This window comes from Xenopus laevis, chromosome 2L (assembly GCF_017654675.1).
Source record: "Xenopus laevis strain J_2021 chromosome 2L, Xenopus_laevis_v10.1, whole genome shotgun sequence".
NCBI classification, from domain to species: Eukaryota; Metazoa; Chordata; class Amphibia; order Anura; family Pipidae; genus Xenopus; species Xenopus laevis.
The window spans coordinates 175,103,056-175,175,144 of NC_054373.1; the positions used below are offsets into that span (position 1 = coordinate 175,103,056).

The 72,089-nt window shown below is 40.0% G+C and overlaps 1 protein-coding gene across 1 annotated transcript; it reads left to right on the plus strand.

Moving 5' to 3' along the window:
* The first annotated feature begins 1,427 nt into the window (after nt 1-1,427).
* Nucleotides 1,428-35,319, plus strand: gpr83.2.L (G protein-coupled receptor 83 gene 2 L homeolog). The gene is made up of 4 exons (XM_018247776.2): nt 1,428-2,562; nt 18,931-19,056; nt 23,640-23,773; nt 34,049-35,319. Exons 1-4 carry the CDS (start codon nt 2,119-2,121, stop codon nt 34,671-34,673), a joined length of 1,329 nt encoding a protein of 442 aa, XP_018103265.1. The 5' UTR covers nt 1,428-2,118; the 3' UTR covers nt 34,674-35,319.
* The last annotated feature ends 36,770 nt before the right edge of the window (nt 35,320-72,089 follow it).

The following is a 72,089-nucleotide window of genomic DNA, read 5'->3' on the forward strand; positions in this document are numbered from 1 at the left end:
CCCAAACAATGTAGGTCTCTATTAAAAGATACTGAGTAAAACAGCTCATGTGTAAAACCCTGCTTCATGTAAATGAACCATTATCATAATAATATACTTTTTTAGTAGTATGTGCCATTGGGTAATCATAAATAGAAAATTGCCATTTTAAAAAATAAGGGCCGCCCCCAGAGATCGTAAGATTCACTGTGCACACATACAAACCACATGTAAGGTCACATGAGCCAATTAACAGACAGAGTTGTGTCTTTTGCTTCCTCACTTCTTCCTGTTAGTCAGGGGCCGATTCACTAAGCTCGAGTGAAGGATTCGAATGAAAAATACTTCGAATTTCGAAGTATTTTTTGGGTACTTCGACCTTCGACTACGACCTTCGACTTCGATTCGTACGATTCGAACGAAAAATCGTTCGACTATTCGACCATTCGATAGTCGAAGTACTTTCCCTTTAAAAAAAACTTCGACCCCCTACTTCGGCAGATAAAACCTACCGAAGTCAATGTTAGCCTATGGGGAAGGTCCCCATAGGCTTGCTAAACTTTTTTTGATCGAAGGATTTTCCTTCGATCGTTGGATTAAAATCCTTCGAATCGTTCGAAAAATCCTTCGATCGATCGAACGAACGTTTAGCGCTAAATCCCTCGACTTCGATATTCGAAGTCGAAGGATTTCAATTCGAGGGTCTAATTTCGAAGTATTTTTTACTTCGAAATTCGACCCTTAGTGAATCTGCCCCTTAGTGTTGTAGTATTTCTGGTCAGGTGATCTCTGAGGCAGCACAGATAGAGTCATGAAATGGTGGTTCAAGGCAAGAGATGTAAAAGGGCAATATTTAAGTAAATATATATTCCAGTTTGGTAAGATTCTCTAATATGTCATTCAATTTGATATAAACTATCTGTTGCTTAAGTATTCATTTTGGGGGTATAGTTTTCCTTTAAGGTTCTCTGGACTTGTGTAATGTAATGTATTTGCTGCAACATATACGTCCATTCAACTTTAAATTTCCCGACGTATGCAAATTACCCTGAGTGAATATCTCTAATGAAATTGCGCTATGTAGAATTGAATGCTAGAGCATCTTCACTTTGATTTGCTCGCATTGCTGAAGTAACACTAGCGAAAATTCACCAGCGTTCCACACCCTGGACAATACTTTGCATTAAAGTAAATGAGCATTGTCTGAGCGAATTTTCACCTGGCAAAGTGTTGCGATGGCAGCGAAGCCGTCGCTGGCAAATTTGTGCCGCTTAGTAAATTTACCCCATGGCTTTTTACCTGTGACTTTTTGTCACTAATCACTAGTCAAATGTCACAGATTGGACATAAAACCATACAATACTGTGTAATAGATATAAATGTGGCTTTTAATAACAGCACATCTGGTTTATGAATACCTAGGAAAAAAAAGGGATCAATTGAATGCTGGAAGCCCAGGGCAAAAGATCTTACCATCTGTCACTGAAAGAGAAGCAGAAGAGTGTCAGCTCAGAGGGAAAGTGCCTACAGTCCAACAATAGACTTGGAAAGCAGCACTAAGGTTTCTATGAAAGAGTTCTATTCTAAAATTAGCATTTCCCCATAAAAACTGTACATACATTTATAGCCAAGATAATTGACTCATCTGGAAATTTGCTGATAATCGGGTTCATATTTTTTGCTCCCTTATCTCAAAATGATTCAAACACCCCACAAAGATATAATGAGAGATATTTCAGTGATCCATGGAAACACAGCTCCGTTGATATATTATTTATACCTCTTGCTTTTGCCAGCACTGAGCTCCGTGCAGTGATTTGGCTGTGGCTGAAGAGTGCTGGGATTGCTGCTGTCTCTCTGCCTCCCATTCTGCTTATTATTACAGGCTTTATTGTATTTGCCATGAGAAGGCTCAGGAGGGAAGATAAAGTGGGAGTATTCAGCGCGTCAGACTAGTCCAATGAGATGGGATTTTCTCCAGCAGCCGGTGTGGCATGTGTATTTGTAATATAAATGTGCTGCTGGAGAATCAGAAGGATTCAGAGAGGGAAACAGAGTCTCTTTATGGCTCTCAAGCAATATATGTGTGATAAAGTTGCAAAGTGTCAGCCTTTCAGCCAAGATGATTAATGCTGTGGCATGCAATGCCTTCTTCCTTTCTCTTTGGGAATAGACCAACATTGTTCCTCTGTAGCGATGGTCTCTCAACTCATGTGGCTCTTCTTGCTTTGCCTGAGCAGTGGACTGAAAAGATCAGAAAGTTTGCATTCCAACGTCAGCCTGAAGGGCTCCTTCCAAATTCCCAACATCACTGGTTTATTCTCCTGGAATAACTACAACCTGACAGACTGGCAGAGCTTTGTGGGGAAGAAGAGATATGGGGCAGAGTCTCAGAATCCCATGGTGAAAGCCCTGCTGATTGTGGCGTACTCCTTTATCATAGTCTTCTCGCTTTTTGGGAATGTCCTGGTCTGTCACGTGGTCATCAAAAACAAACGAATGCATTCTGCAACCAGCTTGTTCATAGTCAACCTGGCGGTGGCCGACATACTCATCACTCTGCTCAACACCCCATTCACATTGGTAAGGACCCAGCAGGGCTCACTGGGTTTTAGATGGACTGGAAAGAAATTGGTTCTGGAGATCTTTTTAGGGGCAAGTAGCCACTAGCAATTATTTATAATATTAATGCATTCTAGTTATATTTTGTATGTCTGCTCCGACTGTCAACTTGTGCTGCTCCATCTGTTGTTGAGCTACAAGTCTCAGTAAGCTAGGGGTTTGCAGTTCAACACGTCATCAGGTTCATGGTCAACATTTAGGAACTGCCCAGGGCAACCTCATCAATCTCTAAATAGAACTTAAACCACATGCATGTCTACATCTAATAAACCTCTTGAGACCCTTCTATCCCCTTGAGATCCCTTCTTGAGATCCCTTCTATGACGAGTGCTTAAGTTAAGGCACACGGTCACGTTATTTCTTTCTTAGATTTTATTTCAGGTTCTTGACTTCAGTTTCTAAAAGTTGATGTTAAGTAGGAGTACAATCAGCTACAACAAGTATCACAGGAGCCCTTAAAAATATCCTTTTGATGATCAAACATTGTTGAACATTAGGGTGCATCTTTACGGACCATATGGTTACATTGCTATACCAAATATTCTATTTCTCTATATGTTGGTGCTATCAGGGTGGATCTCGATTACATTTTATCACTGCTATTACCTGTGCACCAATGCTCCTATTATTAAGAACAGGTCAGCTTTAAGGTGCAGTGTCAGAGACGGAGCATTTGGATATTACGGAGCTATATTCTTATAAAGGAAGGCTGTGCAACCATATATGATGTATGTATCATAATACACAGTATGGAGCCAGTCATGAACTGGAAATTGAATTTTTGCAGCAGAGAATGGGACAAATAGAGGGGCAGCTGGACCTTCTACTGATACTATGGACTAGGAGTCTCCAGAGTGAGCGGCAGATTAACCATAATATTTAACACTGTGACTGTTAGAGGAGTAAAAGAGCTGAAGCAATTACACAGATGCTGTGAGTGTCGCTGGAGAGGAGATTGATTGTGTCCATGTCCCAGTCTCTGTCTTTCTCTACTCTTAACCTGCTGCTTCCATTTATATCATTTATATCATTTATATCATTTATACCATTCATACCATTTATATGATTTATAAAATTTATACAATTTATACGATTTATACAATTTATACAATTTATACCCTTTATATAATTTATAAAATTTATACCATTTATACCATTTATACCATTTATACAATTTATACCATTTATACCATACATACATCCCATTAGCCCTTCTGTCCCATTCTTATCTCTTCCTATCTAACTCTTCTTCTTCACACTTCTCAGGTAGCTCTCATATACTTCTGCTGCCACCCGTATTTCACCCTCTTCTTCCCCCTCCCCAAAAAATGTAAAAATATGGGAGATGTGTGTGACGGGTGCACAAGCAAGAAGCTGCCAACTGGGTGTTCAAATTAGGGACATATGTATTTGCGATGCTTTCTGATACAGATATAGGACCTGTTATCCAGAATGCTCGAGACCCGGGGTTTTCCATATAAGGGATCTTTCCTTATTTTGGATCCTCATACTAAAAATCTCCTTTAAAAATCATGTAAACATTAAATAAACCCAATAGGCTGGTTTTGCCTCCAATAAGGATTAATTATATCTCAGTTGGGATCAAGTACAAGTTACTGTTTTATTATTACAGAAAAAAGGGGAATATGTTTTGGAATTATTTGAGTCATATTAAGTCTATGGGAGATGACCTTCCCATAATTCAGAGCTTTCTGTTTAACAGGTTTATAACAGGCCCATATCTCATCTTTTCTGCTACCTAATTCTTTAGGGCACTGAAACTTAAATCCATTTATCTATTTATATGTCTTTCTTCTTTTCTATTGATTCTCTTCCGATTCTCTTCTCTGTCATTCTTGTCTGCCCTCTGATTCTTCAGGGTATTGAAACAGTTACACTGCATTACATACGCTACATTGTGAGTGCTATTTTGCATACTCCTCTGGTACAGGTATGGGATCCATTAACCCAGGAACTCGTTATCCAGAAAGCACCGAATTACGGTTAGGCCATCTCCCATAGACTTCATTATAGTCAAATGATTCATTTAAAAAAAAAAATGATTCCCCTTTTCTCTGTAATAATAAAACAGTCGCTTGTACTTGATCCCAACTAAGATATAATTAATCCTTATTGGAAGCAAAACCAGCCTATTGGCTTTATTTAATGTTTACATGATTTTCTAGTAGACTTAAGTTATAAAGATCCAAATTACTGAAAGATTCCTTATCAGGAAATTCCCAGGTCCCGAGCATTCTGGATAACAGGCCCCGAGCATTCTGGATGACAGGTCCCATACCTGTAAAACTAAATATGGCAATGTTATAAACAGATGGAAAAAAAGAAAGCAACAAATATTTCTTATATATTTATGTTGATTTTTCTTGGCTGCTCTTCTGATGCTTCAGAAACAGTTTTGCTGCACCTGCTGCTGTTTTACACTCTCAGCCAATGAAACTGACAATTGATGTCACTGTTATAAATAGGAAAGAAAAAGACACAGAATTAAACCTTTCTTCTCTTCATCGCCGTCCTCATCATTTCTCTTCTCTCCGGCCACCTGATTCTTTGCAGCCTTAAAGGGGAAGGAAACCTAGGTGGCGCAAAAACTCCCCCCCTCCCGTTTGTTGCCCACCCTCCCTCCTCCCCCCTGGCCTACCCGTCCCGCTGGGCAAATGCCCCTAACTTGTTACTTACCCTTCTGCGCAGGTCCAGTCCAGGGAGTTCACAGACGACATCTTCTTCCACGCGATCTTCTTCCTGCTGTGAACGGCGTTTTGGCGCATGCGCAGTAGGAGTATTTTGCCGGTACGGATCTACTGCGCATGCGCCAAAAGTCACACGCATGCGCAGTAGATCGTACCGGCAAAATGATCCTACTGCGCATGTGCCGTTCAAAGCAGGAAGAAGATCGCGTGGAAGAAGATGTCGTCTATGAACTCTCTGGACTGGACCTGCGCAGAAGGGTAAGTAACAAGTTAGGGGCATTTGCCCAGCGGGACGGATAGGCCAGGGGGAGGGTGGGCAACAAACGGGAGGGGGGTGGGGGGTTTGCGCCGACAAGGTTTCCTTCCCCTTTAAAAGTAATTATCTGACTATGGGAGTGGGGTTTGTCGCGGGGTTGGTATTTTACATATTCAGCCAGTAAAACTGAGAATTAATGGCAATGATATAAACAGGGAGAAATTGTAAAAGAGATTGTAGCGCTGGTATTTTATACAGTGATGTTCTTAAAGGGGCGATTCACCTTTATATTAACTTTTTGTATGTTATAGCATGGCTAATTCTAAGCAAGTTTTTTTTATTGACCTTCTTTTTTTTTTATTTTTTAAATTATTTTCTTTCTTCTTATGACTCTTTCCAGCCTTCAAATGGGGGTCACTGACCCCATCTAAAAAACAAATGCTCTGTAAGGCTACAAATGTATTATTATTGCTACTTTTTATGACTGATCTTTCTATTTTAATTGGCCTTCCCCTCCAGAGACTTTCATCTCTCCAGTCCATAATGAACACTGCCGAGAGGCTCATAAACCTCAGCAACCGCTCCTCCTCTTACTCGCCATTCTGTCAATCCCTTCACTGGCCTCTACTGCCTTTCAGAATAAAATTCAAATTAATGACCCTGACATTCAAAGCACTTCATAACTACGCTCCTCCCTACATCTCTGAACTCATCTCTATATACTCACCCAACCGCTTACTACTCTCCTCTACTGACCTGCTCCTCAACTCTTCTCTCATTACCTCCTCACATGCTCGCATTCAAGACTTTGCAAGGGCTGCACGCCTCCTCTGGAATTCTCTCCCACGGTCTGTCCGACTTTCTCCCAACCTTTCTGCTTTCAAAGGGTCTCTTAAAACGCACTTCTTTAGAGAAGCCTACCCTCACTCTGCTTAACTACCAAATGCAATTCCACATACAGTCCCACATCTCTCACTTAATTCTGATCTTGCCCACTCCCACACCTTGTGTCTTGTTCCCTTTAGATTGTAAGCTCTTTTGCACAGGGCCTTTCTCACCTCTTGTAACGGTACTGGTCGTGATGTATGTAACTCCATATGTTCTATGTATGTAATTAATGTGATTTAGTTGTATAAACACATTTACTTTACAGTGCTACGCAATATTTTGGCGCTATTTAAATAAATGGTAATAATAAGAAGAAGAATAATTCAGACCCTCTCCTATTCATATTCCAGTCTCTAATTCAAATCAATGCATGGTCACTAGGGTAATTTGGACCCTAGCAACCAGATTGATATAATTGCAAACTGGAGAGCTGCTGAATAAAAAGCCAAATAACCTAAAAACCACAAATAATAAAAAATGAAAACCAATTGCAAATTGTCTCAGAATATCACCCTCTACATTATATTAAAAGTTAATTTAAACTTGAACAACCCCTTTAAGGGCTGTACAGTAATGTGTATCCCTTCCCCAGTCTGAATCTAATGAGCTATTGGCTTCTTTCAATTAAATGCAAATCAAGTGTCTGAAGTCCGACATGTGCTTTGTTACCCAACATTGATCCTGGAGAGCTCGGAATGTGATGTTTCATGCAGCTGTGGGAGCAGCTCTCAATAGTAATTAATCTGGACTTTTGCTCTGTATTGAGTATTTAAAAATAATCTGAAAACAATATCTCCCTTGTGTTTATGGCTGCACCTCTGGCTTTGGGACACCTCTTAGGGCAGAGACACACGCTTAGATTCGGGGAGATTAGCCGCCCGTTGACAAATTTCCTCTTCCGAACTGCTTCCCACCGACGATTTACATTCTAGCCGGCAGGAGGCAGTTCGGTGTACTTCGTTTTACGAAGTTGTCTGAAGTTGCCTCGCGAGGAAACGTTGGGCGACTTCAGAAAACGAAGAGCACCGAGTGCCTTTCGGCCGACGATTTACATTTTAGCCGGCGGGAGGCAGTTCGGTAAGATTAGTCGCCCGAAGAAGAGGAGATTTGTCAATGGGCGACTAATCTCCCTGAATCTTAGCGTGTGTCTCTGCCCTTACTGGAGTTAAAGGTGGATTTGATTTTTATAGAAGGGCAGAGATCATTGGGAGGAGAACACCAAAATGAAAAGACATATAACACGTATATATATATATATACGAAGACAAATGACCAGCAACACCGAGATGTTTCGTGAATAATTCAAGTGTATTAGAAAATCACATGTAAAGCCGACGTGACGTTTCGGTCCACTCAGGGACCTTTCTCAAGGCAACCATGTCAAACATCCAAATCAGTTTATATACCCACAATCCCATTAAACCTATCAACAGGAAGTGACAAAACATCAGGTGTAGCAAATCCCCAGAGCAGCGCTTGATCCAAAACCAAGAAAGGAAACCAAACAGGACATCTCAAAGCAACCTGTGGCCCAACATTGGTTGTCGGCTAAACACCTGGCATCTGCCTTCAAGTGCATGCCAATTGACTGCATACAGGATTCAATAAGAGGCGGTAACACTGACCGCAGGCTGCTTCAGAGGGAAGCCTTCTGGACATACGAACTTAATTGTGTAGCTCCAAAGGGTCTTAATAGCTCTTTGACTTTGAATTGCTTTCTGTGAGATTATTTGCTGCTGGACACAAATTTTATGAATGTATTCCCAGCTTAGCATAAAAGTAAACATACAGCATATAGAAGGTTTCGTACATACCTTGTTGTGTGATACATGTTGTAGATAACATATTCGAATTGGTTTAGCCTTAACTCCGTGTGTACTATAGTAACAATATCTATGATATAATTCCATAGTTTTTTTAACACCGGGGGTCCCTCTGAGTAACCAATAGAATATGTTATAATGTTACAATCTTAATACAGTGATGTATCAGTGTTATACTGAAATTTTTTATGTATCTTTTATCACTTTGCATAATTTTTAACTCTAATATCTTCACTTTTAACGACATTTTTGTAAGAAATATTAATGAGCTATTATTCTTAGCACTCCATCACTTTTTTAGTCTTATGCCTTTACATATATATATATATATAAGCACATAAATGACATTTTGTCAATTTTATGATTGTTACAGCCCTTTAGCTTTGACTGAGGGATTTGCTACACCTGATGTTTTGTCACTTCCTGTTGATAGGTTTAATGGGATTGTGGGTATATAAACTGATTTGGATGTTTGACATGGTTGCCTTGAGAAAGGTCCCTGAGTGGACCGAAACGTCACGTCGGCTTTACATGTGATTTTCTAATACACTTGAATTATTCAAGAAACATCTCGGTGTTGCTGGTCATTTGTCTTCGTATCTGATTTCTTTACCTTGCACCCGAGTCTGAGCATCAAGAGCGGAGTGCTGCCCACATGGACTTATATATATATATAGATGTGCACAAATACATACTGGCATGGGATCCGTTATCCAGAAACCCATTATCCAGATAGCTCAGAATTATGGGACGGCCATCTCCCACAGATTCAATTTACATCAAATAATTTTAAGAATAATTACCTTTTTCTCTGTAATAATAAAACAGTAGCTTGTACTTAATCCCAACTAAGATATAATTAATCCTTATTGGAAGCAAAACCAGCCTATTGGCTTTATTTAATGTTTACATGATTTTCTAGTAGACTGAAGGTATAAAGATCCAAATTACAGAAAGATCTATTATTAGAAACCCCCAGATGCCGAGCATTCTGGATAACAGGTCCCATACCTGTACATCTTGTGAGTATATATACATACTGTACCAGACAAGTCTATGTCCCAACACATGAAATTTGAGAAATGGCACTATTCAAACTACACCCAATCAGACTTCAAGAACATACAGAAAGTTCCTCTGTGGCATATTTACATTTAAACTCATGTATTTATTCCAGTTTATAGAGCATCTGTGGCAGCTACTGAATTACTAGGCAGAGAAACTTTCCATAAACCATACAGTGGGGGCAGATTAATTAACGGGCGAATTTTCACCAGCGTCATCTTCACACCGTCGCACCACTTCACCAGCTACGAATACGCTAATACACTAAAATGGGAAGTTTTGTCCCGTTTTTTGAACTTTAATGCATATTTGGTTCCAACTGTCCCGTTCGCTAGCGAATTGGCGCCTGCCTCTTAGTGAATTGGTGATGTCCCTGCGGATGGCAACGCTGGACGAAAAGTCGCTAGCGTTAGCCACTTCGCTTTTTATTAAATCTGGCTTTGGCAAGAGTATGTAAAATGACTGATGGCTGTTCCCACCCATATCTTTAGAGGGGAAAGTCAAATTTCATGCATGCTGAAATAAACAGCTTTATATTATGAATCTATAAAAGGGGTGGTTCAGCTTTAAGTTTACTTGCAGTATGTTAAAGGACGGCCAATTCTAAACAACTTTTCATTGGTCTTTGTTATTGCTTCTTTTAATTACTCAATGTTCTATTCAGGCCTCTCCTATTCATATTCCAGTCTATTATTCAGATCAATGCATGGTTGCTAGGGTCATTTGGACCCTAGCAACCCGATTCCTAAAAAAAATGCAAATTTGGGAGCTGCTGAATAAAAAGCTAAATAACTCACAAACCGCAAATAATAAAAAATGAAAACTGGTTTTGAATTGTCTCAATGGTCCTGTTTTAAGTTCTGCAGCCTCCGGCCATTCTTGTGCTGGGAGAGGCTGAAGCAGAGCAATTGTGATTTTTACCTGTTAAAGCTCCCTCTAGTGGCACTGCTGTGTATTGCAAGTCAATGAGAAACAGGTGGAAATAGAATTACAGGGGCAAAATAAATGATGACTTGTTTAAAAAAACCATTGACTTGTGACCCAGTCATTGCTATTCATGGCACACATGTCAATCACACTGCATTTTCAGCTAAGAATTGTGAATTTGATTAAACTGGCTCATTTATAGTTTCATCAGATGAAAATGCAGCTCCCTATAACCTTTGTTCTTGTTCTTGCATGTGTGCCCCTCAGCTGAGGGAAGGGGGCGATACGGCCAGCCGAGTCTGGTCCTGATGGGACCTGATATCCAGAATGCTCAGAAAAAAAGGGGTCTTTACATAGTTTGGACCTCATATCTTAAGTCTTCTAAAAAACAATTTAAACAGTAATCCAATAGGCTGGTTTTACTTCCAATAAGGATTAATTATATCTTAGTTGGGATCAAGTACAAGTTACTGTTTTATTATTACACAGAAAAAGGAAATCAATTTTAAAAGGTTGGATTATTTAGATAAAATGGAGTCTATGGGAGATGGCCTTCCTGCAATTCAGAGCTTTCCAGATAATGGGTTTCCGAATAATGTCATCTAGGCCAATAATTTGCTTTTCCTTCCAACACATTTACAACATGATTGTGTATTCTCTGCGTAATGGTGATCAGTTTGATTTCCAACTAAATATCCACAACGAATTCCCTTGAACTAACTCTCATTTCTATCTGTGATACAATGTAACATAGTAACATACAGTAGTAACATAGTAACATAGTAACATACAGTAGTAACATAGTAACATACAGTAGTAACATAGAGACATAGTAACATACAGTGGTAACATAGTAAAATACAGTAGTAACATATTAACATACAGTAGTAACATTGTAAAATACAGTAGTAACATAGTAACATACAGTAGTAACATAGTAACATACAGTAGTAACATAGTATAGTAACATACAGTAGTAACATAGCAACATACAGTAGTAACATAGTAACATACAGTAGTAACATAGAGACATAGTAACATACAGTGGTAACATAGTAACATACAGTAGTAACATATTAACATACAGTAGTAACATTGTAAAATACAGTAGTAACATAGTAACATACAGTAGTAACATAGTAACATACAGTAGTAACATAGTATAGTAACATACAGTAGTAACATAGCAACATACAGTAGTAACATAGTAACATACAGTAGTAACAAAGTAACATACAGTAGTAACATAGTAACACAGTAAAATACAGTAGTAACATAGTGACATAGTAACATACAGTAGTAACATAGTAACATACAATAGTAACATACAGTAGTAATATAGTAACATACAGTAGTAACATAGTGACATAGTAACATACAGTAGTAACATAGTAACATACAGTAGTAACACAGTAACATACAGTAGTAACACAGTAACATACAGTAGTAACATAGTAACATACAGTAGTAACACAGTAACATACAGTAGTAACACAGTAACATACAGTAGTAATATAGTAACATACAGTAGTAACATAGTAACATACAGTAGTAACACAGTAACATACAGTAGTAACACAGTAACATACAGTAGTAATATAGTAACATACAGTAGTAACATAGTGACATAGTAACATACAGTAGTAACATAGTAACATACAATAGTAACATACAGTAGTAATATAGTAACATACAGTAGTAACATAGTGACATAGTAACATACAGTAGTAACATAGTAACATACAGTAGTAACACAGTAACATACAGTAGTAACACAGTAACATACAGTAGTAACATAGTAACATACAGTAGTAACACAGTAACATACAGTAGTAACACAGTAACATACAGTAGTAACATAGTAACATACAGTAGTAACATAGTGACATAGTAACATACATCAGTAACATAGTAACATACAATAGTAACATAGTAACATACAGTAGTAACATAGTATAGTAACATACAGTAGTAACCTAGTAACATACAGTAGTTACATAGTACCATACAGTAGTAACATAGTAACATACAGTAGTAACATAGTGACATAGTAACATACATCAGTAACATAGTAACAAACAATAGTACCATAGTAACATACAGTAGTAACATAGTATAGTAACATACAGTAGTAACATAGTAACATACAGTAGTAACATAGTAACATACAGTAGTAACATAGTAACATACAGTAGTAACATAGTAACATACGGTAGTAACATAGTGACATAGTAAGTTAAGTTCAACCTTAGAACAAGGAAGTCGCCCAAAGTTGCCATATGAGGAAAGTTTGGGCATCTTCAGAAAACGAGGCACTGCATTTGCATTGCCCCAGGCGATTTTCATTTTTGATGGCAGGGTGAAGGCAGTTCGGGAGCGACTAATCTCCCCGAATCTGCTCCTGTGGACTGACCCTTATGCATTTGGAGAAAAAGTTACCATAAGAAAAAACGCCCATTGACTATGGAGCAAGAAAAATTGTCACACTCATAAAAAATAGTGTAAAAAAAAAATGTTGACACCCATTGACTCGCGTTTCACAAATTTTTGTTCAGTTTCGCAATTTTTTTCTCAGTTTCATGAATTTTGAATCGAAACAGGACAGATTCACTTATCACTAATGACGTGATCTTCAGATTTCAGACATGAGACAAACACTCAAGGATCCGTATGAAAGTAGGGGGTTAGAGAGGTCAGAATCCTGTTCCCTTGTAAAGGCTGAAAGCTGATTATTAGATTTCATGCTGAATTCTGCCCTGTTGGCTCCAGGCACCAGGTTTTACTGTTGTACTGAGTGACATGTGCCAAATCCACTGTGACTTCCATGCCCTCGGCTGATTCATCCAATGAATAGTTTATACAGTGTGTAATATATGGAGTCAATGCTACGGAGCCCGTCAAGACCAATAATTTGCCTTATAGTGATGATATACATGTACAAAGTGGCTGAAAGAGAAACATTCTTCCCCTCGAGATTTGTAAGGCGAGTGATGATAAAGCTGAGACGGTTCCTCAGTATCAGTAACATGATCCGAGAGCAACTGTCATACAGAGAAGGGGCAAGAGCTTGAGACACATTCAGGAGTAGTTGGAGCAGGGTTCTGGGCTTCTAGGAACATTTTTTTTTGGGCTGTCCTACCTCCATGCTTCCATGTCATATTCATTGAAATGAATTACAGGTATGGGATCCTTTATCCGGAAGCCCATTATCCAGTAGGCTCCAAATTACCGAAAGGCCATCTCCAATAGACTCCATTTTATCCAAATAATCCAAAGTTTTAAAATCAATTTTCCTTTTCTCTGTAATAAACAGTAACTTGTACTTGATCCCAACTAAGATATAATTAATCCTTATTGGAGGCAAAACCAGCCTATTGGGTTTATTTAAAGTCTAGAAAGCAGAAACTGAACTAGAGGGGGGCGGGCCCTGGCGCAGGACGCGAAGCCGGCCCCCGCCCCCCTCCGTACACCCTGAACTGGCCCGGGAATATGCGCCGTGAAGCGGCATGCGGATTGCCGGGGGGCCCTGAGGGGGTGCGGGCCCTGGCCCGCTCGCACCCCCTGCTCCCCCGGTAGTTCCGCCCTGACTAAAAGTATGAAGATCCAAATTACAGAAAGATCCATTATTTAGAAAAACCCCAGGTTACAAGCATTCTGGATAACAAGCCCCATACCTGTACATGTACAGGACCTACTATCCAGAATGCTTGTGATCTGGGGTTTTTTCAATAATTTGGATCTTCATACAATGTCGGCTTGAGGGAATGTCCCGATTTTGACAGCTCAGCCCACAGTCCCGGATTGTAACTGAAATATCGCGAGTTTCTCTCTGATTTCTTGCACTGAACAGCTAGAAATAGATACAACGTTTCTGAAATGTAATTAAATAAGAGTCTTTTTGGCAGAGAGCCCAGAATACTCAGCACTTGCACTTAGATACAATTGCAACAATTTAAGATAAGCAGATGTCTTAGGAGAAATGAGACTTTCAGCTTAAAGGGCAGTTCACCTTCATTAGCAAAACTATAATAACACATAAAACATGACTCTAAAAGCCCCAGAAATGTGTTCAGACTTTCCATAACCTGCTCCCCCGGTAGTTCCGCCCCTGACTAAAAGTATGAAGATCCAAATTACAGAAAGATCCATTATTTAGAAAAACCCCAGGTTACAAGCATTCTGGATAACAAGCCCCATACCTGTACATGTACAGGACCTACTATCCAGAATGCTTGTGATCTGGGGTTTTTTCAATAATTTGGATCTTCATACAATGTCGGCTCGAGGGAATGTCCCGATTTTGACAGCTCAGCCCACAGTCCCGGATTGTTACTGAAATATCGCGAGTTTCTCTCTGATTTCTTGCACTGAACAGCTAGAAAAAGATACAACGTTTCTGAAATGTAATTAAATAAGAGTCTTTTTGGCAGAGAGCCCAGAATACTCAGCACTTGCACTTATATACAATTGCAACAATTTAAGATAAGCAGATGTCTTAGGAGAAATGAGACTTTCAGCTTAAAGGGCAGTTCACCTTCATTAGCAAAACTATAATAACACATAAAACATGACTCTAAAAGCCCCAGAAATGTGTTCAGACTTTCCATAACCTGCCACATTTTGTAAAAGAGTATTTAGGGGGTGTGGCCAAAAAATGGGCTCCGGTTCTAGCAGAACCTTTTGTCCCTCTTTCTAATTTTCAAATATTGGGAGGAATAATCCATGTAATACAGTTTAGGGTGACCCATGTAAAAATGGCTGAATAAAATGATCTTGAAATACTCTGAATACTGTTCATTTAAGGGATGGAAAGTTCTCTTTATTATAACGCCCAAGTCTAAGAAGAATTGCCTTTGAGAGAAGGTTACCCTGTAGACAGGAATGGAACTAGGAGTAGGCAGAAGAGGCAGCTGCCTAGAGCACAATGATAGGGGAGAAATGGGCAGATAGCTCTAAAATTGTCTTCTGCCTACCCCTAGTCCATGTTCGCACCCCTCAGTCTTACTCCCCTTCCTTCCCTCTGTCACCCCTCCTTTGCTCTCCCCTCCCACCTGTCAGACTCCCCTCCATCGCTCTCCCCTCCCTTCCCTCCATCGCCCTTCCCTTCATTGTTCTCCTCTCCTTTCTGTCATCCTCCCCTCCGTATCTCCCCTCTCCCCTTTTCCCTTCCCTCTGTCATTCTCCCCTCCCTCCTGTTACTATCTCCTCTGTCGCTCTACCTTCCCTTCTGTCACCCTCCTCTCCGTTGCTCTCCCCTTCCTCCTGTCACCCTACTCTCCGTCATTCTCACCTCCCTTCTGTCACCCTCCCCTCCAACACTCTCCCCTCCCTCCTCTCCATTGTTCTCCCCTCCCTCATGTGCCCTCCTTTCCATCACTCCCCCCTTCCAACTGTTACCCTCCCCTCCATCAATCTCCCTCCCCACCCCTCCGTTGCTCTCCCCTCCCTCTTGTCACCCTCCTCTCTGTCGTTCTCACCTCCCTCCTGTCACCCTCCCCTCCATCACTCTCCCCTCCCTCCCCTCCAATGTTCTCCTCTCCCACCGGTCACCCTCCTCTCCGTCACTCTCCCCTCCCTCCTGTCACCCTCCTCTCCATTGCTCATGTCTCCCTCCCCTCCGTCGCTCTCTCCTTCTTCGAGGTCGGGCGCAAGAGCATGTGCACCCAGCCGGAGGGGGGGTTAGGCTAGCCGGCTTGCCTAGGGCTGGCCCTGCCCTCCCTGTAGGTCCATATCCTCCCTGTACAAGGTTACACATAAATGGAAGAAGTGGCAAATAATACAATGCATGTAGCAATGGATACGATGTATGCAGGCCCGGACAGGCAATCTGTGGGTTCTGGCAAATGCCAGAGGGGCTGCTATAAGGTCCCATAGAAAGTCACCATTTAGTGGTCTGATGGGGGCTGTTTGGGCCTCTATGTGGGCTGATTGGGCCTCTGTGTACCTGAAATGCCAGGGTCTATTTTAATTCTCAGTCCGGACCTGGATGCATGTAACATTTCTTACATTCAGAAGGCATATTATCTACCACTGTAGGCCACCATCTCATAGATGTGTATCTAGAATGGTGATATTCACCAGTTTGACCACCAAGTAGTCAAGGAAGTTGTCAGGAGAAAGAAAGAGGCTGCTCTGATGTTCTTCTGCTTAGGAAAGATTTGAGAAAGGTTTCTAGTTTTTTTCCTAAGCAGAAGAACATCAGAGAAGCCTCTTTCTTTCTCCTGACAACTTCCTTGACTACTTGGTGGTCAGACTGGTGAGAAATTGACCAGCAGGTGGCGCTGTTGTAACAACATTCATTCATATTAACAGTACATGTATCCTTTAATATCTTGGAATTAAAAATAAATAAATAATGAATGTACTTTGCAAACGTTCTTAGAAGAGCACTCTCATCAATTTTGCATTCACTTATTTTCAAGTTTTACTTATCCTATAAGCAAGGCCTCCATGACCGTGACCCTGCAGGATTATCAGGCCCCTGAAAACTGTGTTCTGCATCCCCTGGAGCCTACAGTACGAGTAATGCAGAGTAATATGGGCTCCAAGTTCATGCTGAATGTCACAAAGTGTTTGTAAGAACCCGGGAATAAGCAGATCTGAATGTGTCATTGTGTATTGTGTATTGTGACAGATGGCAGAGGACGGAATACATAGTTTGGTGTATTTTTAGTCTCTCTCTCTCTGTGGGTTCATGTGTTTGTGACATTAAACTGCCAGAATGTAACACTCAATCAGCCACAATATTATCATGTGGGAGCTTCATGAAAGCTTCTCATTGATATAAAGATTACACAAAACAGGATTCACACCCTTAGGGGCAAATTCACTAAAGGACGAAGCGCCTAACGCTAGCGTTAATTCGCTAGCGTAGCTCATTTTCGTTAATTCGCCGATTCACTAACGGACACTGGCGTAAACTTTCTAGTGTTACTTCGCACCCTTACGCCTGGCGAATTTGCGCAACGGACGTAACTACGCAAATTCACTGACGTTCGCATTTTTCTGAACGCTACCTTTTACGCCAGACTTCCTTCGCCACCTCAGACCAGGCGAAGTGCAATAGAGTAGATAAGGATTGCGTCAAAAAAAGTCCCAAAAAACGCTGGCGTTTTTTCTTTTTTTATGGGTGATAGGCTGAAAAAGATCTAATTTTTTTTGGGGCTCCCCTCCTTCCCCCCTACATTTCCTAACTCATGGCACCTTAACTATACAGTGGGCACATGTGTAGGGCAAAAAAAAAAAATTATTTGCTGTTTTGAAGGTTTCCCAGGCTTGTGTAGTGCTGCTACATATACCTCCATTGTAACTTCAATTTGGCGCCCTATGCAAATTAAGCATCGCTAGCGTAACTTCGCTTTGCTTGGCAAATTAACGCTAGCGCAACTTCGCAACCTTACGCTTCCCCTGAGAGCAACTTTGGATTTTAGTGAATTGGCGTAGCGCTGGCGAAAATACGCCTGGCGAAGTGCGGCGAATCGGACGCTGGCACAACTACGAATCTTAGTGAATTTGCCCCTTGTTCTTTCGTTTTGTTGCTATTTATTACACTATATAATTATAGCGCAGAAACTGAAGAACGGTTTCATTTCACGTCCTTGGTTCTTCACGGCAATAGCCTGTAATGAGGCTCTAACTCCCAGTTAAACTCCCGTTATAATGACGTCCTCCTTATCAGTAGGCTTGAGACAAAGGCAGCAATTAGGGAAATGGAAGGGCTCGTTATGCAAAGCACTTTGTCTGATTAAACAAATTCTCCAGATTACCAGGAGGAGTGAGGTGGAGAGAGTAATGATGAAAGCAACACAATTATCCATGGACACATTGTAATTTAAAGAACACCGTTTATTATGCTCCTTGTTTATTCGCCTCATGCTCGACGTAGCTCATTAAAAACCCCAGTGGGTGCACAGATGAAGGCTTTTATGGTAGCGAAGGGTTAATTTATGTGTTTTCCCATAATCGTTGATTTTCATTAAAGTCTTCCGCTCTCATGTACGTCCTTTTTCTTCTGTATCTTCAATCGTTGGTTCTGGGCTATTGACTGTTTGACTCAAAGGAATCGCTTGTCATAAGAGATACGTCTCATTGATCAGCAGAATATCGGATTTTGTGTAACTCCCAGCATCCCTCTGCCTCAGCGGGGAGTCATTTATCAGATCCTTCCAAGTGGCCAAATCAAGTGCAGAGATTCGGTATCACAAGACATAACGTCACCTTAAAAAGGGGTGGTTCACCTTGAAGTAGAACTTTTGCTTGTTATAGAATAGCCAATTCTAAGCATTGGTCTTCATTATTTATTTTCTATATTATTTGAATTAGTTGCCTTCTTCTTCTGACTTCTTCTTTCCAAGCTTTCAAATGGGGGGTCACTGACCCCCATCTAAAAAAAAAAAATGCCCCGCAAAGTTACAAATCTATTTTTATTGCTACTAATTTATTACTTTCTATTCAGTCCCTTTCCAGAAAAGGAGTGTACAAATAAAGAAGGGTGTATAGAATATGGGGGTTTTATTATTGAATTATTAACATGTATTTATGTAGCGCCAACATATTTCATAGTGCATTCTCTCTTACTACTGTATCAATGGCTACTTCTACCTTCCCTTGTGGCTCCTCTGCACCAGAAGTCCGATCATAATTTGATTTGGTCTTTCCACAGGCCCGTTTTGTGAACAGCACCTGGATGTTTGGTAAAGGCATGTGCCACGTCAGCCGATTTGCCCAGTACTGCTCCCTCCACGTCTCAGCCTTAACCCTGACAGCCATCGCAGTGGACAGACACCAGGTAATCAATGATTATTGTTTTTCCAGCTTCGAACACATGACTCCTTATACCAGAGATTCCCAAGTAGTGGCTCATTAGTAACAAGTAGATCACCAATAGTGATGGGCGAATTTGTCACGTTTCGCTTCAACTAAAATTTCTAAACTTTTCTGCGAAATGCGTGACAGCGGGAAATTACCGAAACACGAATTTTGACGCCCGCATCAATTTTGACGCCCACAAATTTATTCGCTGCGGCGAATCGTGGAAATTTGCCGCAAAATTTGCGCCTGACTAATTTATTCGCCCATCACTACTCACTAACCTCTTGGATGTTGCTCCCAGTGGCCTCAAAGCAGGTGATTATTTTTGAATTCCAGGCTTGGAGGCAGGGGTGTATTTACAGTATATTAAAGCACCCAAGGGCCTGTTCCTAGGGCGACAGGTTTTAGGGGGCGGCCCTCGGGTGCCTATACATTTATTTTTTAAATAAAAAAAAAAAATCGCCTACCCTCTTCCACGGATTTCAATAGGAAGTGACATCACATGCCTGTTTAGGTCTGGTGCATAGGGCAGCATCGGACCTAAATACAGTCCTGCTTGGAGGCATTTTAGTTGCATAAAAACCAGGTGTACTAAACTGAACCTCCTGTAGCCTGACAGTCCACATAGGGGCTACCAAATAGCCAATCACTGCCCTTATTTGACATCCCCAGGAACATTTTTCATGCTTGTGTTGCTCCCCAAATCTTTTTACCCATGGGTAAAAAAATGTTGGGACCCTGCCCTATACTCCAAGAGAGTCCATGTATACAGTATATTGGAAGAGGTATAAGGCACCAGTGTGGCACAACTTACTCTTTACACTCAATGCTTGGATTGGAACCAATGGTTCTCAAACAGGTTGTAACTAGAGTGCCACTGTCTCTGGGCACCTGCTAGGCTTTCATGGCAGATCCTCTTTCTTTACCTCTCTGTTGGGGTTACTTTGTCTCTATCTCTCTAATAGGCATTTTTTTGGATTATTCCTTGAGTCTGATACTTGTACAGGTATATCCCAAAAGGGTTCTGACCCCACTATCCATTTGCGTTTATGGTGCCATAGTCCCTGTCTTCTGGTGCTGCAGAACCTCACTTGTAGGCAGTGTTGGACTGGGATGCCAGGAAACCTTAGATCGTGGGCCCACTTTCCAAACTATTATTCCTCCTCTCCTCACTCAGCCTCTTTATTCTCCTGGTCTTTTATATCTACTTACAATACTTTAATCTTCCATTGTTACCATTTTTCCCCATAAAGAAATAGAGAATGACCATGAACTAGGCCAAATGGTTAGAAGCAAGAGGCCCACGGACACCTGGGCCCACCGGGACTTTTCCTGGTGTGTCATTGGGTCATTCCGAGACTGCTTGTAGGACACCCTCCCCATCCGAAATTTCCATGCAAAGTGATTGTATCTTGCCATTTTCATTCCCTGCCCAGTAGTCAAAAACATTCAATATTAAAGTAGTGCAGGGGTGATTGATGCAAGAAAATGCTCTTCCTTATGTGCAATATTATATCATTTATAGGGACGCACTGAATCCACTATTTTGGATTCGGCCGAATCCTTTGTGAAAGATTTGGCCGAATACCGAACCGAATCCTTATTTGCAAATGCAAATTAGGGGAGGGAAGGGTAAAACATCTTCTACTTCCTTGTTTTTTACAAAAAGTCACTCAATTTCACTCCCGCCCCTAATTTGCATATGCAAAGTAGGATTCGGATTCGGTTCAGCCGAGCAGAAGGATTCAGCCGAATAGGAATCCTGGTGAAAAAGTCCTGGCCGAATCCCGAACTGAATCCTGGTTTCGGTGCATTTCTAATCATTTATCTGAAATTGTTGATTATAAGAACTGTATATTTTTACACAGTTATTAATCTGGATACAACAAATGGGAATTTCAGCACGGGCTTCTCTTGAAGAGCACAAAAACTCAATAGAAATTCCAAAAGTGGCTGTGCATGCTCTGAATGTCTGCCTTTCATTTTAGCAGTAATAGTAAGACCCAGTGCTTGAAATGATTGGGATCTTGTTCAGCAGAAAACATCATGTCTGATGGGTTATTTCTAGGCACACTCCCTGGCATGTGGCTGTTACAATCTTAATATCATTTCCAGCAGTGATGAAATATTGTTGGGTTTGGCATCTCGTCTATTCAGAGTTCTAAAGCCTAAGATGAAGCTAGCAGACTGCAAGCAATGATGACAGATTGCATGCTCTTGGCACGTGCTGCGTGATTCACTCGCCCTCTGATTTATTAGTCTTTTCAGACATGTAAAATACAACTAATTCCAGGCACAGGGAGACTATAAGATATCCCAAGCTGGTCTGATCTCCTCTGAATCCCTTTTAATGTCCACACTGCAGCCCCCAGATGCTATGGATCCGCAGTATAGCTGCCTTAAGGTCTCTTACACACGGGCGGTTTTTCCTGCGATTTCCTGCGTTGCACTTTCTTCCGTTCAGCCGCAGGGGAGCGCAGGAGTAGACACACTCAATTATTGTGAAGGGGGCTGTACTCACACAGATGCATGTAAGCAGCAAACGCAGGTAGGACGCAGCATGTTGCATTTCACCTGCGTTCGGCGCATACATGCGTCTGTGTGAGTACAGCCCCCTTCACAATAATTGAGTGTGTCTACTCCTACGCTCCCCTGTGGCTGAACGGAAGAAAGTGCAACGCAGGAAAAATCGCCCGTGTGTAAGAGCCCTTAGGGGGTCCAAGCACTATGTTTCACTACAGCTCCCAACGATACTAGGTAAAGGGATACTGTCATGGGAAAATATGTTTTTTTCAAAACACATCAGCTAATAGTGCTGCTCCAGCAGAATTCTGCACTGAAGTCCATTTTTAAAAAGAGCAAACAGATTAAATTTTGAAATCTGACATGCGGCTAGACATATTGTCAATTTCCCAGCTGCCCCAAGTCATGTGCTCTAATAAACTTCAGTTACTCTTTACTGCTGTACTGCAAGATAGAGTGATATCACCCCCTTCGCTTTCCCCCCCGGCAGCCTAACAAAAGAACAATGGAAAGGTAACCAGATAGCAGCTCCCTGCTAGATCTAAGAACAACACTTAATAAGAAAAAAACAAGTCCCAATGAGACCGATTCAGTTACATTAAGTAGGAGAAATAACAGCCTGCCAGAATGCAGTTCCATCCTGAAGTGCAGGCACAAGTCACATGACTGGGGGCAGCTGGGAAACTGAAAATATATCTAGCCCCATCACAGATTTCAAAATTGAATATAAAAAAAAAATCTGTTTGCTCTTTTGAGAATTGGATTTCAGTGCAGAATTCTGCTGATGTGTTTTGAAAAAAAAAACCTGTTTTCCCATGACAGTAAATAATCTTATTTAAAATCCCCCATTTGATTTATGGCACACGTATCCAAGTATTTCGCAAGTCACCTTGAATGTGGCCTTGGCTCAGCTGCATAATCCATGGTAGTCTTATCCAGTATTTTGTGCATGAACCTTGCACCATGTGACCCTGTGCATAATGCTAATTATTAATTATACAGCAGTGTATAGAGATGAAACTCAGAACAAATGCATTCCCTAATGGCACCAAGGGTCATGATGCGGAACGCCCAACTAAGCACAATTGTGAATGGAGTAAACCACCAATTAGATGAAATTGTACATTCCTAGTAAATAAGCCTAATATAAAAAGCTCTGTATTTATTCTTTGCAGTATTTCTGCTCTGATGTTCTTCTGCTTAGGAAAAAAAATTAGATACCTTTCTCAAATCAGAGCAGCCTCTTCTTTCTCCTGACAACTTCCTTGACTACTTGGTGGTCAGACTGGTATGAGAATGACCAGTAGGTGGCGATGTTGGAACAAAATTCATTCATATTAACAGTACTTGTATCCTTTAATATCTTGGAATTAAAATAAATACATTAATAAAGAATGTACATTGCAAACATTCTTAGAATAGCACCCTCATCAATTTTACATTCACTTATTTTAAAGGTCTACTTATCCTTTAAAGGGATCCTTTCATCGGAAAACATGTTTTTTTCAAAACACTTTAGGAGAGAAATGCTTTCTGGCAGGCTGCTGTGTTTCCTTCTCAATGTAACTGAATGTGTCTCAGTGGGACATGGGTTTTTACTATTGAGTGTTGTTCTTAGATCTACCAGGCAGCTGTTATCTTGTGTTAGGGAGCCGCTATCTGGTTACCTTCCCATTGTTCTTTTGTTTGGCTGCTGGAGGGGAAGGGAGGGGGGTGATATCACTCCAACTTGCAGTACAGTAGTAAAGAGTGATTGAAGTTTATCAGAGCACAAGTCACATGATTTGGGGCAGCTGGGAAATTGACAAAATGTCTAGCCCCATGTCAGATTTCAAAATTGAATATAAAACAATCTGTTTGCTCTTTTGAGAAATGGATTTCAGTGCAGAATTCTGCTGGAGCAGCACTACTAACTGATTCATTTTGAAAAAAAATTTTTTTCCCATGACAGTATCCCTTTAAGGTACCAATGCCAGTCTACAGCATTGAACATTTCATATAATAACATTTCTGCCTCCTGTGTTTGTACCCCTCCAGGTTATTATGCACCCACTAAAGCCACGTATATCCACGGTTAAAGGCGTGGCCTACATTGCCATCATTTGGATCATGGCGACCTGTTTCTCCTTACCCCATGCAATCTACCAGAAGCTCTTCACTTTTAAATACAGGTAACTGTTCTGTACAGATATTAGACTGTTGCACTTGCACAGACCATCTTGTTAGGCTGATCAATGTTCTGCTGGTATAAGTGTCCCACATTAAAGCACAACTAAAGTTCAACCAAGAGTCAGAATAAAAATGCCACACATTATGCCTTGAGCATCTGTACCAGGCCAAGCAATGGCAGAACTACATATTACTTGACCCCACAGGCCCTCAAAATGTTGGCTTGTTTTATCAATATTTAATGAAATTGTATATGAATTAGGGCCTCATGCGGCCCATATACCTCCTGGGCCCTCCTGCTTCCGCAGGGTCTGCTTCCTCTGTAGTTAAACCCCTGAGCCCAAGGCCACTGCAACACTTCAACAGGGAAGATCTGTGTCTCCAAAGATGCCCCAGTAGCTCCCCATCTTCTTTTCTGCTGATTCACTGCACATGCTCTGTGCTGCTGTCACTTACTGAGCTTAGGGACCCACTCACAATATACAGTACACATAGAATAGAAATTTCACAATATAAGGCTGATTAGTAAATAATACAGATAATTACTACATGGCAGCACAGAAACCAGTGCAATTAGCATCAGAATTTAATAATCAGCAAACCTGTAGCATCAGCTTATATTACAGGGGAAGCTCATTTTCTGCTGGATAATTAGTGACGAGCCCTAAGCTTAGCTTCTCAACAGCCAATCAGAGCCCACTGAGCATGTGAGTGTCACAGACACTTTCCAAGATGGTGACCCCCTGTGACAAGTTTGAAGTCCTGGATCATTGCTGCTATTGACAAGCTGAAGCTTTAGCTTCGTGCAATAAGTTCAGTATATAAAATATGCCATTTTTAATCATAATCATTTTTAGGGTTTAGTTCTCCTTTATCAAGTATTTAATATAAGGTGTCTTTGTTTTGTCTGAACTGATTTTATTGTATCTTATGACAATAGTCACAGAGATTGATGGGTAAATAGGTGGGGTCTATGACAAGAAGTTCATATGAGGTGCACACCTTCTCTAGGGGTAATAAATGCCTTTGCTGATTTAGTTAAACCATGTGACACTTTCAAATAAAATGGGGGTAACTGGGTAGAGCCCATGAAAAGTAGTGTCAAGTTTTTCTCCCACATGATATTGACTTGTACATAACAGAATAATGATTAAGTGGTGTCCAGCACTATGGGGTACATTTAATAAAGGGCGAATTGTGGATGTTTAGCGAAAATCTGCCAAAAAGACAATTCGCCACAACATCGCCTATTTACTAAATAGCAAAGAGGACAATTCACAAGCGAAAAACTTCAGCGCTAGAAAACTTTCACAATGTTTCACCAGCGAAAATTCTGTAGCGAAAATCTGGTAATTTATCAAAGTGATACATTTTTTGTTAAAATGTATTTCACCAGGTTCAGGCTGGAAAACTCCCATTGGAAAGACAGAGCAGCCAATTTTAAATCTCAATCAACTTTGCGCTTTCCATGCTACTTTTTTCCATGGCGAAAATTCTTTAGGAAAAATTAGTCTAAAAAAGTTTCCCTACTACTATTGTATGGGGAAATGAACTGGCAAATTTCACAAAAATAAATTCATAATTCTCTTGAAAAAGTGGTGAAAATTCTCTTTGCATTAAAGTAAATTCACTCTTCTCCAGGTGAACTTTCTCCAGCAAAAATTCTTCATTTCACTAAGAGCAAAAGAACATGTTTTTGCAAAGAGAAATTTGTCCAGATTCAGACTGGTGAAATATCATTACAAAGATAGAGCAGCCGATTTTAAATCTCATTATCGACATCACTCTTTCCATGCTAATTTTCTTCATTCTCTCTATCTCTATCTCTAATCTCTATTCTCTAGAGATTTTTCCACACTACTATTGTATGGGAAAAATATTCACAGAGAATTTCACCACATTTGTCCTGAAAAACGGAACTTGTGATTCTTAGTAAATATGGAGATACGTTGTGAAAATACAGCTGGTGAAGTGAGGCGAACTGTGGTGAAGTTAGGTGAAGAGAAAATTCACATTTTAGTATATGTGTCCCAATATGAGATGTTCCTCCAACCAAGCAGTAGCGTATCCAGGGTCGGACTGGGGGGCCCACCGGGGTTACTAGTCCAGGGCCCCCTCGGCACCTCCCTGCTGCGTCGGTGCACGGTGCTGCGATGCAGTGTTAGTACGCATGCACGCAACGCCAAGTACACGTGCAATGTTTTTGCCGCGACTTCCCAACTAAGGGAGATCGCTATATTAAGAAGCAGATATGGGTTCGGATCTGGGCTGGCGGGGCCCATCGGGTTTTTTCCCGGTGTCCCGCCGGCCCAGTCCCACCCTGAGTGTATTCCGGTCTGGTGCTGCCCTAGGCACCTGACATGTGATCTCTACTCTACGTGACATCACACATGTATGTGCCACCACTAGAGGGACCCTCCACTTCTGCTGCCAGATTTAGGAAAGAACCCAGCAACTGGGTAAGTGCCCCTTTACAGATGCCACCCTAGAAACATGCCCTCAAGTGCCTAAATGGTAGTGGTGTGGGTCGGCCCGATACCCCCAGGTCTGGTGGGTTTGGGCCGACCTTGCACCACTATTTGCACTGGGTCCAGGTTGAGATCTTCTTCCTGCTCTCCCCACCCGCCACCTTACACTGCTGGCTTCCGAATTTTATAGACGCGCGACTGCTCGGCCCGCACCATTTGTGATGTCATCGGTAAGGCGGGTTGGCACAGGTCTATAAGAGGAACCCAGAAGTCGGGCACTGGTTGAGGGAGGGTGGATTTTACCCGACCGGTCCAAATTCAAGAACCCACCAGCACACCCTGGCCTCTCCAGCATAAGTTGGCCCGGTGCACAGTCAGAAGGGATCGGCAACCCCAATTTGCCTGCATGCATCGAGCTCTGAGTGCCAGTTCTTCTTTTTTTACCCGACCGGCACATCACTAGTATATGGTAAATACGCCCTTGCAACAAAGGTTGTTCTCCTGCTACGATAAAGTCATATTTTGTATATGATAGGCAAGAAACCAGGAGAAAGATGTTTTCATACAATGCCTAGGAATGCTTTGGTTTCCATCAGGCGAGAAAGCAGTGAATAGTCTTTTATTGCACAGAAGAGGGAGAGGCACAAATTGTTTCCTCTAGTGAAAGAAAAAAAATGGATTTCCAATTTTCGAAGAATTAAATGTAATGGAGGAATGTAGCTGTTTGTGAAGAATAAGTAATGCCTCTGGGTCAGATTGTGTCGTTCTTCTGCCAGAAGTGTTTATGAGATCTGAAGGCTTTCTCACATGAAAGAAAATTGTGTTTACTCTATGGTTTCAATGTCTGGTGCCCCATCAGCAAATAGGATGCTTCCCGTCCGGACGCATTCTTTTATTTCTGGATTTCTTCAGCTGGAACACAACACTGTTGCACTTCCAATGTGAATATTGTTTCCCAAGGCAAAGAGCTAAAGCGATGTCACCAGAATGAAGCTGGAAGCAAAGTAAACAGGTTTTATCTCATGGTCGATGACCTTCTCCAGGTGATCCACCTCTCTTTGATGTTCGACTTGCTCTTAAATAAGAATGCAGCAGGCTTTCATCTGCAGAGAGAAGTCAAATCAACTGTTCTTGCTGTGTTTTTCTTGACGACGTTTCACCAGTAATACAATGGCTTTCTCAATTCTGAATTGGTGAAACGTCTTCAAGAAAACCACACAAAGTCCAGTTGAATTGACTTCTTTCTAAAGATATACAATGACCTGAATGAATGAGGATCTTCACAAACATGCAGCATGTTTTTATAATATTTTTATTTAGGCTGTGAGTTGTCACAGCTTATTCCCCTTCTTCACATCTAGGGGCATATTTACTAAAACTCGAATTAATGAATTTTTTTTTATGAACACAAAGCCGATCAAAATCCCTTCCATGAGTTGAACTCATTAATCCAAAATGTTTGTCAAAATATCAGAGCGAAAAAATGTCACAATAAAATCGAGCTTCAATTTGTATGGTACGATTTACGCTTGAAAAACTCGATTTTATCGCATTTTTGCACGAACACTCTACTTTTTCGGATTATTGGACGAAAATCCAGAGGTTTTCAGGTTATCCAGAACAGATCACAATGTCAAGAATCAACTTCAGGGACATTAACTGCAACATTACCTAGACAGGTTTGAGACGGAGTATTTTAGGATTCTGATTTTTAGCAGCTTTGGGGTATGATAAATCTCCAAAAATCTGAATTTATTTCCCCCCAAATCGAGTTTTCCAGCTAAAAACCTCAACCAGAAAAAAAACCGATGTTAATAAATGGATCTCATAACATTTTGGTTCCACAGAGACTTTTTTAATCCCAGGATCTGAGGAGTAGGTCTATCAGTAAGGCTGGAGCACTTGAGGGAGTTCATGATGATAACGGAAGCCTGAGATAATTATGGATTATAAAAAGGGGGAATTGAGCAAAGAATTTCAAAAATCTCTTAGGGATTCTCAATCTTTTTCTCAGGGGCCTTAATGAACCTTTAAGGGGATATTAATTGGAGTAGTTTCACCAAAAATGAAGATTCCCCTCAACATCGCCAATTTACTAAAAGCAAAATATAGCAAGTTTTAGAGGATTGATTTCAAAGTGGTGAAAATTTTCTTTACCGTAGTGTAAATTCGCACTCTTCTCCAGGTGAACTTTCTCCAGTAAAAATTCTCCAATTGACTAAGAGCACAAAAACATATTTTTGCAAAGAGAAATTTGTCCAGGTTCAAACTGGGGAAATACCATTATAAAGATAGAGCAGATGCTTTTAAATCTCAATACCAACATCACTCTTTCCATGCTTATTTTCTCTTTTCAACATTTTTATTGGGTTTTCAAAAATATACAGAATTACTTTTACACAGCGTAAATTGAGTATGATTAAACTATTTGAATGCATTTAACGTGCTGTTTCCACTACAAATGAATAATACAATTGTGAAAAACATGAGGATTATACTTGCCTCAAATAAGAGTACATATGACGTATATAATAATGTTTAGTTACCAGATCTACTGTTTAAACTAACAAAAGCAACACATAACTAAAACAAACCTATACCTCGCATGGTGCAGTTTTTTTTTTTTTTGCCACTGAGTTAATTATGTTGCCCAGACATTAGGATAGTTAAATCAATAATAGCTCTTGAATATTAGATTTGTATTTAGAGTCTATTTGATCGAAATAAAGAGACCAATCATTAGAAAACGTAGTATTAATGTGTGGTTCTTCAAATTTAATTTTTATGGCCTCTTGCCAGCATAGCTGATTTACATATACTAAAATTTCTTTTAAGGAGGGGGTAGACTCTGAAATCCAGAACAGAAATATGGCCTTCTTTGTAGCCGCCATAAACCGTAAAATTAAGTTTGAGATCAGATTTACAATGTTTATTCAAAGAAAAAGAAGGGGTGCCAATATTCAAAAGGGCATAAACTGGAGATATAGTTAGATTTATTCTCAACTTAGCATTAATAAAATCTCTTACTTTTTGCCAAACAAGAGTAATGTGAGGGCAGCTCCAAAGATAATGAAAAAGGTTTACATTTTCCTGATTACATTTGGGACAAAACGAAACCTGACTTAAACCCTTATAAGAACGAAAAAGTTTACCATAACCAAGATGGATTAATTTGAAATGTTGAGATCTCCAGTCCTCCGAGAAAAAGCATTTATTAAATTTAACCAATGAAGAAGTTAACTGAGTAGGGGTAATGTCCCTTAAAAAGTAGTTCGACCATCTCAAAGCCGTATCTGAAAGGGGGTGTTTCTGGTCAGAGGGGGGACCCCAAAAAGTGCGAGCCAAAAAGTTGATGTTTAGGAGCCCTAAATTGTCACTCATGCTTATTTTCTCCATGGCAAAAATTCTCTAGAGAAAGGGAAAAATAAATAATGCCAAATTTTCTCAGAGAGGTTATGCCCGGAGAAAATCAACCACATTTCTCTTGAAAAAGTGATTTTTAGTAAATATGAGATGTATTGAGAAAATACATCTGGCGAATTGAGGTGAACTTTGGTGAATTTAGATGAAGAGAAAATTCACACTTTAGTAAATGTGCCCCTTAGAGTCAACTTTGTGACTCAAGAATTGGTTAAGAATCCTCATTTTGCCTTGGTTTATTCCCATTGTCTATTGTAGCAGGACAGTTATACGAGATCATGAGGACCAACCCCAGTTGGGGTCCTGACCCATTGGTTAGAAATCAGTTTTCTGCTCCTGTGAATTAGAACAATAAGGTGACATTTAAAAAGCATTCCACAAAGTCTTCTGGAACCTCTCCATGATATGGTGGCAATTTTATATGGACAATACGAATATGAAGCTTCCTAGATCCTTGTGAATTATAGTTATGCAGCTACTGCACAAATCAGTCCTAGTGCAGTGACTCATAGACAATGAGATATTCACTTTCATTATTCTAACTGTATTACACCAATTAAAGTTTACTGATCATTATATATGTTTGTGCAGAGGCAAATATGCACAGTTCTGCTGAAACACCCTATTTATGTTTTCAGCTTCAGTGTTCAATGTCATAGATTGCCTGGAGTGTTTTCAGAAATACTATACTACAGAAAATAATTGTGTCCCTTAAGTTTCAGACCTAGTTAGCAATTTACAAGTTACATGAGATTTTCATCTACATGTATTCGTTTCCTACGCAGAACGCTACAAGTTTCCTGCCATGTGTCCTGCAGAATTATATATAGAATTGGCACTGTATTTATCTTGTTTTGTGTTCTGGGTATTATACATGGAATTGGCACTCTATTTATCTTGTTTTGTGTTCTGGGGTATTATATATGAAATTGGAAATACATTTATCCTGCATGCTGCTCTGGGAGGCATTTCACGAAAATGGGGCTGTATTTGTCTTGTCATGTGTTCTGGGGTATTATACATGAGCTTGTCACTGCATTTATCCCACTATGTGTTCTGGAGTATTATACATGGAAATGGCACTGTATTTATCCTGCTGTGTGTTCTAGGGTATTACACATGGAATTGGCACTTTATTTATCCTGCTGTGTGTTCTGGGGTATTACATAGTTACATAGTTACATAGTTACATAGTTAAATTGGGTTGAAAAAAGACAAAGTCCATCAAGTTCAACCCCTCCAAATGAAAACCCAGCCCCATACACACACCCCTCCCTACTTTTAATTGACATTGAATTGGCACTTTATTTATCCTGCTGTGTGTTCTGGGTATTATACATGGAATTGGCACTTTATTTATCCTGCTGTGTGTTCTGGGTATTATACATGGAATTGGCACTGTATTTATCCTGCTGTGTGTTCTGGGTATTATACATGGAATTGGCACTGTATTTATCCTGCTGTGTGTTCTGGGGTATTATACATGGAATTGGCACTGTATTTATCCTGCTGTGTGTTCTGGGTATTATACATGGAATTGGCACTGTATTTATCCTGCTGTGTGTTCTGGGGTATTATACATGGAATTGGCACTGTATTTATCCTGCTGTGTGTTCTGGGATATTATACATGGAATTGGCACTGTATTTATCCTGCTGTGTGTTCTGGAGTATTATACATGGAATTGGCACTGTATTTATCCTGCTGTGTGTTCTGGGGTATTATACATGGAATTGGCACTGTATTTATCCTGCTGTGTGTTCTGGGGTATTATACATGGAATTGGCACTGTATTTATCCTGCTGTGTGTTCTGGGTATTATACATGGAATTGCCACTGTATTTATCCTGCTGTGTGTTCTGGGGTATTATACATGGAATTAGCCCTGTATTTAGCCTGCTGTGTGTTCTGGGTATTATACATGGAATTGGCACTGTATTTATCCTGCTGTGTGTTCTGGGTATTATACATGGAATTGGCCCTGTATTTATCTGCCATGTGTTCTGGCTATTATACATGGAATTTTTGTTCTCGGCACCATTTTGTCCGATGTGTCAAAATGTGTACAATTGTACTTGACACTATGACAAATGACAGATGGTATTATTTCCAGCACTTGACGTCAAAGTGACGCCTATGATTCTCTTGGCGTAATTCTACTGTGTGTTTTACCACTGGTAACCAAAATGCACTTGGTATCAAAATTCTCAAGTGCATGGAGTGTGTTTGGCCGCAAGTACCTTTGTTGATTGGTGTCAATTCACGTAAAGTCTGTGTCCATTTTAGCCCAATTGCAACTTTGGTTGAAGTCATAAATAACACCTATGGGGTATTTACTAAGACTCTAATTTTTCTAATTTTTTTATTAAGTCAACAAAGTCGACCTATCTCCCATCCATGAATTTACCTAATTTATCAAAAAATCAGATTGAAATGTCGCGCGACAATTCAAATCATATGACATTTTCGAATTTGGCGCTTGAATTGTCCAACTTTTTCAGTGGTCATCCGAGTTGTCTAACGAAAACTATCGCAGATTCCCGATGTCAAGAAACATCTTCAAATTGTAATCTGCCATTGACTTCTACATGGCCTTGATAGGTTTCAGCTGGAGTATTATCGGATTCTGGTTTTTCAGATTTTGGATATCGGTTTTTTTTTCCCTCTAAAAATTTTCCTCTTTAAAAACTCGACCAGAAACAATTGAGGTTCAATAAATAGACCCCCAAATGTGTTTAATTAGCCTTCTCAAACACACTCCTACCTTTGGAATGCCAGAAGAAACCACCAAGAAATTCCAGTATCTAACAGACCACAAGTCTTTTCAGAGCTACAGATCCCAGTGTTCCAGGATCTCGTAGCCTCGCGGATAAGCAACATACATATTTTCTGAGTGCTAAAATAATCAGTGACTCACTCTGGAATAATCAAGGTATATCTTCTACCATCAAATCCTATTGATATTCCCTCCTGAGGACGGCAACTTGATTATATTGATTTAATCATTGTAGAATTCTATGGAGACAGGAAGAAATTACCATCTATAATGTATAGCAAGGAGGAAGCATCCAGTCACCGGGGGCCCCAATGGATGAACCAAAGGGAAATCTGCTTGGGATGTATCTTCATGTTTAAGTAAAAGTGAGCCATTTTCATCCAGCCATGAACTCAAGTTGACTCCTGAGTTTATTAAATTATTACTAATAGTTTTTCCTATTTATTTATAAAGTGCCTACATTTTTCACAGTGTTGTCTAAAGGACTTTTCCATAGCAGCCAGTGAAAGATTTTCCATAGCAGACAAGGAAGATTTTGGGCACTCCGGCACTGACCCCTGATCTTCATGTTAAGACCCTTAGTAATCCTGCTGAATCTATATAAATATTTTGAGAAAAGTTATCTTTGCACTGTTTTAAATAAAAACTTTTTGATTTTAATAAAAAAAAAACTTGTAAAAATGTATTCTTCTAAAACCAGAATAGAGCAGCCTGGTCCACTGGCAGTCTGATTATTGATTAGTGAAACGCAAATCAATAAACGAGATGATAAACTCGCAATCTTTTCTCTCCTTAGCTTTGTCCGTTTGCCCCACTTTGTGAGTTTATTCCATGACCCGCCCCAGTTTCAACACTTGCATTGACTTTTTTAGCCTGAGTGAACACAGCCCCTGTTATTCTCCATATCTGCTCTGCCTCATAGAGCATTCTGGGACAAATATATGTTGCAATTCTTGATGGCAGCACCAGGCAAAAACAATACTTTATGGGGCCGATTCACAAAGGGTCGAATATCGAGGGTTAATTAACCCTCGATATTCGACTGAGAATTAGTGCAAATAGTGTGATCGAACGATCGAAGGATTATTCCTTCGATCGAACGATAAAATCCTTCGAATCGAACGATTCGAAGGATTTAAATCCAACGATCGAAGGAATATCCTTCGATCAAAAAAACTTAGGAAAGCTTATGGGGACCTTCCCCATAGGCTAACATTGAGTTCGGTAGCTTTTAGATGGCGAACTAGGGGGTCGAAGTTTTTTCTTAAAGAGACAGTACTTCGACTATCGAATGGTCGAATAGTCGAACGATTTTTAGTTCGAATCCTTCGATTCGAAGTCGAAGTCGAAGGTCATAGTAGCCCATTTGATGGTCGAAGAAGCCCAAAAAACACTTCGAAATTCGAAGTTTTTTTACTTCGAATCCTTCACTCGAAGTTAGTGAATCGGCCCCATAGTGTATGGCCAACTTAAGATACATTAAAAAATCCACCAAAAAGTTTTTTTCCCAGCTAGCTTTATCCTTTAATTTATTCCGGTGCAATAGACATATAAATAATATAGATAAAATATCATTCTCTAAGCTGTATAATAATTATGTTTTATTATTACAGTGAGGAAAACATCAGAAGCTTGTGTCTCCCCGATTTCCCGGAACCTTCTGACCTATTCTGGAAATATCTCGATTTGGCGACATTCATCCTCCTGTATGTCTTGCCTCTGCTGATAATCTCAGTGGCGTATACCACGGTGGCCAAAAAGTTGTGGCTTCGAAATGCTATAGGGGATGTGACTACAGAGCAATATTTTGCTCTCCGTCGGAAGAAGAAGAAGACCATTAAGATGCTGATGTTGGTAGTGGTCCTTTTTGCGGTCTGCTGGTTTCCTTTGAATTGTTACGTCGTCCTTCTCTCCAGTCAAACCATCCGCACTAACAATGCCCTTTACTTTGCATTTCACTGGTTTGCAATGAGCAGCACTTGTTATAATCCATTTATATACTGTTGGCTTAATGACAATTTCAGGTCAGAACTGAAAGCCTTGCTCAACATGTGCAAGAAGCAGACTGGGCCAAGCGAACACATGCTGCCTTCAAGCGTCCCTTCTTATCGAGTTGCCTGGCCTGAAAACCGGAGCTTTAAAAGGTCTCTTGTCTCTCACACCCTTCCATCGTCTTCAAATATACAATCCGGGAAGACAGATATCTCTGCGGTAGAGCCCATTGTATCTGTTGGCTGATGCTGAAGGTGTGACCTGTATATTTCACAAGACTGTGTTGAGTTACATGCGTTCTCATAGGCAGGAGACCTCACAAAAATGTCAAACAAATTGACAATGGTCAAGAACTGAACAATGGTTTTCAGTAAAACATAGGGGCTGCATAAATACGGGCACTTGGGGTTTGCCTGAAAGGAATTGGTACATTGAACTTAATTTTCCACATGAGCAACAAGACCCAGAAATGAAACACAGGCTGATACCAATTGAAGTATTATACTACTGACTTACCTTTACTGTATGTTATTTAAACTGTATTTGTTCTTCATTTCAGGCATAAAGTATTTCCAGGGTTGGATGTTTGCTCATACTTGAGAACTGTGCTGCCACAGAAATGTCCCGGCAGGGTTCGTATTTTCCAATTTCAATAAAGCAGCCAATAAGCCTTTATCTTTGCTCAGTCTAGTTTTCTGGGATCCCCAACATTTGTTAATTGTGAGCCACATTCAAATGTAAAAGAAATTGGAGAGCAACATAAGCATGAAAAAGTTCCTGGGGGTGCCATATTAGGGCAGTGATTGGCTATTTTTGGTGGACCCTAAGTGGACTTGCAGCCTACAGGAGGTTCTGTGGCAGTACACCAGGTTTTTATACAACCAAAACTTGAATCCAAGCCTGGAATTCAATAATAAACACCTGCTTTGAGGCCATTGGGAGCAACATCCAATGGGTTAGTGAGCAACATGTTGCTTGTGGGTCATTAGTTGGGGAACACTTGTCTAGTTAGTGCCCTTATGATAACATATGGTTGTTATTTATTTATGTTATCATACTATTTACACCCAGAGCTCTGTCTGACCTGTCCCAACTGGGCAGGTTCTAGTTCTGCCTGATAAAGATTATTTTAATGAGCCAGTTAGATTTTCCAGAGATAATGTACAAAATCCATCCACATGGTGAACTTGGGAGCTATTGAACTTGGGATGATCCAACACTCTTTGCTTTTTATGGCTCTGAAAGATGTTTGGTGCTCTTTATTTTTCCATCAGCATTTAGGCAGTCTATTCACATAGGTTCCTAGCATCCATAGGCAACCTAGAATTCCGTCTTGGTCTCTTTCCTTCATTATCACAGTAAGTGCATTTCAGAGCTCAGTACATGATTTTATTAATTTAAAGACTTCAGCAATCTAATGGGCAATATAATAGTGCTGTTAGAGAGAAGGGAATTGAAGTTGTAGCTTGATTTCTATTGATTTAAAATGGCAAATACACAAGCATTCTGCATCAGATACAAATTGGCTCTGAATACATGTAATAATGATTTACAAACTGCAAAATTTCTTACGCATTCATTCAATCTTCTCTAGCTGCTTATTATGGAACTACCAAGCTTCAAATCTGCTAGAGGACTACCGAGCCTTTGGAAGCCAATAACTGCCTTACAGATTAATTCACTGTCACAAACTATTTATGGTACCCAGTCTAGTCATCTTGCTGTAACTTTATAGATGTTTAGAGAGTAGGGGTTTGGATTGGTGTCTTCTACTAACTTTTTGTAAAAATAAAATAAAAATGTTCAACTGAAAAGGAGATCATTGGTTATATCAAAAAACACTAAAATAAGAAAAACAAAGATATTATTTACAGGGGATTCCAACATGAATATACGGTCTCAGTTGTATAGCTTCTAAGATGTCCTGTTAGTTTAGAAAACCTTGAGAGCCAGGGTGGAAAACTGTAGCTGTTTATTGTAACTGTAGTAAAGACGGACCTTGCACTCACTCTTGAGTTAGGGCTACATATACTATAGATAGGTCTAGGTAACACAGTGTGACCCTATCTAACCTATTTCTTGGAGGTAGTTTGTGAAGGATAGAAGACACAGGTCAGTAGACGTACCACCAGGTATAGTGATGGGCCAAATTCGTGAAACGGCGAAAAACAGCACCGGCGTCTCGTTTTTGATGCCGGCGCCCGTTTTTGATGCCGGTGCCCGTTTTTCTTACGCCAGCGGCTGCGGCGGCAAATTGCGCAAATTCGCACCTGCCGAATAAATTCGCCCATCACTAACCAGGTATCGTAGTCCAGTCAAGGGCCAATTAATTGCATGACTAGAGTTTTCCCAGTTTACCCAGTTTAATAGAATTTAACCGAAGTCCACACCAGATTCTGCAGCTTGCTAGTGTTGATTGAGAAGGCCATAAGGAGAAACTGAAGGGTGTTATAAGAGACTTTAAGGCTCATTTAGGCACGTGCCACAGGGTGCAAACTTTGGGACACAGACATGTTTTTATCCACCATGCAAGCTTTTTCCCTAGAATTTCAGTGTAATAGAGGGCATACTCTAAGCTGAGTCCATCTCAATTACAATATGCAAGCTTATTAGTTCTCAAATTGCACCAACTTTTTCATAGTAGGGATGGCACCACTTCTGACTAGTTTGGCATCCATTTACATGTTTTTTCATTAGGCAAAAAATATTTTTTTTGGGTTAACATTCCCTTTAAGAGTACAGATGAATCCGTCCAGTAAATGGAATCCTTGCAGTGAGCTCTGCACAAACTGGCAGTCTCGGTGGCTAAGTGGCAGATGAGATTAATTCTATAAATAGAAGCGCATGGACCTGGGATTTCAAAATATGTTTAATACGTATCCATTAATGTGATTTTGATGGAGAAGGTCCTGGAGGCACTTGTGGGTTATACACTGAGCTGTAAAGAGCAATGGCAGACAGAAACTGACCTGTATTAAAAAAGTATAGGTTAGTAGAGGAGAGGGTCATTCTTCCCCGTTTGATTGCATAATAAGGCCCAGTCTAGACAACAAACTGCAATTTGGCCTAAAGCACTCAGTTGGGACATTTCTGAAATAAGAAGAGATCATAAACCAGGCTAATAGATGATGTAGGAGATCTAGGCTATGTAGAAAGATTTTCCAATTGGCATAGTTTAGATTCATGCTTAAGGCAGAATAGGAGACTATAAAATAACGTAATGTCTTTTTCACATGAAGAGCTTTCCAAGGACCTGAGGACCTGAGGGGCAAAGGCTAAATGCAGAAAATACAATAACTCTAGGTGGACATATGTCTTTTATCAACCGTAACAATGATGTCCTGCCTATGTCTTTTTAGTTTGTTTTTGGAGGACCTTGGTGGTATCTGGACCCCGAAAGTCAAGGCCGTAAGGCTTGACTGTGATCTTGGGAAACTAGTTTTTGATTCCTGTCTCAGCTCTTAGAAAAGGCAACTTTGTACCCAGTCACCAAATGATTGTCAGCTCTGTTGGACAGAAATCACTGTGCCTAAATTTAATATTGTGTACACCATTGCATAAAAGTGACATATAAAACAAATGCAATTATTTTACAACAGTGTATTGTATTTATTCGTATTTGATCATGGAAAATTCTGATGGTCACTACACCCTTCTCCACCAGTATCCATAATCTTCTGTGCATGTTCACCCTCAAAATGTTTTAACTCTAGTTCTCTAGTAATGAGTGACAAAAATAAAAGAAATTTGGACAAATATTGACACAGATCAATGTGGGTGTTGACTCCCAGACCAGGACAAATGGTCTGTAGGCCAATCTTTGGGTCAGTGCAGCTTTGGTTTCCATGCTGGGTCCAGATTGCCCTTATGTTGTGGAAACTGGGGGAGCTGGCTGATGTGCGGCCAGCATTAATCAGCAACAATAAAAACACAAACCACTGCTGCAAATCCCTTACCACTGAATGCAAATAGCTCACAGACTCTCAGTAAATCTCAATTGCCTGGGATGACATGACTGGCCACTACTTATAAGACTTGCCATTACAAAATCAAGTAAAGCCATTTACTGTGTCTTTGAATATAGTTTGGTGTTTTACAAGGTTACTCAACCCTAATTAGTTCCTGCTGAATTCTGCTTAGTATAAGTTGATGGCATAATAATGGTGCTTCTATATACTGGCAATGATGCCATCTCCTCACCACAACTCCAGTTGATATACCATTTTTCCCACCACCAGTACCAGTAAATTTGCCATAACTCCACCGTCCTTCCCAGCCATCCTTACAACCAGTCTTCAGTTAGTCTTTTTTTGAGTTTTTTATTCCTGTAATCATTTATTTTTCCACGTCTTCTTTCCTACAAGTCACAAGCTCATGAGTCTTCTCCCTTTTTAATTCCAAGTTACTCCCCAGTTACAAATGGCATCTCCCCATCTGTTCCCCAGTTAATGTAATGGTTCATCTGCCCATTACCAATTTCCAGTAAGTATCATCTCACCACCACGTTCTAGTAAGAATCTTCTCATCACCAATTTTAGTAAGTATCTTCTCACCACCAAATTTAGTAAGTATCTTCTCACCACCAAATTTAGTATCTTCTCACCACCAAATTTAGTAAGTATCTTCTCACCACCAAATTTAGTAAGTATCTTCTCACCACCTAATTTAGTAAGTATCTTCTCACCACCAATTTTAGTAAGTATCTTCTCACCACCAATTTCCAGTAAGAATCTTCTCATCACCAATTTCCCTTCAGTCCTAAATTCAGTGCAATTTCCTTTCCATCCACATACAATCCCTCCCCTATTATTGTCCCATTTCACCTCCCTTTGAATCCCCTATTACTTTTCTAGTTGCTGTGTCCAGTTGTCCTCAAAATCCCCTTAAATCATCCATTAATAATCTTCACATCCCGTCCTAAATAATCTACATAATACCTCTCCCCTGTCACTCACTTCCAGTTATTAGTCAAGAAAGCAAGTCAACTTGAAAGTCGAATGGATTATAGGGAGGACAATAGGCAGTGGCTCAAAGCTAAAATCAAAGCAAAATCAAGATCAAAGCCAAAACTACAATTTTCAAGATACTGATTACAGAATCTAATAACTGTTTTTCAAACACAACTGTGTAGACTCTGAACAGAATTGAAATATTCTATATGACGCAGACTGTCCTTCCTCTCTAGACAATTACCTTAACTTTCATCTGAAACAAACATTGTTCCTGTCAACTGAAGACAAGTAATTGCTAATTTGATTTTATGTCTCACAGATCCTTTATTTAAGGTTACAAGAAGGCGACACAAGTCAAAGTCATGCTTCTCTGTATCAGTCAGTTTATCTCGGTACCTTCTGAAGACCACACAATGCACAATCCACTCAGTTTTCCAACAAAAAAGTGCAGTGATTTCTGTGTGTTTGCACAAAAACAATCCATATGGGAAAGCACTAGGGATGCAAGGAATCCTAGATTATAGCCAAATCTAAGATTTATTCTGTAGGATTTAGATGCATTCATGTTTGAATCAAATCTAGATGTATTGAGCATATTTGGATGCAGGTACATATTCACTCTTGTCTTGTCTGTTTTAGAGCATGTGCACTTGTAGAGCAGAATTTTTCTGTTTGTACAACCCTATGTCTTATTTGCATCGTTTATTATAAGATTATTAGATTATTATTTGAAATAGTCAACAAATATTAGCTGGAGAGTACCAAAATCCAGGCAAACTGACACCCTATCAGACGTGGCTCCTTTAGTATAATAGAGGATCCAGCTTTCAGGCCAAGCAAGTTGAAGATTGTAGGTTAATGTCTCATCTTTGATATTACAAAGTGACTGTTAGATGCAGATGTTTATATCTCCATATACTTTTAGCTAAGGGGATTCCATTAAATGTTGAAAAACAGGGGCTAGATAGGTGCCTACAGTAGCACAATTCTGCTACAAAATGTGGGGGTTTCATTGATCTCAGTCTATTTTGTGGGTTTGTTACAACAGGATAGACAACAAATTCTAAATGCAGTAAAAAACTGATTTATATTTTCCCTGAATGGGAAAGGTAAGTAAGATGGTGGCACAAGACTCGGTTTCATTGGGTCAAAAAAGCAAAGTGCCAAAATCAGGTTTGATCTGCAATGTTTGTAGCCATTTGTGCCCTGCTCTGCACATAGAAGAATTGCCGCAACCCAAAACTTCATTTATCCAACAAAGTGCCAGATTCATATCAATGGGAAAACATTTTATCAAATGAAAGCATATTGGCAAGATTCAGTTTGAGGCCTGAGTCTAAGTTGCATATCTGTATACTGACAGCAATACTGTGACAGCACTACCAATGTCATCGGCAAGGGCATAGACGAATAATGAAAAATGTATACCAAGGACAGAAATGTTTCAGGATCCTTATACCACCTGAAAAATGGCTGCTGATCTTCACGGTTGTTTTTCTCGAAGCACCAATAGATCTTAATAGTCTTACAGTAGCATCTAGCTAGGGTGCCACCTGGCCACTGCCAATGTTATTAATATGGCAGAAAGATAAAAATAAAGGAAGGCAGGTCATCTATTTGCAGAAAAGGTGGCAACCCTAAACTTAGAAGGATCTACAAATGCAGAATTACCTGCAACGCCTGTATCTAGTGCAGATAAAGGTATCTCTAAGTGCAATGGCACATGGAGTTGGAGGTGCCATGATTAGCACTCCTGCCTTGCAGTGGCATCCCCACTAGTAGCTCAAGCACTGTCCGTTATTAAACAAGTCTCCTCATATATCCCACCCTCCTTGAGACTCTGTCGCTCTTAAGGCCCCAATACATTGGCCGATAAAAGCTGCAGACGGACTCGAGTCGGCAGCTTATTGGACCATGTGTGGGGTCATCCGACAGGCGTCCCCGATCTATATCTTGCCAAAAGTCGGGCAGATGCTGGGTAAAAAATACAGTCGATCCGACCGCCCACATCGCCTCCATTCTGAAAAATAGTTGGGCCCTAGGGCCCACGATCGGATCAGCTCCATATTGCCCACCTCAATGTGGGCATATCGGGTAGAGATCCGCTCATTTTGCAACATCGCCAAATGAGCGGATCTCCCTGTATGTGGCCATTTTAAGTTGGGGCTCTCCATGAAGGTCAACAGTCCCCTTGAAGGGCCAACCTTTTGTTGTGGCTCTTCTTGAATGTCCAACATTTGGTCATGGCTTCCCTTAGCTCAAAAATGAGTACAGAATATTGGTGTATCAATCATTCCGCCATCACTAAATGCTTTATAACCCCAAATCTCTGACTAAAAGAGCTTTTAGGTGTGTTCAGAAAAGCAAATGGCCATTCTCCCCAATTCTCACTCAAACTGGCCTTCGGCCTTCTGGTACTACACCAATGTCTGACAGACCGAATGTGCCCAGCCAAATGCTAGGTGCTAGGTCATACCGTCAAGGGAGTCACAAGGTCGTAAAACGGTACATAGATATGATTATATCCAACTATATATATACGTATATATATATATATATATACGTATATATATATATATATATATATATATATATATATATATATATATATATATATATATACACACATACAGGTATGGGACCTGTTATGCAAAATGCTCAGGACCTGGGGTTTTCTAGATAACAGATCTTTCCTTAATTTGGATCTTCATTCCTTAATGAAGATTAAGGAATGAAAAATCATGTAAACATTAAATAAACCCAATAGGCTGGTTTTGCTTCCAATCAGGATTAATTATATTTTGGTTGGGATCAAGTACAAGTTACTGTTTTATTTGAATTATTTGGATAAAATTTAGTCTATGGGAGATGGCCATTCTGTAATTCAGAGCTTTCTGAATAATGGTTTCCAGATAACGGATCCCATCCCTATATATATTTATTCAACTGAATAATTTACTTTTTTTGTCTGTTCCACTAAAAGTATCCCTCTGCTATGAGGGCCATGCTGTGAGTTGTGCGTAAGTAACAGCTACAGCGTCACAGGCCACCCTAATTTATTCCATGTCAGTAGGGTCACATTGGTAATATAATATTATAATACTCCCTTTTCTGAATCTAAATCAGTACATTTAATATATTTCAGGCAAGAACAGGCAAGTAATTCTGCTAATACTGACTCTGTACATCTATTAAGGGAATAATAAAATAAGAATATAGTCAGAAATGGTGTGTGTAGGTTATTGGCTCGACGGCTTTTGTTCCTGTAAATGTCAGCGCTGAATATAAACATCTTAATGCAAAACCAATTACTGGTTCAGAATAGTCCGAGTCACTATAATAATGTTTGGGTGTATGGCACACGCAGAAGGGAAGGAACTCTCCTTTTTATTATGTTTTAATTCACATTTGATGATTAAACATTTGTGTGCGGCCTATGAGGAGACAAACAGGGTGAGTTGCACGTCTGCTCTTAGTAAAGTTGGCCGTACATATAACAATTGGTTTGGCTGGGATATGAGGTGGGACAAACTAGGTTGAATGAAATCTTGGCATTCTGCACCCACAGAGAAATGATAACTTGTAAGGCTCATCATAAACACAAGTGCAAATCCAAAATGATACCATGAAGGCAAAATTGGGAGCACATTGGAGCTACTCACAGAGGTTCTTTTGCCCATACTTCTTTAGTCCCAGCTTGTGGGAGCTCGCCAGCCTGCTCCCTACTCATGCCTAAATTAGAAAGTCATAAAGATTTATTTACAATTTGGAAGGCAGGTACAAAGTGCATAAAAGGGTGAAATCTGACCTGTTTTTACTCTTTGCACCCTGCCGTCCACCCTATATGAATATCTGCAGTGTTCTTTTGGAGCAGAGACCCGTGGATGCCCCCATGAATATGTGTTGCCTTCATTCAGCATTTCTGAGAAAGAGAGAGAGAGAGAGAGAGAGAGAGAAGGTACTCAACTGAGCATTGGGGGTGGAAGTTCATAAAGGGGATGAGGGGTGGTGGGCTCCTAGGGTGGTAGTCCCTTTAAAGGAAAACTAAAGCTGTGTCTCCAAAGATGCCCCAGTAGCTCCCCATCTTCTTTTCTGCTGATTCACTGCACATTCTCTGTGCTGCTGTCACTTACTGAGCTTAGGGACCCACTCACAATATACAGTACACATAGAATAGAAATGTCACAATATAAGGCTGATTAGTAATTAATACACATAATTACTACATGGCAGCACAGAAACCAGTGCAATTAGCATCAGAATTTAATAATCAGCAAACCTGTAGCATCAGCTTATATTACAGCCAGGGAAGCTCATTTTCTGCTGGATAATTAGTGACGAGCCCTAAGCTTAGCTTCTCAACAGCCAATCAGAGCCCACTGAGCATGTGAGTGTCACAGACACTTTCCAAGATGGTGACCCCCTGTGACAAGTTTGAAGTCCTGGATCATTGCTGCTATTGACAAGCTAAAACTTTAGCCTCGTGCAATAAGTTCACTATATAAAATACGCCATTTTTAGACAAATTCATTATTACGGTTTAGTCCCCCCCAGGTGGTTAGGACCGTACTGGTCTGCCAGATGATCTCAATTTTTATCTCCATAAATAACTGCTATAGTCACGGTTGGAAGCACAGGGACTAACCTGCAGTTACCCATAAAACATCCAATCAGCAATTAGTTTTGATTATTCTATTACATATTAGAAAAGATCTCAATAGAATCCCTGCCGTCCAATCATTTGCACTCTAGTTACCTTCTCACATTCTATCTGTCGGAGGGCGAACGTTTTTGGTCGACTGCTACACGGCTGAACTCAATGTACAGAACAGAAATTACCTGCGGTGCCATTTAACTAAGAAACATTGTTGGGCAGTATTTATTATGCTTTAAATAAAATTGAATGTGTCTTCTGCAATGTCTTTAGGCTCTGCTGGTCTTTTATTTAAAGTTAAATCAGGGAACAGAGTAATGAGTTATTGCTTGTTTTTAGTTTTAGTTTTTAGTCGTATAAGGATCGAGTGATGGTTCATTACATTGCATGAACAGCAATAAAAATTTTTTTATAGTTTATATATTATATTGTTATTATTATAATTTATTATATTATAGTTATTGAATTATAAAATGTTCTTTCTGGCTATAATTTGCCTTCTCATGATCTACTGTATGTTATTATATTACTGAATTTTAAACAAGAGAGAAAACACATACAGTGTAAAACAGAAAAAATTACATATCCCTCCTGTTAATCCCTCTAATTCATGCAGAAGGCTACACAGGGGAATATGATGAGTTGTTGTTACTGTCTCTTTGCTTCTATTAACTGGCACTTAGTGGTTCTTCTGCCACCAGGGAAGCCACAAGGGCTCTGTAACCTCTCATTGGCGTATACAAGTGCCGCCACATGCCAAACGTTGGGCAGTGAAATGAGTACCCATGGACAGCTATACAGCCCAGTGATTACAGTATGAACAAAAAAACAAATAAAGTTCTGTCTTGCATAAAAAAGGGCATTAACTCAAGGGATGAAAACATAATTCTGCCTCTTTATAGGTCCCTGGTGAGGCCTCATCTGGAGTATGGGGGCAGTTTTGGACTCCAGTCCTTAAGAGGGATATAAATGAGCTGGAGAGAGTGCAGAGACTAAGTGCAACTAAATTGGTTAGAGGGAGGGAAGACTTAAATTATGAGGGTAGACTGTCATGGTTGGGGTTGTTTTCTCTGGAAAAAAGGCGCTTGCGAGGGGACATGATTAGACTTTACAAGTACATTAGAGGACATTATAGACAAATAGCAGGGGACCTTTTTACCCATAAAGTGGATCACTGTACCAGAGGCCTCCCCTTTAGACTAGAAGAAAAGAACTTTCATTTGAAGCAACGTAGAGGGTTCTTCACAGTCAGGACAGTGAGGTTGTGGAATGCACTGCCGGGTGATGTTGTGATGCTGATTCAGTTAATGACTATAAGAGGGACTTGGATCAGGGCCGGAACTAGGGGTAGGCAGAGTAGATGCCTGCCTAGGGCGCCATCACTGTGGGGCGCACTTTTAATGGGATTTTTTTTTTTTTTAGTTTTTCCAGTCTTTTTTTTTAAATGCTTATTTAATAATTTATTTATGGCCGGACACCGGCCAGAATCCATCTCCTCCCTCCCTCCCTCACCTTCTCCCACCCTCTTGCCGGCAAGTAATGGCTCCTAGTCCTGCCTCCTTCTGTGCGGTGCGGTCTGTCAGAGTGTCTGCGCATCGGCGCCACGTGCATCAATGATGTCACTGGTAGACGGAGAGAGGGAGGGAGAGAACTGGTGGCCTAAGTAGGGGCATTGGTATGGTATCGCTCTGTCTCATCCACCTGAGCCTTGAATGCACCATTCAGCGGTTCAGCTGATCCTGCCCTGAACTGAAGAAAGATTTTCTTCTAGTAGTCTGTGATTGTAACGCTTCCAGATTTTCTGCTGGCACAGGTACTTAAATTGGGGGCAATAGCATTAGCCAATATGATGTGATATTATGTTTGACTGCTGCACCTGCTGGCACAGGTAAAGGGGGCAGTATGATGGATGGCTGCAGGTACAATAAATGACCCAACAGTTCACAAAGAGCAACTTTGGATGTAAATTGCCATCTTTTTTTTTTTTTTACCCAAAATACACTTTCCTCATTAGGCCAGCCTGTGAGGGCAAATATGAAATGTGCAGTCAATCAGGGAGCAAGTCTGCCCTAGGCCTGGCTGTGCCCTGCATATATGAGATTTTCGGGTTACTTAGGGCAGGCTGTAAGGACAGGGCCCCACTGTGGCCTATGTGCCTCCCCCCTCCGACTACCTATGAATACAATGCTGCTGAATGCAGAGCCGGAACTAGGGGTAGGCAGAAGAGGCACGTGCCTAATGCACAATGGTGGGGGCACCAGGCACGTACTGTACCTCATATGTAGCCTAAATCTAGTCCAAACTTGTCTTCCCTCACCACTGGCTGTTGACTAATCAAGTACGCACAATTGTAAGTGCACGTATGCGCGTTTGCTTATTCATTTCTGCATGTGCATGGTTGGGGGGAGGGTGATGTGGCCAGCCGAGATGCCTAGGGCACCCAGCCATCTTGACCCAGCGCTTGCCAAATGCAAACAGCATTGTATTCATGTGGACAAGTCTCTGTGTTTTAAAAAAAATGAGCAGAGACCTGAGACAAGGCAAATAAAGTGGAAAGCAGTTTACCAACCAATGGCATTGTGCCTGGGTTTTGCACTTTGCACACTGTCATCCACTTTGTAAATTACCCCTAAGGTCCCAAAACTGAACCCCCCCCCCCAGTTACCCCAGAACCCAATCCCAGAATACACATACATCGACCAATTAATTAATTCCGACTTTTCCTTATGGCAGAACTGTGAGAGAATGTAACTCCATGGCTTTTGTGTTGTGATAATTAAATGACCTTAACAACATCATACGGGTTCCATTCCATTTATAGTTTCATTGCATGACTCACATAGGCATATTTCTGCTAGCCCAGCAGGCCAGAGAAGAAAAGAAGGACCTTCAACATATCTAATGAACTTTCATAACCTTCAGCAGAAAACAGCAAAAATTGTCAGTATAGATAAGATGATTTATAGCCTCAGAGCACCATAGGGAATAAAGATATGGCACAGTGGGCATCAAGATAGAGAGCCCCATGGGAAAGGAAGATAAGGCTCTACAGGAGATCACAATCAGTTTGAGTCATTTGCTTTCCATGATAGCTTTGAAATGTGTGGAGTATTAAGATAACAATGAATTAATTTTTTAATATTTCTATAGGTGGTGTCACACTTAGATATAATCATAGACAAGTACAGTGTATATGGATAGGGCAGAGTGGTACAGCATTTATAAAAATCAATGTGTATTACTTGCCACATGAGAGCCAGAAGAGAACTACAATGAGCCAATAGAAATTGCTTATAACAGAGCACATGAGCTTGTGCTAAAGTAATTAACACCGGTTATGCCTTGGGGTCCTTTAGATATTAACACATGAACCCAGGGCCATTTCGCTGTCAGGGCTGGTGTTACAGGCAAGTGGGCAACCAGAAACAGCAGCACCGAGAAGGTTTAAATAGTAAATACCAGCAGAGGTATCTCATAGTAAATGTGAAGTACCTGGACTTACCTGGGCTGAGTAATCATTGAATACATTTCACGACTCATCCGAGCAACTTCTTCAGTTCAACTGACTGGTACGGTCCTCACCATATAAACTCTTCCAGTAATCCAATCACAATAGTGCTAGAACTATCCAGAGAGGTGACAACTGAATGCTGTTACTGTTAAATGATTTCCAATGTGCCATGCAACTTAAAGAGACAGGTGTTACTTGTGAGAGTGGATGGAGGTGTGAAGTTTTGTGAAACGGCCGAGGTTAAAGATGTTAGAACAGCATTGTATGTAGCAGACAGGTCGTGTCGAAGTTGCTTTAGATTTACTTCTACTAGATACACCATGACCTGCACGAATGAAAACCTTCATAGACAGTAGGGGCATCATTACCAGTTTGAAATTGTGTTGTTTTAAAACTGGTATAATGTTATCTGCTTGCATGTTTCCACCTTTAGTATCCTGTTTACGCCATAGATCCCCAAAATGTGACTCACGAGAAACATAGTGCTGAACACCCCCTTGGATATTGCTCCCAGTGACCTCAAAGTTGAGGCTTATTTTTGAATTCCTGACTTTTGGTTGCATAAAAACCAGGTGTACTGCCCAACAGAACCTCCTGTAGACCACCTGTTGACATAAGGGATACCAAATAGCCAATCCCAGCCCTTATTTGGCAAAAAGGTTAGGGGCCCTGTCATAGATGGATGGGAATCATACAAACATTAAAGAAGAACAGTCAGTTAAATAAGGTTAAAGCAGAATGGCAGCCTGAAGAAGAGTCTTCAACAGCTACGAGAGAATTTTAATTAAAGGAACGGCATTTGGGGGTGATAGAGGGATAGAATGAGTGATGCAATTTCTTACAAAGAGATTGGAAATATCCATAAAAAGATCGGTGTAAGTGTGACAGAAACGGTTCAGTATATCTGCTGGGTTTAAAGGAAATGCAGCTGAATGGGGAGGATAAACTCTTGGCTTTGGCACAAAGTGAAGTTTAAAGCAATAACAGAAGCAGGATGAATTGATGCTCAAGTCCAAAGCTGTTTGTCTCACAATATTTCTTTTCAGTCCTGAAGGTTCTCCAAGACATTGGCAGAAACTCATAATTAACGGATGTTTTTTTTCTCAGCCCAGACAGCCACTGGATTTCAATAGACGATAAATCAGTTTCCGTTTCATCCAGTTCTGGCTGAAGCCCTTATTTTGTAGAGAAGAGGCATCATTAGGGTATTTTCTGGAAGCCCTATCATCCCTTGGGGATACTGAGACAGCACTTCATCAGGCACATTGTTACTAGGCAGAACTTTTAAAATTGGGATCACATGCCAGCAATTCACATGAGACTTTTAAAATATATGATTCTGCTAAATAAATAAACACCAACCCCTACATCAAAAAAAAAACCATGGCTAAAACTGAACCAGCTGACAAGGTTAGAACTCTGCTGAGGACCTGAATAAAATGTGATAAATGTTATAAAAAGAATAATGACTCAGAGAGCACAATATTAAGCGGAGCTGTTCCCATGAGGCTACTAGAACCGAAGTCCACCTGGGAGCAATTAAGTTGAAGAGGTGGATTGTGGGTAATTCTTGTAGGAACATGGAACATAAAAAAGTGACCAATTAAAATAAACCATTGCCAGCAAATTAAATCACTTCTTTCCATACTTTCCATCTTCACAGCTCTCACTGTAACAAACCCCTTCCCAATATTTAGGCGGAACCTCTTTTCTTCTAATCAGAATGGGTGACCTTGTGTCAGCTGGAAAGACCTACTGGTAAATAAAGCATTAGAGAGATTATTATATGATCCCCTTATATATTTATACATAGTTATCATATCACCCCTTAAGCGCCTCTTCTCCAGCGTGAACATCACCAATTTGGCCAGTCTTTGCTCATAGCTAAGATTTTCCATAACTTTTACCAGCTTAGTTGCCCTTCTCTGTACCCTCTCTAATACAATAATGTCCTGAGTGATGGAGACCAAAACTGTACGGCATATCCCCTCCTTCCACGAATCTATGCCCCTTTTAATATAATACATGTGTATCTAAGTTATCTTATTTATATATATTTGTCATTGGCCCATAGAGTTAGTGACCACTTCCTGTCACACTTTATTATATATTCTTCCTCTCTGGCCTCCATCTTTAACTAACCCTGGTGGATGTGTCTGGGGAGCCTGTCAACAAGGCCGGTAAAGAGTTTTGCCCTAAAGAGACAACTCTTCTAGAGATAGTTGGGGAACAGGGACCGCTTGAAAAAGGGTTAGTTATTACAGGACTAAAGGTGGCCATACACGGGCCGATAAAAGTTGCCAACAGACCGAGTCCCCCATGTATGGGGCCCCCTGATGGGCTTCCCCGATCGAGATCTGGCTGAAAGTCGGCCAGATCTCGATCGGATGGGACTAAAATCCTGTCTGTTCGTTGAAGCGGTCCCGCGATCCGACCGCCCGTAAAGCCACCATAGGATCTGATCATTGGACCCTAGGGCCCACGATAGGATCAGCCCGATATTGCCCATCTCGCCAAATGAGCGGAACTCTCATGGCCACCTTAACTGTGTCAGGAGTACATTCTAGAAACATAAAAGGGCAGCTTGATTCTCTATCAAAGGTTTGTAGCTGGAGGTATTACTGGACTAAAGTTAAGAAACCATAGTATTGAATATGGATTCAGGTTTAGTATATCCCTCCCTGAACCCTTTTTACTGAATGGATTTGGACCACAAGCTGGTAGCCTTAAAGGGGTGTTCTTATAATTATTCCTGGACTCCCTCAAGGACATTATCATTCCAGGCCAACAATGTCTATCTATCCATGACTGGATCTGACTGTACAGATCTACCTCAGCTGATACTGTGAATACAAAACTGTGTTTTTTAATAATCCAATCTCTATTTTTCTTTCTACACAGTTTCCTTCTCACTTTCCGAGAGGCCTATGTGGGTAAAAGAGTCCAATGTGACCCATATTCGACCTTCACTAGCTGGAAAGGCACTTTAAATCCTTTACAGGTCATAAAGAAGAGCACTGACATTAGCAATGATTTGAGAGCTAATGGTGGTTATCGTGATTACCAACACTATTCAGCCTGAAACATACAATAAACACCTAAAACAACAAATGCGCTGAGTATCCCATTCTATTAAGGGTTCTACACTGCATTAAAAGGTCATTTTTTGTTTAGCCTTGAGGCAATAACAACAGGTGAATGAGAACACTGAGTGCGAAGTACTTGATATGAAGGATGAGTATTGTACTTTGATAATGTTTTTCCACCAAAACAAATCACTTATAGCAGAGAACTTCACCTGTACATAAGCTGAAAACACATTTTAAAATAATGTAGTGTACATTACAAGGAGAATAGAGAATAGACAAATACAAATAAGTTCATTGGGTACATATGTCCATCATGTGGCTCTCTGGTTGCTCCTGGAAACAGCTTAGATCCCATTAGACTGCCTACAAAAAATTGGAAACTTGCTCAAAAAACCTGGGACTCGACGGCTGGAAATCTTTTTTCCTAAACCATGGCACGAAGGGGCTGATTCACTAACTTCAAGTGAAGGATTCGAAGTAAAAAAACTTCAAATTTCGAAGTGTTTTTTGGGCTGCTTCGACCATCGAATGGGCTACTATGACCTTCGACTACGACTTCTGATCGAACTATTCGAACTAACAATTGTTCGACTATTCGACCATTCGATAGTCGAAGTACTGTCTCTTTATGAAAAAACTTCGACCCCCTAGTTCGCCATCTAAAAGCTACCGAACTCAATGTTAGGGGAAGTGCCCCATAGGCTTTCGTAAGGTTTTTTGGATTAAAATCCTTCGAATCATTCGAATCGAAGGATTTTATCGTTGATTGAAGGAATAATCCTTCGATCGTTCGATCACACTATTTGCGCTAAAATCCTTCAACTTCGATATTCGAAGTCGAAGGATTTTAATTCCCGGTTGAATATCGAGGGTTAATTAACCCTCGATATTCGACCCTTTGTGAATCGGCCCCATAATGTTGCACACAGCAGGCATGTTCTATAGCTATACTATTAAAATGGATTTTAGCCTTATTTGCCTTTTCGTATCCTTCAGTTTGGGCTTCTCTGTGTACGGAGGAAAAGTCACAGAAGTGAATCTGCTGTTTGATTTACTGTATATGTTTTATCACAGAGCTATCCGGAGTTATAGGGAATTAAAGTATCATCTTTGATCGAACTGCCAAAGGGGGTCAGACCTTAAAGGAGAAATATAGCGTAACAAAATACCTCTCCGATCTTGTAGGCAACAATATCTGATATTTGGTGCTGGTTTTTATCTTTAATAATGGCCCCTTTTCTTTTCAAATTCTTTTTATTGAATTTGCAATAAAATATAAATAATTAATAATGGCCCCTTTATTGGAGCTTCCCATAGATCTGCTATGGTCCCTATCTGTGTTTCTAATGAGGGGTGGGTGTGTTCTAATTGTTCCTACCAGAAGCACCGTAGGCGAGGGATAGCCAATCACAGCCCTGCTGTCACACAAGCCAAGACAGGCTTCACTTACCTATTTATCAAAATTGTGTATGCAGTTCAAATAAACTAAAATTTTTACCAAACCTGAATGTTTGCATATTTAATAAAAAAAATAATGTAAAAAACCGTAATCAAATAAAACAGTGGAAAAAAACACAAATGCACTGAATTTTGTATTCTGCAAAAATGTTAATATTTTATTTGCCTAGGACAGCCCCCCCCTTGATTTCTACAATCAACTTGCAAGCTTTTAGATGCCGAAATTTTACATTCGAGTTTCTAGAATTTTTTGAGCTTAATTAATATTGAACATTTGAGTTTTTGAAGCCATAATTCAAATTTTAGTGCAAAAAAAAATTGCAGCAAAAATTCAAATACGAGCATTGATAAATCATCCCCTTAGATGTTGGAGAACCAATCTGAATAGTAGAAGTTTCTTTCACATATTCCAATCTTCTAGTCATCATTTTCAGTGGTTCAACTAATTTTGGCTAGGACAGCCCCCAATTAGTGATGGGCGAATTTATTCGCCAGGCGCGAATTAATGGCGAATTCGCGCAATTCGCCGGTGGCGAATAAATTCCGAAACCGCCACGAAAATTCACTGGCGTTCGTTTTAGACAATGCAATTTCGCCAAAAATGGACGCCGGTGTCAAAAAACAGCCGTCGGCGCTGTTTTGCTAGTTTGGATCGGAATATAGGATCAGGGCCGCCATCAGGGGGGTACAGGGGGTACAAGTGTACCGGGGCTGAAGGGGGCAGTGCTGAACTTTTCAAAAGAGCCCCTTTGACAGCGCCGAAGCCGTGCCGCCCTTCCGAAGTCCTGAACAGCCGAAATGCTGAAGTGCCGAAGTCCCGAAGTGGTGAAAAACCCGAAGACACGAAAATAGCCGAAGTCCCGAAGCGGCATAAAGACCCAATGTCACGAAAACGGCCGAAATTGAAGTCCTGAAGCGGTGAAAATTCCAGAAGTCATGAAAACAGCCGAAGTTGAAATCCAGAAGTCAAAAGTTCAAATCTACTGAACACCAACGTGTGTTTTTTTATTTTTTGAATCCCCTGGCCACCAATGTATTATTTTAATACTCTATAGGCCCCTGCCGCCAATGGTTTTTTTGAAAAAAAATATTCTCTAGGGCCCCAATTTGTTATTACTTGTATGGGGGGCCCAGGCGCAAATGATTTTTTTTAACTTATTGGGGTGCCCTGGTCACCAATTTTTTTTTAACTTGTAGGGGGGCCCTGACCACCGATTTTTTAAAAATAAACTTTTATGGGGGGCCCTGGCATCACAGTTTTCATTTTAACTTATAAGGGGGCAATGACCATCAATTGCTTTTTATAACTTGTGTTTGGGGGGGTTACCTTTTTTAGAGCTGATGTCTGCGTGGTCTTTTAACTGGGGTGGGGCTTTGTGCCTCTAAAATGTTGTTGTTCTGGGCCCCGTGATTTCTAATGGCGGCCCTGAATGGGATAAGCCCCTGCTGTACTGATATGTGTACAATGGTAGGAACAACATCTCCCTTAGTTATGTAGGCACAGCTCATTTTACTCTCATTTAGCTTTCTGTCCTTCTCCTTCATTTCTTCATTTTCTTTCCTCATCGCCACCTCTAGATTTCCCCATCCTTCCTTTTGTTTTCACTTTTTCTCTTCCCCACATAATTTTTGCCCCCACTTTTCTCTTTTGGTTTCCCTTTTTCTACTCGGCCCTTTACAGTTCTTCCCTTCTAACATATCATGGAAGTTTTGATTAATCATTACTTGGACTGGATAAGCAGGAGAAGATTTAGGTTGCTGTAATTAAAAGTTGAGCTGAAACCTACTTGTACCCTAAGTGGTATCCATATTGGAGAATACTGTCAAGAGGAGAGCTACATGGGCACCAGGAAGGGGTGTGATATTCAATCATATCTTTATGGCAACTGTCTGTACAGGCTACGAGGAGGAGGCTATAAAGAAACCTCGACATTGCCTTTCTTGTTAGGACACAGGAAGCCACCAGAACAATCCTGGTATAGGAGCACTCCTGGAGCTCATAAGAGGTTGGAGGAAAGTAAGTCCTGTCATCAGCATGGAAATATTTTCTATTATCTTGGGTTTATAAAAACTTCTACAGAATAAATGAATGACCAAGGATCAAACAAACTGTACTGATATATATTTTATTAGCAAGAAAGGACTTAAAGGGCACCTATCACAGCCAAAATCAAACACATATTAACAATCTGACCAGTACAACATAAACACGTTTAATCAAACTACATATATAGTTTTTTGAAAAAAACTGCAGGTTTTAAAAAACCCCTTACTTTGTCAAATGGGTTCTTTCACTGAGGGAGGCCATACTGAGACTATAACAGAGACTATAATATGCAAATTTCAGGAGCATGCTCAGATTGTAACACTGCTTTGAGTATTCTACCCAGAATGCCTTGTTTTAGTAAACCCCTCCACTAGAAGTATCAGGAGATTTCCCTATCTTGTCCCCTGCTGGTGATGTTATTATGCAAATGAAGGGCACACACTAACTTCCAGCAGGTGGCAGCACTACTGAACAGCAGCTAACACACAGGTTTGGCTGATTTGAAAATAGCTTAGAAGGGTTGATAAGCAACAAGGAATTTCAACTGAGCATGTGCGAGATTTCAGAGCTGCAGTTGGCTGGGAAGATATAGGTAGGAGGAGCCAGTGAAATCCAAGATGGCTGCCTCAGCTAGAGCTGCAGTGGAGATAGGGGAGATCTTGCAGAAGGTATAGTGAGCTGATGATTTACATTATACAAACAATTCTAACTGTTTTGAAAATCGGATTTCTTGAACTTTCACATAGTGTATTTACTTAGGAAATGATTTTAGTGATGATTGGTGCCCTTTAAGTACTCACAGTTACTAAAGAAAAGCAGTAGTTAGGCAATTCCTATTTATGTGTCATGAATGATTTCCAGTATAACTGTCAGCTGTTATGGATCAATATGGAGAGGGTGAATTAATTGATTTTTTTTAGCCTTTGTAGGAATCTATATAATGAATCGATCGTCCGTGCATGTTCTGTAAGAATCTCAAGCAGTAAATTCTTTTTTCTAGTGTTCAGATACAAAAGAAAATGGTTTAAAGGTGGTAGGGTTCAATCATGGCTCCACCTTTTTAATGATGGTGATTACATTGTCCTCATCTGTCAATGAACTTCTGAGTCAACGATTCAATATAAGAACAAGGCACATTAGTAATATATTGACCCCATATCTGAAGCAAAATTAGATATGTTCCCATTGTGTTTATAATACATGCAACAGTGACGCTCGATAACGGCAAATTCTCCTTGTTGACCCCAAAGAAGAGACACTGCATTCTGTAGGCCTATGTCAAAGCCTAGAGTCATTGTTTATTATTATGAACACGCACATAAATCTGCTGCGGGGAATGGTCAACGTTACCAACATATAAGGAGGATTATTTTTTAAAATCTGAATTTATTGCATTTTTTTAAATAAAAAAAACACAACCAAACACTAAGGGGCACATTTACTTAGCTCGAGTGAATGAGTAGAATAAAAAATACTTCGAATTTCAAACTTTTTTTTGGCTACTTCGACCATAGAAATGGCTACTTCGACCTTCGACTACGACATCGACTTTGAATCGAACGATTCGAACTAAAAATCGTTCGACTATTCGACCATTCGATAGTCAAAGTACTGTCTCTTTAAAAAAAACTTCGACTCCCCCCTACTTCGCCAACTAAAACCTACCGAACATCAATGTTAGCCCATAGGCTTTCTAACAAATTTGAAGGAAAATCGTTCGATCGATGGATTAAAATCCTTCGAATCGTTAGATTCGAAGGATTTAATCGTTCGATCCGAAGGATTTAATCGTTCGATCAAATGATTTTTCATACGATTGATCGAACAAATGAAATGCGGTAAATCCTTCAACTTCGAATACCGAAGTCGAAGGATTTTACTTAGACGGTCGAATATCGAGGGTTAATTAACCCTCGATATTCAACCCATAGTAAATGTGCCCCTAATATTTGACCTTATTTATTATTAAAAAAGCTTGATTGAATCGGTTTGTGTAAAAACACAGAATCGTATGATTTTTTTCCGAGTTTTTTCCCGAATTGTTTAAAGTTTTTTCCGGCTGTTCCTGAAAAGACAGAATTTTTCAGATTTTTCAAATGTACCGGTTTCAAATGTAAAGGTTTCTTTCTACTGCAAATAAACTCAAATTTAAAACAATTTGGTTGAATAAAATTGTGAAAAATAACTTGAATACCTCAAACTTTGGCATCTAAAAGCTGGAAAAGTTGATGGGAACTGTGTACGGCAAATTTAAAGTGTTTTTATTTTTTCAATGCAAATTCTTCACCCAGTACAAATTTGAGGTATTCAAGTTATTTTTCACAATTTTATTCAATCAAATTGTTTTAAATTTGAGTTTATTTGCAGTAGAAAGAAACCTCTAACAGTACACAAATTAAAATTTTGATAAATAAGCCTCGCCCATGTTAAAAGTAATTTGCATCTCATACACGGTGTGGCCAACACTATTGAGCAACTTGACTGGTCCTGATTTCAACCCAACTTAACAATCAGGGATGATTTGGAAAGACAAGTGTCATTTAGGCTTCATCGCTAATTCTAAATGATAACCCTAACCTGGGGCTAAATAAATCCATGATCCAAACATCTAATGGAAACCTGTCCCAGCAAAGCAGAGACAATTATAACAGCAATCAATTTCTAATTAAAACTCTGGCTATGACTTAGTGCCCACAAGTAAGGCTACCCCTTGAGATGTTCTTTTTTGTTATAAATTAATTTTTTATCTGCATCATACTTTGGAGTGAAGTCCAGCTTGCGGCAGCCCACAATTGAAAATAAATGTGCAAAATTGCCTCCTAAAGCTGAAGGTCTGGGGCTTGAGCAACTGGACCCCTTGTTATTATTGGTAAGTGAACTTTACTCCTTACAAGACAACATTACTGGATATGCATTTTCTCTCTCTCTCTATTGTAACAATTATAACAGCAATCAATTTCTAATTAAAACCCTGGCTTTTGGAATGTGTTATTGGAAAAGCAGATATTATTTGAGAAATGCCGACCCCTTTGGGCTCATATATGGGGCAAGAGAATACACTTCAGGCTTCCCACTCAATAGCTGAACAAAACAAATGTATTTTATAAGGAAAGGAAAATTCTCTTTTTCTAAGAGAATCTTTCAGCTGGTTGTACATGAATATTAATTCATTAATTTGAGAAAATGATGAGCTGAAGAGATCCCATCTTACTTTGGTTACATAGGGAAATGGAAAAGACATGGCGTAGGTAACAATATGCAACCCTGGAGACTGGTCCTATTAATGATTCTATCCGTAAAGTTTCCTTGTAAAATGTAAGTAATTTATTCTTCTCATTAAAATTATTCTCATTGGATATTAGCACAATTCTAATTTGCATCAGATACATCTTTGGGGCATAACACACTGAGTATAATGAACATCACGAGCTGATAATTCCTACTCTGGGACCCAGGCTGTTAATGTTAATTCCGCTTCCAGATCCACAAACGACATGATGGATGAGCGCAGCATTTTGCTTTTGACAGACAACTACTTCAGGGTGATTTCGGTAGTAAACCTTGTCATCCCAATCTTATTTCACAGTGTCTAAGTCAATTTGAGATTTCTCCATTGTACTTGTTCTTCATGTAAATGAAGTGGGATGTGATTCTTTTTTAAGGGAAGGATATAAAAGACGGGGAAATAAGTCTTGTAATGGAGTCATGCAGAAGAGCTGGCAGGAAAATGATTTCATTTCTTAAAAATGGACATTAATGCGTGTCAGATATCCGCCATTACACTTACTTCTTACAGCCCAGTCTAATGAAACATTGTGTTCTGAGTATAACAGGAACATTGAGCCATAAAAATCCCCTCGATATGTCATGTCGCTTGTATTGTGAATGCTGAGAAAATGTAGGAGAGCAAGTACTGTGGAAAGGGAAAGTAATAATGAAACCTTGCAGGCGAAAACATGGCAATTTGTGTCTTATTAATCGCACTTAACCCAATGCGCCATTTAAATAAATAAGCAATATGGCACTGTATGGGGCCGATTCACTAAGGGTCGAATATCGAGGGTTAATTAACCCTCGATATTCGACCAGGAATTAAAATCCTTCGACTTCGAATATCGAAGTCGAAGGATTTAGCGCAGATAGTTCGATCGTACGATCGAAGGATAATTCCTTCGATCGAACAATAAAATCCTTCGAATCGAACGATTCGAAGGATTTTAATCCAACGATCGAAGGAATACCCTTCGATCAAAAAAAGTTAGGCAAGCCTATGGGGACCTTCCCCATAGGCGAACATTGACTTCGCTAGCTTTTAGATGGCGAACTAGGGGGTCGAAGTTTTTTTAAAGAGACAGTACTTCGACTATCGAATGGTCAAATAGTCAAACAATTTTTACTACGAATCCTTCGATTCGAAGTCGTAGTCGTAGTCGAACGTCGAAGTAGCCCATTCGATGGTCGAAGTAGCCCAAAAAAACCTTCGAAATTCGATGGTTTTTACCTTCGAATCCTTCACTCGAAGTTAGTGAATCGGCCCCTTAGTATCCCCTATGATCAGGCAGAAAAATATTTTGTAACTTGATCCACACGCCTTTATAAAGTAGCAGATATGGGCACTTTATATCCATGGGCAGTTGGTTCTTCAATGTAGTCCATGTGGGGGTTATTTATCAAAGGTTGAATTTAAAGCTATGTGGGCTTTTTGAAACCTCAAATTAACTCGAATGGGTTGTACTTTATAAAAAAACTGGAATGGAAAAAAGTGAGTGAGTTCAGGCGAAAACCCCCCCGAATTGACATTATGAAGGCTAATGGTTCAAGGGACCTCTGCCATTGACTCTTGACAGACCTTCCAGGGTTGGCGTGTAATAAATAGAAAAATAGATTTTTGACCAAAAAAATTTAATTTTTCGTGGAAAACTCAACATAGGACAACAGGATTTAGGGGATCATTGATTCCTTTGGGTCTGAATTTTTGTTGCCATTAGCAAAAATATAGAGAAAAATTAATTGTAGTTGTTGTGTTTACAGAGACATTGGACTTGAAATATGGCTTGGAGACTGATCCCAAATATAAAGAACTTAATCACCAGTTATTATCTATTGCTCTGTCTCATTTGGAGAACTAAGTAACTTGCATTACCTCCCAACTGGACAGGGAGACGAGATGTACCTAATAGACTAATCCCTAGACCAGAGGTTCTCACACTTTTTTCATCAGCTTTGCATAACCACAACAGCAGAAAAGCAATGTTTTACTATAAAAATACAAAAGGAGATCATGGGTCTAGAGCCATTTTATTGGCATGGAAGAGGAAAGTTGCATTTTGAGAGCTTCAGGGATTACCGAAGAACTTCACTGTATCTATAGCTCTGTCATCTTCTGGAGCACACAATAATTTAGGATTGCATGAAGACATACAGCAATCATTGATTAGCATTGACCTATACGTTTCCCAGGAGCCTCTTATTTAAAAACCAATGAGGCAGAAGGTGCAGAGGGGGTACAAGGCAACCCAGCTCTTTTGCTTTTCCTTATTTTTATTAGGTTTTCCAAAGCACAAAAGATTTTCAATTTAACAGATCATGTTAACCACAATGAAATATCATGAAAGCTTATGTCATGCAGCTTACAACGCAAAGGAATCAAACACTTATATATATAAGGACAATAACATCATTGTGCAATTGTAATTATTAGTTATGGGCAAATTTGTCCTGTTTTGCTTCATCGAAAAATTCCCGAATTTCCCCAGAAATTCGCAAAGTGGTAAAAATTTCGCAAAATGCATTGAAGTCAATGGCTGTCAAAATTATTTTGACACATGTCTATTTCTGCACCCGTGACAATTGTTATACGTGCGCCTTTTTTGGTCAAATGCATTAAAATCAATGGCCATCCGAATAATTTCGATGCGCAACAATGTTTATGCGTGCGACTATTCTGGCACACGCCCAAATTTTAACATCGCGGCAGATTTTTCGTCTGCAAATTTTCATGGCAGTTTCGCAAATTTATTCACCGTTGGCGAAACATGGAAATTCGCAGTAAAGTAATCAACTGAAATTGTAACAGCTCCAAATTGTTAGATCTGTGCCTAGGATCCACTTGATCGAAATAAAAAGACCAATAATCAGTAAACCTGTGACCGGGTTCTTCTGATCTAGTTCTTATGGACTCTTGCCAGCATAACTGATTTAATTGAGTTAAAATATCTTTTGTGGAAGGAGGAAAACTCTAAAACCCAGAACAGAAATAGGGCCTTTTTTGCAGCCGCCATAAAACTTAAAATTACGTTTGAGATCAAGTTAGGGTTAGATTTACAATGTTTTCTCAATGTAAAAGATGGAGAACCAATGTTTAAAACGGCATAAATTAGGGATAGCCCTGTTTAATTTCAATTTTGAGCAGATAAAGTCTCTTGTTTTATGCCATACTAGGGTATTATGAGGACAACTCCAAAGGTAATGGAAGAACAACCCAGCTCTAATGGTCTGTCATAGGACATGCCATAAATACAGGTCCCTTAAGCAGCCTGAGCCCACCAGTTACCCTAAATGGTGTAAATAATATGGAGTTAAGGGGCAGGAGGGCAGACGCCTATGTGCTTACCCCTACTTGACCCTAATTAATACAGAGATGCAGATCTTTGCAAAGTGCAGGGCAGGGTGCAAATCTACCCATAACATGATGGTTTGTTCCATTTTTTTACATCTGCACAATCTACTGGCAATTCCCTCATACAGGAAAATTCAATCAACCATTTATTTATAGGGGATAAAAATTGTAGAGAAACTTTTATTACAGGATATATTTTCCTTCAAGGCTAATGACGGCTGATGGTGACACATAACACAAATACAAAAGGTCATGTATATTTTAATGCCATTATGGTAACAGGCTTCTGACACTTCTGCATATGAGTGTGACGGCTGATTCATCGCTCCGGCCGTATACAAATGTTAGTATTGAGGCCGTTATTGCACTGACCATTAAATCTTGTCAGAAAGACTCTGTACATTATGAGGCAGATCCAGTGATTTGAGGCTTCTCTTGTCAGGTCCTAAGAACTGAGGACAGTGATGTTTCTTTTTATGTTTTATGATTCATGAGATCCTCAGTGAGTCCCAGAGACCAAAGCTGGCATCATACAACTGTTAATCCTCATGATATTTCCATGGGTTCCATAGGTGCCCCTTACACTCAGTCTGGGCACTAGTTTTACTAGTTATGGTTAGTGGTGGGTTGTGCACTAAATCTCAAACACAAAGGTTGCTCAAACTTTTATATCACAGGAGGATATTAACCTATAACACAGTACCAGGGTCCGTTTACTAAAGTGCGTTAAAAATATTCGCACAATATATAGACAGAATTTTCGCCAAATATGTTATCGCCAGTTTACTAACCTGCGGTAAATATAAATTTGCACATTTTCTTGCGCAAGAATAATTGTTCGCCAGTTATCGCATTCGCTGAAAATAACGCTACGTACACATTAACGCCTGGTTTACTAAACAGCGAAATGTGCTAAAGACAAAATTAACGCCAGAATATTCGCAAACTTTTACTGCCATCTATGTAGTGGCGTAAAAGTATTTTTTTCGCCAGAAAATTCTCAAGGGGCAGGAAATATCCCATAATACTGTTTTATTTACCCATCATTCTTTGCTGACAGGAGAGAGATCTGTAGCTATTGCTGACAGGATGTTTTGGCTTCTGCTTCTATCTGGTGCAACAGCAGCAGTTTCAGCTCAGAGTCGTATTATTGGCAGTGGCATCACAGTCCTAGGATTCGTCAGCCCCTACGCTTTTTTGGTTTCATTGTGATTGGCTACATTAAACTGTGCATTTCTATGAAGCAAAGAGATTGACTGGTATCATTTCTTGTTCCTATGATTCTATTGGCAGAAGGGTTTATATGATGCAGACATGTTTGATTGGTGTTACTCTGGTGATGTTGTTGGACGGTATAATCATCAGTCAATAAAGTTTATCAGTTTTGAAGATGCATTTCTGGCCATAAATGTCACAGTAAAAATTGCCATAATAACCGCCATAAAACAAGACTATTTCATAGCATAAATATTTGCAAAAACAAAATTTTTCGACAGAAAATTCGCAACTCGCTAAAATTACCGCTAACGTAAGCTGGTTCCTTAACGTTACCGCAAGTGATTGCAATGACTTCTGAGCGCATCGCTGTTCAGTAAACTTAGTCGCTGTGAATATTCTGGCGTAAAAATATTCTCAGCGATAACATGCGGAAACTTAAAGTCAGATTTACCGCACTTTAGTAAACGGACCCCTTGCCTTAACACTCAATTCTCCCATACACTTTCTATGCCACTTTCCTTGTGGGATATCAACTGCTGCTTCATATTCTCAATCTCTAACCCCATGAGCAGATCACTCAGGGTCCCCAAACTGGTGGCTTTACCGGGGTCTGACTCTACTAGTGCTCCCCAGTTGAATCTGCACTGCTGCTCAGTCCTGTTAAATTCTTAACCACTACCGATGGGCAAATCTGTGCAACGAAACGCATTGAAGTCAGTGGGCATCAAAATAATTTTGACGCGAGAGACAATTTATAAACACGTGACTATTTTGTCCAAATGCATTAAAGTCAATGGGCGTCAAAATAATTTCGACGCACAACAGTTTATATGCGTGCGACAATTTATATGTGTCACTTTTTTTTTGATGCAGCGGATTTTTCGCCAGTGATTTTTCAACGCAGTTTCACAAGTTAATTTGCTTGCGGCGAAATGCAAAAATTCAAGGCAAATTCATGTCTGTCGAATTTATTCACCCATCACTATTAACCCCTGCTGTTCAGATATCCAGCACTAGGAGAGTCTTGTGTCTTTGCACTAGTCTCAATTAACTGCCTGCCCTCATCCATGTGACCACTTAATTGCATAGCAGGGCATTCACTTAAAAGATAAGTAAACCTTTAAAATAAGTGAATGTAAAATTGTTGAGAGTGCTATTCTAAAAACATTTGTAATGTACGTTCATTATTTATTTTTTTTAATTCCAAGATATTAAAGGATACATGTCCTGTTAATAAAGAAAGAAAAATAAAAGAAGAAGAGAGACAACATGGAGCCTTTATATCTGGCAGTTACTGAAACCTGGTTCATATCTAGTTCATATCTAGTGACACTGCTTCACCTGCTGTCCTCTCCTATGGAGGCTTCTCATTTCTCCCTAGACCTGGAGAAGTGTGGTGGGGTTGGAATTCTTCTCTCCCCTGAATGCGTCTTTTAAAGTCCACAGTATATTATCTTTTTCCCAATCTCTCTATCATCCCCTTGTCCCTATCCTACTTTTCTGGGTCACTTCTGCTTTGCACTTTGTGTCACTTTCTCTCCAGCTCTTATTATAGGTGACTTTAAACAGCTTACTCTGCTTCTCCAGCTACCTCCAATCTGCTCACCAACAATTCTATTTAGCCTCTCAGTGGTCTGACTCACTTATTCACAGTGAGGGTCAAGCTCGTGATCTTATATTCCATTCCTACCACCATTCCAACCTCACAAACTCTCCTTTCCTCCTATCTAATCATCAAGTACTTTCCTTTCAGAGAACACTTTCTATTGTTCTTTCACAATTATCTCTCTCCACCCAAACATACAGAAATCTGTACACATTTGACCCACAACAATTATCATCAGTAGCAGTACACCAGGTCTCTCACATTTACAACCTCTCCTTTCAGTATATAGCTGGCGCTATGTACATAAATGATGATTATTATGACACCAGGACCTACTAATGCCTCTCAGTCACGTTTTCAATGCCGCCTCTATCTTTTTCTGCTTATTTCTGCCTCTATCTTTTTCTGCTACAGTGCCTTATGTGTGATACTAAGATGTTTATGTTCTTTTAAAGTAACAAAAAGAAAAAGATGATACCACTGTTTGATAAATACCACCAAAACCACCAGAGTCTGACTCTACTAATGCTCCTCAATTGAGCCTTGACTGCTGACTCTACACAGTTCTATGTTTTGCTGCTACAGTGCCTTATGTGCAATATTAAGATGTTCATTTTATTTTAAAGTAGCTTCTAAAAGAAAAAGCTTATTCTATTTGTTCATAAATACCACCACCACCATGGGCGTCTGCAGAAAATTTTCCAGGGGGGGGGGGGGCAAAATTCCCCTCAACTGAGCACCTGGAAGCAGCAGGGGATATTAGAATGCAGCCTTAAAATGTGCTGCAAAGTACTCAAAGACTTTATAACCCAGGTCTAACCTGCCCTCTTCTGTTGCTGCCCACCCTTCCCTCCTCTGGAAAAGAAGGGTGTGTACACAGGGGGGAGGAGCTAGTGGTGGGCCCCAGGGTAGGTGTGGGGCCCCTGGGTTAGAAGCCCCGGCTTCATGGAACACATTTTAGGACATGGTCAGGGCAAATCGTTTTCCTGCATGCGCTGTCCTAAGCCAGAGGAATGCGACATGGCATGCTTTTCTACTCACCCATCCTCCGAGGCTGACGTCACACCTCGCTCCTCCCCTTTCAGCTGTCAGCTCTTGCTTCTCACTCTTCCCTCCTCAGCCATCCATCCTGGGTCCTTGCTCCTCACTCCTCGCCAATCCTCCTCGTTTTAGGTTTTTTAATTGCACCAATCAAATTCGAGCTAGGGCTGACGGGTGAGGAGGGAGAAGCTAGGACCCAGGATGGATGGCTGAAGAGGGAGGAGTGAGGAGCAGGACCTAACAGCTGAGGAGGGAGGAGCGAGGTGTGACATCTGCTTTGAGGAGAGGTGAGTAGAAAAGCATGTCATGTCGCATTCCTCTGGCTTAGGACAGCGCATGCAGGACAACGATTTCCCCTGATCATGCCCTTAAATGCATTCCGTAATCTCCTGTTTGGCTCATAGCAGTAAAAGGTTTTATTGTTGGTTCACAAATACCCTAGATACAATGAGACTCTAAATCAAAAACTAACCTTAGTACTTTGTGCAAAAGAATCTCACAAGGGTAAATTTATCAAAGAGTGAAGTTCCGCCACTAGAGTGAAATTCCGCAGCTCTCAATTCATTTCTATGGGATATTGAAAGGCGTATTTATCAATGGGTGAAAGTGAAAGTTCACCCTTTGATAAATACGCCTATAAAAATCCCATAGAAATGAATGGAGAGTGGCGGAATTTCACTCTAGTGGCGGAACTTCACTATTAACTTCACTCTTTGATAAATATACCCTTAAATCCTAAACTGGCTTTGTGGGTAAATTTAAAAGGTTAACAACATAAGTTCTTTTCCTCTAGGAAACCCAAAACAGTGCTAGGGAGTTAACCTGAAAGACATTTAGAGGGAGATATGCGGTAAAAAATCTTCTTGTATTGTGTATTTTTATGACTATCCTGTTAACAAACACCTCTAGCCTTGTGTGTGACCAGAGTTTCAACAAAAATAGTGTGAGCTTCTGTCCATTATAAATCAGTTCATTTTACTGCTATGACCGAGAGAGCATACTAATGACTATATAGGACCTGTTATCCAGAATGCTCTGGACATGGAGTTTTCCGGATAACAGATTTTTCCGTAATTTGGATTTTCATACCTCAAGTCTACAAGAGAATCATGTAAACATGAAATAAACTCAATTGGCTGGTTTTGCCTCCAATAAGGATTAATTATATCTTAGTTGGGATCAAGTACAAGCTGCTGTTTTATTATTACAGAGAAAAAGGAAAACATTTTTTCCAAATTATTTGGATAAAATGGAGTCTATTGGAGACAGCCTTCCCATAATTCAGAGCTTCCTGGATAACAGGTTTTCAGATAATGGATTCCATACCTGTATTAATATCTGTAATTGCTTCCATCCCTCTCCTTTTTAAGATCCATAAAGTGAGACATTCCTGACCAAGAAAGATAAGAGCTTCAAGGTTGCTGAGAAAGCTGTGAGATTACAAGAAGCTTCATATAACAGCCATCTATTAGCATTAAAATGATCAGGGAAATAATCAGACCTCTCAGATGTATTTCATGGAGGAACAGTATCATCTGTTGTCAGTAAACAAGCCCCACAGTGTTTGGAGGCCAGAAGAAAGAGGTGTCCTGACCTACGCACAATCGCTTGGAAAAGAACAACAAGATGAAATACAGGTATGGGATATGTTATCCAGAATGCTTGGGACCTGGGGTTTTCTGCATAATGTATCTTTCTGGATTTTCCTTCATTAAGGGGCATATTTATCAAGGGTCGAAGTGAAAATTCGAATTTTTAAATTCGAATTTCGAGGTAATTTTAGTGTACTTCGACTAGGTATAGTCCGAAAAAAATTTGAATATCAAAATTTATCTTGTACTGTTTTCCACTATTCCCATCTAAAAGCTGCCGAATTGCTGTTTTAGCCTTTGGGGGACCTCCTAGAACCTAATTGGAGTCATTTGGTGGACTGAAAAATCAAAGTTTTTTTTTTGGAAAATACTTCAATTCGAATTAGATCAAATACAATCTGAATTCGAATCAAACGATCGAATGCAGCCTATTCACCCGAACTTTCGATTGGTCTTTTTTTATTCAAATTTCGAGGTGATGGGAGTTTAAAAAAACTCCCATCGCCTCAAAATTCGACCCTTGATAAATCTGCCCATTAGTTTACTGGAAAATCATGTACATTAAGGGGCAGATTCACTAAGGGTCGAATTTCGAAGTTAAAAATACTTCGAAATTCGACCCTCGAATTGAAATCCTTCGACTTCGAATATCGAAGTCGAAGGATTTAGCGCTAATCCTGCGATCGATCGATCGAAGGATTTTTCGTTCGATCGAACGATTAAATCCTTCAAATCGAACGATTCGAATGATTTTAATCCAACGATCGAAGGAAAATCCTTCGATCAAAAAAAGGTTAGCAAACCTATGGGGACCTTCCCCATAGGCTAACATTGACTTCGGTAGGTTTTATCTGCCGAAGTAGGGGGTCGAAGTTTTTTTTAAAGGGAAAGTACTTCGACTATCGAATGGTCGAATAGTCGAACGATTTTTACTTCGATTCGTTCGATTTCGTTCGAATTCGAACTAATTTAACCAATTCGATGGTCGAAGTACCCAAAAAATACTTCGAAATTCGAATTTTTTTCATTCGAATCCTTCACTCGAAGTTAGTGAATCTGCCCCTTAGGGGCAGATTTATCAAGGGTCGAATTTCGAAGTTAAAAATACTTTGAAATTCGACCATCGAATTAAAATACTTCGACTTCGAAAATCGTTCGAAGGATTTCACTGATCGATCGAACGATTTTACTTCAATTTTACGATTTTACTTCGCCTTACAAAAACATAGAAAAAAACGCTCTAGAAGGTCCTCATAGGCTAACATAGCACTTCGGCAGTTTTAATTTGGCAAAGTATTGAAATCTAAGTTTTTTTAAAGAGACAGTACTTTGATTATCGAATAGTCGAATATTTGAACTATTTTACTTCGAATCGAATTCCAAGTTGAAGTTGTAGTATCCTTTTCGATGGTCGAAGTATCCAGAAAAATTACTTTGAATTTCAAATTTTTTTACTTTGAAAATTCCCTCGAATTCACTTCGACCCTTGATAAATCTGCCCCTAAATGAACCCAACAGACTGGTTTTGCTTCCCATAAAGATTAATTATATATTAGTTGGGAGCAAGTACAAGCTACTGTTTTATTATTACAGAGGAAAAAGGGAATCATTTTTAATCATTTGGATTATTTGGATGAAGTGGAGTCTATGGGAGATGGCCTTTCTATAATTTAGAGCTTTCTGGATAAAGGGTTTGCGATGAGTACTAAAGTTGTATTATCCTTTCTCTGTACATAGAATAGGGATTGACCGATAAACCTACAGTTTATATCCTGAAAGTCGGCTTTTGTGCAGCTTATTTTTAGAGAAATAAGACTAAATTGTTATCAGAAAGGTGCTAAATCCTTACTATGCCTTATGATATTTAGTAGAATTAGCTGAAAAAGTCTTATTTCTTCCAGTTTGCTGCTGAAACGTAAACAACTGTAGGGAATGAAATAAACAGTGTCTGTGTCTTTATGTTCATCATCAGGGCCGGATTTACATAGTGGGCGCCCCTAGGCCAACTGCCGTTCGTCGCGCCTGTCCCCTCCCTTTTATTTGTGCAAATTTTCATCATCTGGACTGGAGCAATGGGTATTGGTGCAGGGAAAATTTAAAAAATGAACCAATGTGGGTGTGGTTGGGCAGTATGCCGCCCCCCTAAAATCCTGCCGCCCTAGGCCCGGGCCTAGGTGGCCTTTCCACAAATCCGGGCCTGTTCATCATGTCTCTTGTGACAGTCGTATAACATTGATATATCTGAGAAAGATATCAGAACAGTGAAGGTCAGGGCTGGGTCCAAATCAGGAAACAACATGGCAGATACCTCCACAATTTCCAGTTCAGAGATAAAAGATCACAGTTCACAGTATATAGAATTCCATGTCCATATTAGAACTGAGAGTACAGTAATAACCCAATAAATACATTAGAAATGGCGGCTGTACATTACGGGTGGGAGTGTTTCAGTGAGTTTAATGGTTCATTAGGAATAGACATGAAAGGAGGTCGTGTGATCCCATCAGGGACAGACCTGGGGAATGAGCCATTGTGTAGATTTGTATCACTACTCCGGGGAAGTCATTTTCTAGCTGTGCACTGAGGGTCTCATCATATTGTTGCTTTAATGTACTATTAGTCATTTAATATGCTAATTAGAAGAAAACACATGGGAATGACTAATTTATGTTAATACACTTTGGCATTAGATGTTTGATCCTGTTAGATTTCCAGTCTTGAATGCAGTTGATTAAAGGAAAAAAATGTTTTCTTTTTTGCCCATTTTTCTTTTCCTTCACATCTTACCAACTCTAACCTCTATTATTTTCCTTTTTAAAATATTTCCACACAAACTCCTAATCTCTTTTTAACTAACCCTGTTTATACCGTCCCTCTCCACACTTTCTGCTGCATTGATGATCTTCACATTTATGGCGTTTACCCATAGTTATTTGCCCAGTGACACAAGTCTTTGTAACCAGGGCCGCCATCAGGGGGCACAGGGGGTTCTCCTGTACCGTGCCCATGCCCAGCTGTGCTGCACTTTTCAAAATAGCTGGGTCCCCCTTGACAGCGCCAAAGCCATGCCACCTCTTCCGAAGTCCTGAACCACCGTAGCCGCAAAAAGACCCAGAGCCGAGACGAGCCAAAGGTGAAATCCCGAAGCCGAGAAAAAGAACCAAAGTCATGAAAAGAGCCCAACTTTAAGTCCCAAAGCCGCAAAAAGACCCAAAGCCAGGAAACGAGCCGAAGGTGAAATTTCGAAGCCGCAAAAAAGACCCAAAGTCACAAAAAGAGCCCAACTTGAAGTCCCGAACCTGTGAAAAGACCCAAAGCGATGAAACGAGCCGAAGGTGAAATCTCGGAGCCGCAAAAAAGACCCAAAGTCATGAAAAACGCCCAACTTGAAGTCCTGAACCTGTGAAAAGACCCAAAGCCATAAAACAAGCCGAAGGTGAAATCTCGAATCCGCAAAAAGACCCAAAGTCACGAAAAGAGCTGAATTTGAAGACCCGAAGCCGCGAAAAGACCCAAAGCCACGAAAAGAGCTGAACTTGAAGTCCTGAAGCCGCAAAAAGACCCAAAGCCACGAAAGGAGCCGAAGTTGAAGTCCTGAAGCCGCGAGTTCAGTTCTACTGAACACCAATAAGTGTTTTTTCTTTTTTTAAATCCCCTAGCCACCAATGTATTATTTTAATACTCTATAGGCTCCTGCCACCAATGTTTTTTTTTTTTTAAAAAAAATATTCTCTGGGGCACCGTTTTTTTTAACTTGGCGCCAATGTTTTTTTTAAAAAAAAACTTTTATGGGGTGCCCTGGCACCAACATTTTTTTTTTAACATATAGGGGGCCCTGACTACCAATGATTTTTAAAAAAAACTTTCATGGGGGGGCCCTGGCGCCAATGATTTTTTTTTAACTTATAGGGGGGCCCTGATCACCAATTCTTTGTTTTAACTTGTAGGGGGGCCTTGACCACCAATTTTTTAAAAAAAACTTTTATGGGGGACCCTGGCAACACAGTTTTTTTTACTTATAGGGGGGCCCTGACCATCAATAGCTTTTTATAACTTGTGTGTGGGGGGTTTACCGTTTTCAGCGCTGATGTCTGTGTGGTCTTTTAACTGTGGTATCAGGATCTGGGTGGGGCTTAGTGGCTGGGGGTGGCAGGGCCCCAAAAATGTTGTTGTATGGGGCCCCATGATTTCTAATGGCGGCCCTGTTTGTAACCACACAAAATTTTAGTTTTGTTAACCTCTACTTCAGTTGGTGGAATTTACACTTAATTTGCTGCCATTAGGGGTTTACGACCCCCTTCCTGACCTGCATAGAGAAGGACCTAGTAATGAGCCAATCGATAACATTGAAGGTCATTTGTGGGCAAACTATTGAACAAATATACATTACAAATATGTATGAATCAACATATTCTAATATGACATTCAGGTGTCTGAATCACCCCCTTTAATTTATATAAATATTAATCAGCAGCCGATGGCCCATTGACTAACGGAAATTTGAGGAGCCAATGTTTGCAGAAAATAAATTCAAACTTTTTTGGTTCAAACCCCTCTTTGAAGTCCAAAATGTGCCCACTTAGCTCATAGATATAGGAGAACATTGCAGTGTAGGTCATTCTGTTGAAGTTCCAAGAAAGACAAAGACAATAAATAGCCGCCATGTCACTTTAATTGATCCGGGCTTCCAGGAGTACATTGGAGAGCAAATAATCATTGTTCCCAGATCTCACTTTAAGGGGCTTTCAGACTGTCCCCCAACCATTCCTCTGGGCTCCATGGTCTAGAAGAGGATCTCCAAAGAAGTGACCTCACACCTCAAGCTCAACTTGGCCAAAACTTGGTCTTCACCCAAACCAAGTCCTTCTCTTCCTTTCACTATTACTATTGATGGCAGGACCATTAACCCTGTTAATTCAACACAATGCCTGGGGATCATCTTTGACCAGTCTCTCTCCTTCTCTAATTAAATAATAAAGGCCTGGCACATACCAGACCACACTCTGTAAATATGACTAAGTGCCCCATAGGCACGAAACGCGTAAGGCTTTGCTGTGATGTTTTTTGCTTAAATAAATCCTTTTTACTACATCTATTTACGGATTGTGGTCTGGTATGGGCCAGCCCTATTAACTAATTGCCTCCCTGAACTGAAGGTTGGGACTTGAGCACCTGGACCCCACTTCTTCCTGGGCAAGTTAACCCCCATCTTTACTATCCTTGACACGGAATGCTCTTTTTATTAGCTTCTCTCCTTCGATAATCATATTAAATATATTCTTCCTTTGCAAAATACCCAAGATTCCTTTTATATCTTGGAATAAAAATAATAATGAATGTACATCGCTCATCACTCAATCAATTTTACATTCACTTATTTTAAAGGTTTGCCTATCCTTTAAATCAAACTGCTAAATTTGCTACTCACTGTGGAACATTAATTTATCTTCTAAAATATTTACTAGTATTTTAATAATCTTCCAATTCCATTCGCAAAAACCATTTGTCTGATATGCAAATGGGCTGGGATGTAAAACCTTTAATCATTCCCCCGAGCTTCATTACAAAACCAAGGTGCCCTTGAAAAATACGGAACATTTTCTGCTTGGCAGCATGTTCTTTAATGATTAAATGGTTTTGTTTTTTGTGTTTTGTGATCATTATCCTTATCATTGGGAGAAATAGGAAAAACTGTAAGCTCATGAGAAATGGACGAGGCAAATGGAAAAGAAAAATGGAAACTGCTTTTACCTCTCTCAGTTTGGTTTTCTTTCGTTTTCCCCAAAGTGCTTTTCTATTAAAGTATAATAAAGGGGAAAACAGGTCATGTGATCATGGAAAAGGAGACGACAAATGGACAGTGTCTTAGAAAGAA

Excerpts from the sequence above, each read along its gene's own strand:
- gpr83.2.L (XM_018247776.2), top strand. The coding sequence starts at position 2,119 with ATGCAATGCCTTCTTCCTTTCTCTTTGGGAATAGACCAACATTGTTCC. Across the intron at positions 2,563-18,930 it reads TCAACACCCCATTCACATTG|GCCCGTTTTGTGAACAGCAC; the intron begins GTAAGGACCCAG and ends GTCTTTCCACAG. Across the intron at positions 19,057-23,639 it reads TCGCAGTGGACAGACACCAG|GTTATTATGCACCCACTAAA; the intron begins GTAATCAATGAT and ends GTACCCCTCCAG.